This window comes from Sminthopsis crassicaudata, chromosome 3 (genome assembly GCF_048593235.1).
Source record: "Sminthopsis crassicaudata isolate SCR6 chromosome 3, ASM4859323v1, whole genome shotgun sequence".
NCBI lineage: Eukaryota > Metazoa > Chordata > Mammalia > Dasyuromorphia > Dasyuridae > Sminthopsis > Sminthopsis crassicaudata.
In genome coordinates, this window is record NC_133619.1 from 263,166,948 (window position 1) to 263,227,895 (window position 60,948).

General features: G+C 35.1%; 1 protein-coding gene across 2 annotated transcripts; it reads left to right on the plus strand.

Moving 5' to 3' along the window:
- Positions 1-19,158: 19,158 nt before the first annotated feature.
- ETS2 (ETS proto-oncogene 2, transcription factor) lies at positions 19,159-49,871 on the plus strand. 2 transcript variants are annotated; one of them, XM_074300660.1, is made up of 10 exons: positions 19,159-19,449; positions 29,720-29,791; positions 34,654-34,774; positions 36,747-36,866; positions 37,400-37,600; positions 42,516-42,599; positions 43,543-43,767; positions 44,194-44,457; positions 47,557-47,675; positions 48,442-49,871. In XM_074300660.1, the coding sequence occupies exons 2-10, from the start codon at positions 29,720-29,722 to the stop codon at positions 48,655-48,657; spliced, it is 1,422 nt and encodes a 473-aa protein (XP_074156761.1). In that variant the 5' UTR covers positions 19,159-19,449; the 3' UTR covers positions 48,658-49,871. The 2 variants fall into 2 exon arrangements, with proteins under 2 accessions (XP_074156761.1, XP_074156759.1); XM_074300658.1 differs by having other exon boundaries at positions 19,163-19,449; positions 44,194-44,461; positions 47,561-47,675.
- Positions 49,872-60,948: the final 11,077 nt, after the last annotated feature.

The window sequence follows — 60,948 nt, forward strand, 5'->3', positions numbered from 1 at the left end:
CAGAAATATTTATTATATTTATTATATTAAAAAAAAAAAGCAGGGGTGGCAATCATGATCTCAAAGTTAAAGCTAAAATAGATCTAATAAAAAAAAGAGAAATAGGAAAGCTACACAACATGTCAGCAATATTATTTAATATTGTTTTAGACCATCTAAAATAATTAGACAGCATAAAGGACTTGAGAATGTACCTATCAAAACAGATATAAGAATTCTAGGAACATAAACATAAAAGGCTTTTTATACAAATAAAATCTAATCTAAATAATTGAAGTAATACTTATTATTCATGGATAGGTAAAGACAATAGAATTTTTAAAATTAAAATATGACCTAACTAATCTATTTATTCAACGCCATCCCAATTAAATTACTAATATATATATATCTTAATGAGTTAGAAAAAACATTAACAAAGTTCATATGGAAGGACAAAAGGTCAGAGACTTCAAAGAAACCAGGAAAAAAGAAGAGGAAGCAGATTCAGCAGTATCAGACTATAATTACAAAATAAAGTGAGAGCATTGCTAAAATATAAAATGGATAATATTGATTATTTTAAATTAAAAATTTTCTGCACAAATAAAACCCATGAAGTCAAGAATAGAAGGAATACAAAAAGCTGGGATGTGATTAGGTTGGAATATTACTATGTGTAGGAAATGATGAGCTGGTTAATTTAGAAAAACATGGGAAGATATTTTTTAAAAAAGGAAAATCAGTATTAGTTATGTAAAATACTGGCATATATAACATTGCAGCTGGAATCACACAGAATTTTGCCAATTAAAGGAATGTTTCAAAACAGGAAGGATAAGGCCATGAGAGTGCCTCATATAATACTCTAGATTTTAGGAAGATATGCAATGTGCTTACAAGATAGTACAAGGAAAGAAAATAAACCTTGTATGTTTTCTGTCAATTATTTGAACTTATTGACTATTCTAAAATACTTGATAAGTTTTGAGTTGAGGAAAATTTCTTCAAATTGGTCATTCTAAAGTGTTAGTAACAGAAATAGAAAAGAAGAAACATGCAGATGTTGTAGACAAAATAAATAGGAGTTGTCAATTGATTGGATGTGAAAATGAGGGAAAGGAGAGTCAAAGAACCTAATTGCCTAGAAGAATTGCAGTGTTATTAACACAGAGATATTATAGAGGAATAAATTTTCAGGGACAGATAAGGAGATCAGTTTTGAAAATGTTGAATTAAACATGATAGTAAAACATCCAAATTGAAATAGTCAATGAAATAGCCAACTGGACTAGATTGCTTCTAAGGTTCCTCCCAGTTATAATACTATATAAGTCTATAGATCTCAGCTTTTTAAATTGTGGGTCACAACTCCCACGGTTAGGGTCTCACAACTGAATTTAAGAGTCACAAAATTGATTCATTATCAGTAAATGTTTGATTTGTATGCCTACATTTTATAAACCTACACAACTGGGATCACATAAAATTTTTCAGGCAAAAAGAGTAATAAGTAGAAAAAGTTTAAGAAGATCTGCTATAGATCACAGGGTTTATCTAGCGCTAGAAGGGAATTCAGAGTTTATCTAATTTACTCATTTCATTTAACAAATAAGAAAACTGAGCTCAAACATATTAAATGAATTAATCTTGGGTAGTAAATAGCAAAGTTAGCGAGGATTTGATATTAATAGGCATATGACATAATTTTATAGGTCCCAGGAAGGTCACTGAATATCTGAAATTCTATATCTGAAATATCTGAAATTCTATCAGCAAAGAGTTATTCATTTGGAATACAGTTTTATACTTTGCTCAGAAAAAAATATCCCCAACAACTGTGCTCAAAGTGTTATCAAACTGTGCAAACCCTTCGATCCAGCATTGTCTCTACTGGACTTATATCCCAAAGAGATCCTAAAGGAGGGAAAGGGACCTGTATGTGCAAATATATCTGTAGCAGCAATTTTTGTAGTGGAAATAAGCTGGAAACTGAGCAGTTGGAGAATGGTTGAATAAGTTATAGTGTATGAATTTTATGGAATATTATTATTCTGTAAGAAATGATCAGCAGGCTGATTTCAGAGAGGCTTGGAGAGACTTATATGAACTGATGCTAAGTGAAGTGAGTAGAACCAAGATGATATTGTACACCATAACAAGAAGATGAGAAGATGATCAATTCTGATGGACATGGCTCTTTTCAACAATGAGATGAGGCCAATTCCAGTAGACTTGTGATGGAGAGAGACATCTGCATCCAGAAAGAGGATTGTTGGAACTGAGTGTGAATCACAACATAGTATTTTCACTTTTTCTTTATTGTAGTTTGCTTACATTTTGTTTTCTTTCTCTTTTTTTTTCCTTTTTGATCTGATTATGGAAAAATGAATAGAAGAATTACATATGTTCAACATATATTGGGTTACTTGCCATCTAGGGGAGCTGAAGGGAGAAAAAAATTTAGAACATAAGGTTTTGCAAGGGTGATGAAAATTATCTATGCATATGTTTTGAAAATAAAAAAGCTTTAATAATGAAAAAGGCATATTTTAATTTTTATCAGTTATTTATATTTTATTCTTATACATAAGTATAAAATATAAGATTGTTAAGTTCTCCCCATTATCTATCTCCTCCCACTCAAAAAAAAAATCCAGTGGCTCACTATTATCTATAAGACTAAATGTGTCTTTTATTTGACATACAAAGTTCTTTATAATGTGACTTCCCATTTTCTAACATTCTTGCATTTTACTCCCCTCTACTCATTCCACAATAAGAATAACAATAATAATAGCAGCTAATATTTATATAGAATTTATTATGTCTCAGGTTAGGCAGCTAGGTGCTACAGTGGATAAAGTGTCAAGCCTAATGACAAAAAAATTCATTTTTCTAAGTTTAGAAGACCTGAGTTCAAATTTGCCCTCAGACACTTATAAGCTGTCTGACCCTGCACAAGTCACTTACCTAGTTTGCCTCAGTTTCCTCATCTGCAAAAATAACTGTAGAAGGAAAGGGCAAACCACTCCAATTATCTTTGTGAAAAAAACTTCAAACGGGGTCACAAAGTATTAGATAAAATTGAGATTGAAATAACTTAATAACAATAACTACTTCATTACAGATAAATTAATCTACTTACTGTTCTCATCTCTGTGTCTTTATAGTGACTGTCCACCACATCTGAAATGTTCTCTTTCCTCACTTATATACATTTCAGGACAAACAACAACAGTTACTGGAAAACCAGTTTTGACTACCCTGATCTTTGTTGGCAAGGGGATGATTCTGCTTTTTAGTATGCTGTAGAGATTTGACAGAGCTTTCATTCCAACGAGCAAGTATCTTTTTTTTTTTAATTGTAGCTTTTTATTTTCAAAACATATGCATAAACAATTTTTCAACATTGACCCTTGCAAAACTTTGTGTTCCAATTTTTCCTCCTTTTCCCCCATCCCCTTTCCTAGATGGCAATCAGTTCAATATATGTTAAATATGGTAAACATATATGTTAAATGCAATGTAGGCATTCAAATTTATAAAATTATCTTGCTGAACAAAACAAATTAAGTCAAAAAGGGGGAAAAATGAGAAAAAATAAAATTCAAGCAAACAGCAAAAGAAGTGAAAATGCTATGCTGTGATCCATTGTCAGCTCCACAGTCCTCTCTTGGGTGTACATGCATCTCATCATAACAAGATCATTGGAACTGGCCTGAATCATTTCATTGTAAGAAGAGCTACATCCATCAGAAATGATCACCGTATAATCTTGTTGTTGCCATGTGCAACATGGCATATAATCTTAATTTCACATCTTCAGTCACCATGTGCAGTGATCTTTGAGCACAAGGATATAAAATTTTTCCTGTATTTGCCAGGAAGTAATGAAAGGAAGATTTCAATTTTTTTTTGTTGGGTTTTTTTTTAAGTTAAGTTACTTTTGACACCCTCCTCTTTTACCCTCATCAAAAGGCATTTTTAATTCCTCTTTATTCTTTCACCAGAGTAGTATAATCTGCATATTTGAGATTGTTCATATTTCTCCAGAAAGCCTTAATTACAGCTCTTGATTTATCCAGCCTGGCATTTTGTGTGATGTACTCTGCACTGAAGTTAAATAAATAAGGTGACAAAACACAGCTTTAATCCTTTTAGTTTCTCTGGCTCCCTTAAAATCTCAACTGGAATTCTATCTCCTGCAGGAGGCCTCTCCTGTTTCCCCAACTGTTAGAATTTTCACCTCCATTTCATCTATATGTGTTCTTTTGTACCTATTTATTTACATGTCTCCCTCCAATTAGAATAGTTGTCCTTGAGAACAGAGAATGATTTTTACTTTTCCTTGAATCACCACATTTTAGCACTGTGTCTGGTATATAGCAAGGATGTAATTAGATGCTTTTTGTCTCACTGGATATGAAAAATAAATGCATGTATAAAAATCCAAGCCCTATTAAATACAGTTGAGACTAAATATAGTATGATATGTTTTACTTATAAAAAGAAACCCTAATGAACTGTTTGCTAAACATTGATTTTGATTTTTAAGTTTAAAAAATACTATCATTATTCATATATGGCAGATATCTTTCAAAAAGTGTTGACTAGCAATCTAACCTATTACTATTTCCCTTTGATTCATATTATTTCCACTTAATTGATATTATTCTCCTTCAAAAAGTCTATATTCCAGCCAAATTGGCCTTCCAGATATTGTCTCATTTTATCTTATATTGTCTTGCCTTTTTTATTTAATTGGGCTTCTCAAAGCCAAAATGAGCTATTTTTCTTCTAGTGGGGAAAAATATTAATAAATACTCTTAAATGGGAAGAGGAACTAAACAATTCTCATTTTAAATTAATTTTTATTTAAAAATTTAAAATCTAGGGTGCAGCTAGGTGGTGCAGTGGATAGAGCACCAGCCCTAAATTCAGGAGGACCGGAGTTCAAATCTGGTCTCAGACACTTAACACTTCTTAGCTGTGTGACCCTGGGCAAGTCACTTAACCCCAGCCTCAGAGGGGGGAAAAAAAAATTTAAATCTAAAAAAATTTTTAAATAAATAAACAAAAGCTTTCTTGCCAACAAGAAGCCAGTTTAGGCCACTGTTTGTTTGGACCAAGGATGTCAAATACATATATATGTATGGATGATAGTTCTTATTCCCATTTCCATTCCCATGTCCTTCTTTCAAGCTTCTGCTTAAGTAGAAGATTATAGTATTGAGGTTCATACAAAAAGGAAATATCTGGCTCTAATTTTCCAGATCTCAGTGGTGATGGTCTTTTGATAGGCAAACCCAGTGGAGCTAGACATGGTCAATCAAACCAGGAAAGTAAGGCAAAGAATAGGAGAAATTTGGGGAGGTAGTACAATAGCCTTCACCCTCCCTATAGTCATCCTCTCATTCTTTGACTTCTCCCCAATACAGGTTGTTTTCTGATTAGAGGTCACTAAAATCATGTACCTTCTAAATCAGTTATTCTGGAGCAAAATTCCAAAGCCTTGATGTGACTCTGAGACTTAACCCTGAATCTGGATTGATCTATTGACCAAAGTCCAAAACAGGTGCTACCTCCTCCAAGAAATTTTTCATGATTCTCCTCTCTCTTTTAAATTTTTCTTAAAGATTTATTCTGGATCATTTCCTTGCCTATATTACATTCTGTTTTGTGTTGTTTTTATTTGTTTATGTACATGTCAAATTTCCCTTAATAAATTATAAATTTCTTGCAAATTAAGACAACTCTGAGATACCACTACACCTGTCAGTTTGGCTAAGATGACAGGAACAAATAATGATGAATGTTGGAGGGGATGTGGGAAAACTGGGACACTAATACATTGTTGATGGAATTGTGAAAGAATCCAACCATTCTGGAGAGCAATTTGGCACTATGCCCAAAAAGTTATCAAACTGTGCATACCCTTTGATCCAGCATTGTTACTGGGCTTATATCCCAAAGAAATACTAAAGAGGGGAAAGGGACCTGTATGTGCCAAAATGTTTGTGGCAGCTCTTTTTGTAGTGGCTAGAAACTGGAAGATGAATGGATGTCCATCAATTGAAGAATGGTTGGGTAAATTATGGTATATGAAGGTTATGGAATATTATTGCTCTGTAAAAAATGACCAGCAGGACGAATACAGAGAGGCTTGGAAAGACTTACATCAACTGGTGCTGAGTGAAATGAGCAGAACCAGAAGATCACTATACACTTCAACAACAATATATTCTGATGGAAGTGGATATCTTCAACATAAAGAAGATCCAACTCACTTCCAGATGATCAATGATGGGCAGAAACAACTACACCCAGAGAAGGAACACTGGGAAGTGAATGTAAACTGTTAGCACTACTGTCTATCTGCCCAGGTTTCTTATACCTTCGGAATCTAATACTTAACATGCAACAAGAAAATTGGATTTACACACATATATTGTATCTGTACACACATGTAAAATGTGTTACTGTTACACATATAAAATGTATGGGATTGCCTGTCATCTAGGGGAGGGAGTAGAGGGAGGGAGGGGATAATTTGGAAAAATGATTACAAGGGATAATGTTATTTTTTTTAATTGCTCATGCATATATACTGTCAAAAAATTTATAATTATAAAATTTTAAAAATAAAATAAATAAATAATAAATTTCTTGAGGAAAGACTACTGTGTAACATCATGATTTGTACCCCCAGTGAATAACAAAGTACACATAGTAATCACTTAATAATTTTAAGTTGCTAAATCAATTGAATATGGATTTTTACAATATACAAGAAAACTTTTTATCTTTCTTTCATCTTTTTGTATTTGTGTTGTGAATATATGTAAATGGATATGATATTATTATATCCTCCTGGAATTTTACTTTTTCTATATAATTTTTTGAATCTTGAAGAAGAAAATAATGTTTTGAAGCTCCTAAAAAAACTTATCACTAGTATGTCCTTGCCTTATTCACATGACTCCTATTCTTAATTTCATTTTACCATCTCCAATTTTTTTAAATCTGAAAGCACATTTCTATAATATTTAGCATAAGGTACAGTGATACTTTTGACCAGGGCAAAAAGGGTCAATAATCATAGAACTTTTATGTATGAATCACAAAAGGTAATAAAAAAAGAGATAAATGTCACTTATTGATCCTAGTTCTGCTCTCTGGGACCAAACGGAACAAGCCCAGTCCTACTTCATATGACAGCCCTTCAAATACTTGAAGACAACTATAATGTCATCTTTTCTCCACATTAAATGTCACATATATCAGGCAGTCAGTTTTTCACTAACCTTGATTACCTTCCTTTGAATACTCTCTGCCTTATCAATACCACTCTTAAACTGTGTGACTAAGAACTTTAATTACCCAGGTCTGATGAGGGTAGAATACAAATGGACTATCACTATCATTTCATTATTCTTGGAAGTTATGTTTCTCTTTATGAAATCTGAGATCACATTAGCTTTTGTGGATACCACATCACAGTTCAGACTCACATTTAGCTTTCAGTCCACTAAAACAGAGCTTTTTAAACTTTTTTCCACTTTTGACCCTTTTTCACCCAAAAAATTTGTACACGACCCCAGGTATATGAGGTATATAAAATAGGCATATAAATCAAATATTTGCTAATAAGAAACTATAATTTTGTGACCTCCACATTCAGTTAGAAGATTCCAAACGGGGTCATGATCCATAGTTTGTTTGTTTTTTTCTCATGTTTTCCAGAAAACCTATCTACCCATGTTTCTCCTGTATCATATTTGCAAAGTAGATTTTTTTACTCAAGTGCAAGACTTAGTTTATATATATATATATAAAACATATCCTACATATATACACACATATACATTTATTAAAAACTGCAAAATAAGAAAAATCAAAATAGAAAAAGAAAGGAAAGGCAGAAAAGGAAATTTTTTTAAAAATGAAACAAACAAACAAACAAAAAACACAGCACTGTCATCTGCCCAGCAGAACATCAGGGAGGATTCAAAATATGTAACAATAAATTTTCATTTCAAGAAAGCATCTATAATGGAAGAGATTACATATTCATGATTATCTATCTTTTCTGGTTTTTTTATAAGTTAATCTTTTGATCTCTGCTGTGCAGTTTTAACTTAATTCTTTTTTCCATGAGTTGTCATATTGTATGGATGTTAGCAGAAATTAAGCCTATTAGCAGAAAGGAGCCAATAGTGTACCTGCAGTGAGCCTTCCTAAATGACTTTGCTGGTGGTCTCTGGCTAATCTTACTGAGCTGTGCATTTCAAACTGGTTTAAACCAACCTTGTGGTCAACCATTACTGCAAAATATCCTTCTTCTGTATCCCACCTGTTCCTGGAAAACTGTCCACTCTGTCTCCTAACCCTTCTCTGAACCTCCCTTGTGTGGTTTTCAAGCATAACTTGCCCCTGCCTCTCCTAAGCTGTGGGCTCCATTACCTGGTTGCCCCAGCATGCATGTTTAATATCTTTCCTTTTAATAAATAATTTTGTTCCAACTCAACCAGAACTTCTCCATAGTGGGGGGGGGGGGGGGGAGAATAGGTTTTCAGGTTATCCAAGCCATATGCTTAAGTAAAGACTGTTGCCATATGTCACTATAATATGGCCCAGAAATCAGCAGGAATTTAATTAATGGGAAAAAATTAACCAAAGATGACCCCTATCATTGTTGGTCAACCTGGGGTATTTTTGATTGGAATAAAATAAATTACCTTTTAAAATGTCTTGATGAGGTCAGTAAGAAAATCCTGAATGGGATGTTTTTTAACAAGTGTCTACTCAAGACTACCAAGTCAGAAGCTGAAAGCAATTTAGTCTCTGCTGAGTAGTAAAAAGGAAAAAAACAGAAAATCAAATTTGTGCCCTCCAAAGCAATTTTCAAACTCTTTCCCTGAATAATCGGAATTGTATTGCTCAATTAAAACAGGAACTCAAAGACGTAAGTGCTTGTCATGCTAAGATGCCTCTCCCAGAAAAGATTTATCCATCCATCTCTGGGAAAGATTCATTCTCTCATATACCTCTCACAATTATGGAAAAGAGATGTATTCTTAATTAAACAAGAGAGAGGCAATTACAAAAGATAAAATAGATAACTTTATTTAAAACTGAAAAGGTTCTGCGCAAACAAAATTAATGTAGCTAAGATAAAAAAGGGAAGTGGTTGAAAGGGGGGGAAACTGTTAGGATTACTAAGTGAGAACTGAGGTTTTCTGGACAATTACAAGGTGAGAACTCAGGTTGACTTGATAGAGGGGGCAAGCTCATTGGCTGGGGTGGTTCTTCCCAGAAGCCCTTGCATTATCCCACGCCCATTCTCTGGGAGGATAAAAAGAGACAGCACTGGGCGCAGAGGGCAGATCGGCCTGGAGAAGGATAAGAGCTGGAGGAGATTCAGAGCCAGGATTCAAGAAGAAAGACTTTCTGCATTACATCAGGCCTGACGGGGCTCTCTGCAGGAAGGGAAGTCACTTCTAAGGACAAGAGTTAACAGCAACTGCCTGGAGACAACGGTTCATTACAGGAAGAAGAATCTGTCGGAAAGATTTGAGTAGACACAGCAGATCTCTTACCAGAGAGCGATCCGGCAGCTTCTGGAGACGATAGCTCTCTACAATTGGCGTCCACACGTGGGGCAAGGACTTTTGCTTATCCTGACAAGAGGAGCTAGACCAGACCTTCGCAATTTGGCACCCGAACAGGGACAGACACAGTCCTGATTCCAGTAGAAAAGCCTCCCATCCAGATCTCAGTCTCTCTGACCCAGAACCGTGAGTAAAGAGGAAACTTTGTTAAAGATTAAGTGAGTGTGCTACTAGATAAATAAGGAACTTAACTTGTTAAGGGCTAAACCAGGAATCTCTTATAGCTGAAATGGGGCAGATGTTAGCTATATTCAATCCCTGGACCTCAGCCGACTCATCCCCAGCCCCAGAAGCAACCTCAGCTCCACCCCCATTCAGGAGTGGTACTATAGAGAGTATAATCAAGATAATTGAGGAGCAGAGTTTACTTGTAACCTGGGTACAGATTTGCTAAACTCTTGGCTGCATTAAGACGCACATCCCCTTGGTTCTTAGAGGAAGAAAAGATAGATGTAGATAAATGGAAGCTAGTGGGATATGAAATGAAAGAATTTCAAGCAAAAAATGGGCCTCGTTCAATTTCTGCAGAAGTATTTTATATCTACAACATAGTTCAATTAGCCTTAAACTATCAAGCAAGTTGTAGGAGAAGGAAAAGTTCTAAAAATGAACAGAGGAGGAAGTGTGAGGAAAAAAGGAAAGATCAAGATCTTTCCCTAGAGCAAGAGGATTTAAATGAGGAATTATGGTATGATTCTCTTGAAGAAGCTTCAACCCTGCCTAGAGAACAGATTATTGACAGGCCCACATCAACCCCACCTTCAGAGATGGAGGAAGAAAGAGGGGAAGAGGCAGAAACACAAACAGAATTGCCTGTGAAGAAGCCTAAGCCTATGACAAGATTAGAAAAAGCATTGGTTAAAGCTAAGAGAGAAGGACAGGATATAAGTGATTTTATACATGCATATCCTGTGATTGAAAATACTGACTCTGTAGGTAAAAAAAGGAGAAGATATGCACCTTTAGATTTGAATACAATTAAGGATTTGAAAAAAGGTTGTACCCTTTATGGGGCTACATCAGCTTATGTCAAAATGTTACTAGATGGTTTGTCTTATGAAGTCCTAACCCCGAATGATTGGAAATCCATAGCAAGGACATGTCTGGAACCTGGAGAAAATTTATTATGGCTTGCGGAATTTCATGAATTATGTAAAATTCAAGTCAGATGCAATTTGGAAATAGGAGTTAACACACAATTCACTTTTGAGCACTTAGCTGGTGAAGGTCAGTATGGAGAGAATTCGGAACAGATTAATTATACCATGACAACATATGAACAAATTGCTAAGGCTGCAATAAAAGCTTGGGGTGTCCTTCCTGGACAGAAAGATCGTGGAGAGGCTTTCACTAAAATACAGCAAGGTCCCAATGAACCTTTTGCAGATTTTGTGGGACGTTTGCAAACTGCTGTCAAAAGAACTATTGGAGAAAATTCAGCTACAGAAATAATGACCAGACATCTGGCTAAGGAAAATGCCAATGAGATTTGCAAAAGAATTATATGGGGATTAGACAAAGATGCTCCTTTAGAGGAGATCATAAGACGCTGTGCTACAGTGGGAACAAATGCTTTTTACACCCAGACAATGATGAATGTGGAAAGACAGGGTCCCTCCTGGCAAGGGACTTCTAGAGAAACTCGGCGATGTTTTCAATGTGGAAAAATTGGGCATCTAAGAGCTCAGTGTAGGTATGGAGATACAGTGAGAAGACAGGGTGAAAGAAGACCTAAAACCCCATGTCCAAAATGCAACAGAGGGCCTCCACTGGGCCTCCGAATGTAGATTGACCCAGGGAAATGACAGATGGGGCCCAGCTTCAGCCCCCCAAGTGGGGCATGATGGCAGCCGAGGTTACATCCAGAGAATTTTAAGACATGATCAATCAGCCAAAAGGCAATCAGATGGAAGAAAGGGATTGAAATTAGGAAAAATAGAGTTGTGTGCAGTAGAGACTACCGAGATACTCCCTGGAGAAGTGAATTTAGTTCTCTATACCATTAATTTTCTAATTTTTGACAAAGATGCACTGGCTCCAGCAGACAGATTTTATAACCCACCAGAAGGGCAGTGTCCAGTGAGAGCATCTCCACTGTCCTTAGATAATCGCCAGGTGATGTGGAGAGATCCAGAAAGTGGTGAATGGAAGGGACCAGATAGGTTAACTGCCTGGGGGAGAGGGTTTGCTTGTATTTCTTCAGCAGGAGAAGGAATCAGATGGGTGCCAACAAGTCATATTCGCCTTGTCCATCAGAGAAAGACAGAAAAAGAGAAAGGCCTCAAAATAAAGGAGAAGATCTAAGAAACATCTGACACTGAAAGAGCATGGATAATAAGAAGACTGTTAAAGAACTTTAAAAACCAGCAGGAATCATTGGACTTCCTCACACAAGATGAGACTAATGGACAATGGACTTATGGACATTTATAAATTTTCAATTTATGATTATGTTATATACTTCTAGCATGTGTTACGTTACTATGTTACTATGTGCTTATGTAATTTATGTAATTATCTGTAATACTTCCCATATTGATGGATTTATGTTTCAAGGTCATTTATGTAATTATCTGTAATACTTCCCATATTGATGGATTTATGTTTCAAGGTCATGACTGTCCTATGTTCTAAATCAAAAGAAAGGGGGAGATGTTAGGATTACTAAGTGAGAACTGAGGTTTTCTGGACAATTACAAGGTGAGAACTCAGGTTGACTTGATAGAGGGGGCAAGCTCATTGGCTGGGGTGGTTCTTCCCAGAAGCCCTTGCATTATCCCACGCCCATTCTCTGGGAGGATAAAAAGAGACAGCACTGGGCGCAGAGGGCAGATCGGCCTGGAGAAGGATAAGAGCTGGAGGAGATTCAGAGCCAGGATTCAAGAAGAAAGACTTTCTGCATTACATCAGGCCTGACGGGGCTCTCTGCAGGAAGGGAAGTCACTTCTAAGGACAAGAGTTAACAGCAACTGCCTGGAGACAACGGTTCATTACAGGAAGAAGAATCTGTCGGAAAGATTTGAGTAGACACAGCAGATCTCTTACCAGAGAGCGATCCGGCAGCTTCTGGAGACGATAGCTCTCTACAGGAAACTTTATATCAAATATCTCTAATAAGAGTTTTTTATCTCAATATCATATACACACACACACACACACACATATAATACACACATATATTTTATACTAATAGTTGTTCCCCAATAGATAAGCAAAGGAAACGAACAATTTTTATAATAGCTTTTATTTTTCAAAATATATGCAAAGATAGTTTTCAACATTCACTCTTGCAAAATTCTGTTCCAAATTTTTCTCTCTTCCTCCCCACCTCCTCCCTTCCCTAAAAAAACAAGTAATATATTATTTTATATATATATATAAACATATGCAGTTCTTCTGAACATATTTCCACATTTATCATGCTGCACAAGAATAATCAGATCGAAAGGGGGGGGGGGAAAGAGAGAAAAAAAAAAAAAACAAGCAAGCAAACAACTACCACCAAAAAAAAGTGAAAATACTATGTTGTAATCCACATTCAGTCCAGGTAATTCTCTCTCTGGATGCAGATGGTTCTTATCACAAGTGTACTGGAACTGGCCTGAATCATTTCATTGTTAAAAAGAGCCACACCCATCACAAATGATCATCTCATAAATCTTGGCATCATGTACAGTGTTCTCTTGGTTCTACTCACTTCACTTAGCATCCCTTCATGTAAGTTATCTCTAGGCTTTCCTGAAATCATCCTGCAGGTCATTTCTTACAGAACAATAATATTCCATAATATTCATGTACTGTGACTTATTCAGCCATTCTCCAGTTGATAGGCATCTATTCAGTTTCCAGCTCCTTGCCATTACAAAATGGGCTGCCACAAACATTTTTGCATGTGGGTCCTTTTCCCTCCTTAAAGATCTCTTTGGAATACAAACCCAGTAGAGATGTTACTGGTTTAAAGGGTATGCACAGTTTGACAGCCCCTTGGGGACAGTTCTAAATTGCTCTCCAAAATGGTTGGATCCTCCTCCAACAATGTATCAGTGTCCCAGTTTTCCCACATTCCCTCCAATATTTATCATTATCTTTTCCTGTCACTTTAGCCAATATTCAGAGGAATGAAGTAGTACTTCAAAGCTGTCTTAATGTGCATTTCTCTAATCAATGGGTGATTGCAAGGATTTTTTCTAAGACTAGAAAAGGCTTTAGTTTCTTGGTCTGAAAATTGTCTGTTTATATCCTTTGACCATTTATCAGTTGGAGAATGGCTTTTATTCTTATAAACTTGAGTCAGTTCTCTACATATTTTAGAAATGAGGTCAGAAATGAACAATTAAATTGCATAAAACATTCCCAATCAGATAAATAAATGTTCCAAATCTCTAAAATGAGAATTATAAATCAAGCTAACTCTAAGTTTTCACTTCACATCCTTTGAATTGGCAAAAATTACAAAAAATGGCTATAATCAATGTTGGAAGAATAGTGGAGAGAGGTACAGTAATATGTTAGCTAGGAGCTGTAAATTGGTACAATCATTTTGGAAGTATGCTAATGTGACTAAAATGCCATACTTTGAGAGAGAAAAAAATTGGAACACAAAGTTTTTCAAAAATGAGTATTGAAAACTATATTTACATGTATTTGGAAAAATAAAATACTACTGAGAAAAAATAAAATAAAATAAAATGCCTTTTGAACAAGAAACTTTATTGCTGGGTTTATACCCTAAGAAGCTTTCAATAAGAGGAAAGACTTCATATAAAAATATTTATAGCAGTACTTTTTGTGATAGCTAAGTATTGTAAACAAAGTAGATGCCTATCAGTTGGGAAATGGCTAAACAAATTATGGTACAAAAATGTAATAGAATAAGAGATTATGTGTGATAACTACAAAGAAGCATGGAAAGATTTATATGAATTAATATAGAATAAAGTAAGTAGAGCTATGAAAACAATATATGTGGTAACTACAACAATGTAAAGGAAAAGGATACCCTAAAAAAATCAAAAGTGAATGAAACAAAACCATAAAGATCAAGTGAGACTCAAATGAAGAGATAAGAAGAAATATTTCCAATTTATAGGTGGGAGATCCACAGGTGTCACACAATGTATATGCTTTCAGATATTTTCAATGTATTTATCAGTTATGATGACTTTTTTTTCCTCTCTAAAACATGCTGTTTGTCATATGGGTTGACTCTGAGAAGTAAAGGGAGAGGGATATGTGGGATCTATAGTCAAAGATTATTTATAGACAATTGTGAATGACCTATCATTATTTATATGTGTATTTATATGTATATGTATTAAAACCTAAAATTTGTATGAAGATACGTGTCTAGTTTTAGTAATGAAAATAATTAATGCAATAATTCAAACCACACTGTGTCTCTCAGTATTATGCTATGATGAGAAAATATAAAGAAAGCTGTATTCAGATAAATGCATTTAATGTTCAGAGTAGGTTGGTTATAGATAAACAAGCACAATAAAGTTCTATTGATAGAGCTCTAATTAGTCTATAGACTAAAATGTCTATATCCTTTGCCTCAGAAGACCTATCACTGCCAGGTATACACCCCAAGTAAATCACACACATGCACACTTTTTTTAAAAAATACATATGTACTAAAAGATACTTTTTGAAGTAGCAAAGAACTGGAGATAACACAGATATCCATTGATCAGGGAATACCTTTAAAAAAGAAAAAAATTATGCTATATAGCTGATATACTAGGATCATCATTTTCCGGATTCAGCTTCTTCACACAACCCACCTGGCTTTATATTTCCTAACTGAGCTTCCTGATTGAAAGGCATAAAAAAGGCCCAGTCCAGTCTGGTAATCTGGTTAAACCATTTCTTGGATGTGGTGGGTACCTGAGACCATGCAAGTGACCATATCAAAATATTCTGATATCACCATATTCTGATAATTTACAGATTAGAGGCATTTTAGGGTAGGGACAAATGAACTAAATGCCACAGTATATCTTTTCTGTGCTAGGGCAAAGATTTTGTATCATTTCCCCGCTGCAGCTTTCAGGGAGGGAGGGGTTGTTTCAGGTAGTATAGGGAATATTGAGTGGGTAGAGATGCAGAGACTGTGCCAACTTAGATTCCTGCGGCAGTAACATGCAAGCAGGAGAAAAAAATCTGCAAGTATACTAGAAGTGTTACCATCTGTGCTACGGTTTTGGGTTTTTGTGGGGCTGCTCTGGTTCATCACTACTTTGTATTTAGAAGACCCACTGTGAATCTCAAAGACACTGTGACTTTGAGATTTAGTCCTTCTGAAGGAGGAAGAAAAAAAATCTAGAATGTCTGATTTTTGCTCTCCTCCACATATTCATAATTTTTTTTTCCTTTTTCCCTTAGTCCTGCCTATACTAAGAAGACTATCCATTAAGATTTGAGAATTGGTCCTTGAAAAGGGGGGGAAGGGAGGAGGAAAAAAGACATAAGATTATTGGCTTTCGTTATTCACATGTTTTTTGGTTTTGTTTTCCTTTTCCCTTCTTTAGTACCCATGACAGGAAGACTCTCTAATAAGAAACCTTTAAGCATTTAGAACCTTGCCACCAAGGGGTTGTATGCATAGGATCAGTTTTCCTGGTCTCCATTTCCCTTACATAGTTTCCTTCTCCCATAATTTTCTTCAGATCCAGCTTCCTCCCTCCTTGCAATTTAATTGGCCTACTTTCTCCAGTACCACTTCCAGGTTGAGAGGCATAAAAATCTCCCTCAGATTTGATAAGTACTTGAAACCATATGGAATTGCCATACCCTGATAATGTTATTAACCAGATTTGTTTTAAGTTCGAGACAGGGGAGTTAAAAGGGCTAAGTCCACAGAAACGAAGTACTATTGTAGCCTTGTTTATCTCTGCTATTAGAGCAAAGTAAACCTCGTCCTTTGTTCAATTTTCAGTGATCTGAAATAAAAAGGTGCTGGTCTTTAAAGTACCTAGCCTACAACAAATTTAATGGAATATTACTGTGCTATAAGGGGTGAGGGGAAAAAATATATATGCATATATATATGCATATATTTATATATATATATGTATATGTATATATATATATATATATACATATACACATATGTGTGACTTTTAGGGAGGGAGAAAGGAGGAATAAAATGGAAATGTAGCTATTAAAAACTATAAATAATGTGCCAGGTGCCATCCTCTATATATGATGCTTTTTCCTGGTTGTACCAGTTATTAGCTCTCTCTTTTAAAATTACTTTGTATTATTTGTTACTTTATTTATTTACTTGTATACATGCTGCAACCACTCTTCTGGTTTTCCTCTTATCTGACATGCTTTGATTATTGAAATAGACTATTGAAGGGTCAGCCTGTCTCAAGTCTCTCCCTGCTTCAATCCATCTGCCATTCGATCAACAAAATAATTTTTCCTAAAATGCAGATCTAATCATGTCAAGAGCAAAGAGATAATTCTGTTTCCCACTAAAATCTTTATAACCAGGAGCAGCTAGGTGGCTCAGTGGATAGAGCACCAGCCCTGAAGTCAGTTGAACCTGAGTTCAAATTTGATCTCAGACACTTAACATTTCCTAGCTGTGTGACCCTGGGCAAGTCACTTAACCCCAATTGCCTCAGCAAAAAAAAAAAAAAAAAATCTTCATAGCCTAGCCTTCTCCTCCCTTTCCACTCTTCTTACACTTACTCCCCAACTCTCCCATGCACTAACACTGACCTCCTCACTCCTCACCAACAAAAGACCCTCCATTTCTCAACTCCAAACATATCCCTAAAATGCTTTCTTCTCTGCTCAAATTACTGATTTCCCTGGTTTCCTTTAAGTCCTAACTAAAATCTACATCCTACATCCCTTCCCTAACTCCTCTTAATTCCAGTGCTTTCCCTTGTGTTATCACTCCTTACTCATCCTGTACATAGCTTGTCTCCCCTATTAGAAGATAAACTTTTGGGGGGCAAGTACTGTCTTTTGGCCTTTTAATACTCCCAGTAATCAACCCAGCATCTGGCACACAGTAAGTCCTTAATGTTTCTTGAAAAATGAATGAACCTTCCCTACTTTAAGTAAAATGTAAATTTCTTTGAGGGCAGGAACTATTTTCTTTCTACCTTTAAACCTAGTATCTAAAAGGATGATATACATATGAATACGTAATAAAAACTTATTGAATAAAGGGAACTTAGAGGTGTTCGTGGTTCAGCATGTATCTGCAGCCGGTGGTATTTGCCCTTAGATCTTGAAGAGGATCATGATATCACAGAAGTAATGTCTTGACACTCAAGGAAATCGGATTTAAGTGAAGGAGAGGCTGTGCAAGGTCACCAGCCTCACTGTCCAGAACAGCCCTCTGGGAGCAGAGGTGAGATGAGGACAACCGGTGATAGCCCTGAATGTACAGTGAGAGATCTTGGCCTTTTAATTTTTAATAGTATTTTATTTTTCCAAATAAATGCAAAAAAACTTTTCAACATTCACCTTTACAAAACCTTTTGTTCCAAATTTTTCTCCCTCTCCTCCACTCCTAGACAGCAAGCAATCTGATATAGGTTAAACATGTGCAATTCTTCTAAACATTTCCATATTCGTCATGCTGTGCAAAAAAAAAAAAAAAAATCAGCTGAGGTCTTAGAATAGGTTTGATTGAGGCAATGTCCATTTAATGATTTATGGCTAAGAAAGAAATGAAGCAAACAAAGAGCAGCCTCCTTTACCTAGTCAAAGTGGAAGACGCTGCCATGGAGAGCACTATCAGAAACAATAATGGCTTAAACAAAACATGTGTCCAAAGCAAAATGGTGGGTGTTTTTTTTTTTCATATTGTGTCTCATGATTTATAAAAAGGGAAGAAAGATGTAAGGGAGAGAGGGAGGGAGGAAAGAAAGAACGGAGGAGGAGATTGGAGGAAAGGAGGGAGAGAGGGAGGGAAGAAAGAATGAGAGAGGGAGGGAGAGGAAAAGAAAGGGAGAGAGATAGGAAGAAATTAAGGAAGGGAGCGAGGGAAAGAGGACGGATGGGAAGGAAGGGAGAGGGAGGGGGGGAGGGGAATTACAGAAACATTTGTCGTGGTAAAGAGACACGTAGTCCTACCGCCTTATTTGGCCAGGAACTGCTAGTGGAGGTTAAAGCGCAGTCGGCCCTGGGCTGGGAGCTGGGCTGCCTCGGGCCCAGCTTTTTTGCTGCCTGGAGAGTTAGGAGAAGGCAGCCGAGACGCCATTGACATATATTGTGAACAAAACACACGGGATGGGCGACGTGGAAGGCTGGAGTTTCTCAGTCTGGAATGAAGCAGAACAAGTGAAAGAATAAAAGGGAGGGGACAGAGAATGGAGAAGAAAGGATGAGACAGCCATAGGTACTGGGAGAGAGAAAGAGGAGGAAGCAGAAAAAAAAATTAGGGAGAGCAGGCCTAGGCCGGGGACGCGAGCTCCTCCTCCTCCCCCTCCCTCTCGGCTTTCCCCGCCCCTGAAGAGCCGTAGGAGTTGGTGACGATCGAGTTACTTCCTCCCGAGGCGATTGAGCTCGGAGCCAGCGCACCGGGGGCCGGGCTGCCATTTCAGGTCCAGCCGAGAGCTGAACGGATCTCTTCATCTCCTCGCTTCTCGTGCTGACCTAGCCGCCCCCGCCCCCGCCCCCGCCTCCTCCTTGGGGCTGGTTTTTCCCCATTCCCTAACCCTGCTGCGCGGTGGCCCTTGAGCTCGCCGGGAGCTCCCCACTTTTGTGAGGCAGGGGCGCCCTGTGGACTCGGCCTGTGCTGGAACCTCTTGAGCCCGCCTCCCAGGTGAGTAAGCGCGACCCGCCCGCAGTGGAGAGAGGGGATTGCCTCCTGGGAAAAGGGGCGCCGGGGCGGGGGGCGGGAGACCGAAGGTAACCCACGGGGCTCTGAGCCCGGGAAAAGCTTTAGGCGGCTCGGGCCCGACGCTGGCCGCGGCCTGCGGGGGACTGCCTCTCCTGCCCGAGCCGGGCAGCGATTTGTTGGGCGACAGAGGGAGGGGGAAAGCGGAGCCCTGCGCCCACGGAAGTTGGGTGTTGAGGGCCAGGCCAGCAGCGAAGGGACAGGGAAGAGCCCCTGGAAGAAAGCGTCGCTTCCAGCTGTGCTGGGAAGAGAATGGCAAAGGCAGCCCCGCATCCCCTGTCCTTCTCCCTCCTCCCTCTCCCGAAGCTGCGTTTCCTAGAAGGGCGGTGTTAATTAGCTTGCTCTTTGCTCTCCCCTCGAAATGTAACGAAGTGTGGGTGGACCCGATATTTATTACACTTCAAAGGTACAAGTTATGGTGTGTGACCGGATTAAAATAATGACCCTTCATCTCCCAGCTCCCTGCCTGGAATGCTCTCCTCCTCCTCACCTCCGCAGCCTTCACCGCCCCCCTCTCCCTCTGCCTCCTTCCCTCCGCCCCCCGCCAGTGCCTTAATTTAGAAATTACCTTCCACCTACAGTGGATGCATTTTGCTCGTAGGATGCTTCCGCCATTAAAATGTGTACTTCTTGAGGACTCAAACCGCTTTCCCCCCTCCCCACTTCTTTGTATCCTAGCGCCTAGCGCCGTGCGCGCCGGGTCCTAAGTGCTTGTAGTGCTTGACCGGCTGATTGGGAAGGGAAGTGGGGGCACGAACATTCACCCATGTTTTCCTTGGGTTTTATTTTCATTTTTAAATTAGGGCTTCCCTTTTCACACTGTATTTTATGTTATTCCCCAACGATTTTAAAATGTGCTCAGATGAAGGGAGTGAGGAAGATAGGGGAAGAATCTATGATTTATATATAAATCTATACAAATGCGTTGCGTTTAAGTGATTTTAGTGCTGTTGTACTGGACATGTTTGTTTCACGTAGTGCTCTATGTATCCAGTGATTGGTATGGAGGGGGGATGACGGAGAGAGTGAAGAAGGGTGCTGGGTTTTGTTTTATTTTGAAGATATGAAGTGTGTGGCAGACCCCTTTTCTCCAGTAGACATGAAATACAATACTTTGTGTGGTAAAAGAATGAAAGTAGGCTAAAATAGCTTTTAATGATTTAGAGATTAATGAATTCATAACCCATCAACCTTATTTATGCATATTCTTTCAGTTAACTAACAAACATTTAAGTTCCCCACTCTGTACCTGACATTTTTAGGCACTGGGTTACAAATGCAAAGATAAAACGGCCCGTACTCTGACATCTGACCCTGTTATTGTTTAGAATTAGTCGGGATCCGAGCTCTGCTATTGCTATGACGTCACAGGACGAAAAAATGCTTCCCGGATTTGGGAGGGGCACAAGGCCAGGTTTTTTTTTGGTTTTTTTTTTTTTCCTTCTCTGATTTTGATTTTGTTCTTAATAAACTTTTTATAAATATGCTACATACCAGAATTCCTCAGTCTCCGACACCCTCCAGGCTTTAAAATTTACAAAAGTTTACTTTCCTCCCTTACCTGAACCTCAGGTCCTGGTCATTGTCCGAAGAAGTCAAGCAAAATCTGGGCCTGAGTTAATCAGTGTCTGAACCTGTCTTGCCTGCTTAATTCCACCCACACTTTCAGAAAATAGACTGGTTGAGGAAGGGAGCTAGTGAGGAGCAAAGGAGGCTGGTAAATCAAAAGATTCACCAATCATACCTCTATCAGTTTACTAATTTTATTCTATTTCTAAGAGCCACTCAATCCAGTACTCTTAGTACTAGGGGCCTAAGAAGAAGCCATTCCTCAGGCTAAGAATGATAGACTTATGGAGAGTGTTTTCTTTTCAATAGTGAGACTTTTGGGCTAAATTTCATCTTTGGCTTTCCTTCAAAATACTTCAGCATCCTTCCTCACCGTCCCCCAACGGGGGTGGGGGGGTGGGGGGAGGTCATATAACACATTCATCATGGTACTAATTAGAAAATGCAAATAACTTCAGTGTTAGAATAACCTTGGCGAGGTGTGCTGGTATCATCTTACTTTAAGATAGTAATTTTTTACACATCCAGTATAACGAACACTAAAATCACTTTAGATATGGTGGATTTTAAAATTAAAACTGAGTAGTCCACTTTGAAGAAGGGAAGCAATTTATTCTTACTTATCAGTAGATCATAGTTAGTCTACACAAGTGAAATAACACTAGATTTGAATTAAGAGGATTAATCCTTGAACTAGCTATAAACTCTCATGAACAACCTTGTAAGAATCATTCTTTATTGATATCATTTTTCTGACCTGTAAAATGTGGATCATATTCCTTCAGCTTTAACATTCTTATGGACAATTGGCTTTTCTATTTTCTCTCCCCCCTCCTTTTTTGGGGGGAGGTGAGGGAGATGATTCTTAATTCTTTAGTTTAATGCTAGATTTTGTTCAGTGTTGTAGACTGAGATAGAATTAATATGAAAATGTATTTCTGGCTTTTAATACAAATACTAGGAGAAAAGGTTCCCTGTCACTCCTATATATAAAGAGCTATAATTATTTATCTACAAAATAGAATTCTTTTGTTGTCCATTTTTTAATGAGTTTTATGAAAAATCATGCAGAATCAAAGTATTCGAGGAAATACTTTCAGCTAGACATAGCCTAATTACTTAAAAAAAAAAAAACTGAACATAGCTTGTTAAAATAAAACACATCAAGTATTACCACATAAATCAATTTTTTTGTTGTATAAGATTAATATTTATTTTTACTGAGTAAGTTTAAAAGAATAATGTACAGGACTTTAAATTTCTGTGAAATTAATAGCCATGAAAATGAGATATTTAACTATGGAGCATAACATACTTCCATTACTTATGTTACTAATTTGCAATACAGTTTAAGAGATTTATTACGATGATTTGTCTTTAGAATACTGATAACACACATAAATTTCACCTGTATAGATTAATCATGGCCAACTAGTTAATTAGAATAAACTGCTTCCTTTCTTCAAAGTGGACTTCTTATTTTTAACTTAATCTGAAATGTTTTGAATAAAAGCCTAACTGGAAAAACATTCTACCCTGAAATTTAACTCTGACAAACATTTAAAAGTGTCATTATTGTAAAGAAAACACACCACCCAAGGTCTCTCCACCCACTCAAAATAGCCTAGCTCATGCCATTCATCATTCATAGGCTGTCATTCCCAGCCTGAGGAAATGTTTGATGTCCTTTGGTTCAAGTACTAGTAACTGACTACAGAAAATTAGTAAATCAAAAGAATTTTAAATGGAATGGTAGAAATTAAGTTATTGAAGAAATCCAAGCCACAGCATCTCCTTTTGACTGATCTCCTTTCCAAGGGAACTAGGTTATCCTCAGTCTAAGCACCCTTCCAAAGCTAACCTGCATATTCTGGGAGTGTGGGTGTAACTAAGCAGGGCAGACGGGTTCAGACACTGATTAACTAGGGCTCAGGTTTTACCAGGCTTTGTTGGACAGTGACCTGGACCTGAAGTTACAGATAAAGCAAGTGGGCAAGTGTTAAACCAGTTGAAGGAAAATAAACTTTTTTGAGTTATAGGACCTGGGAGACAGTAGAGGGACAGAGAGGAGCCTCTAGTATGTGGCATATTTATGGAAATTTGCAGTCACTCAGTTCATGCAACTAACTAGTGAGAATACAAATAAATACTTGTCATTCAAAATATCTAGCTTTCTCAATTAATGTCATATAAGAACATTTAAACAAAACAAATTGCAAAATCCTTCAATCTGGAGATACTTAAAATGAGGAATAATCAATAGAAATATAGACTAATAATATTCTCCTTGGGCAATCTCATGATGTAAAGATGCCCCATTGTACTAATAAATGGGAATTCTAAATCAAACTTGATGTGGAAAATCTGGGATGCCAAGTACACACATGCACACACATACATACATATGTGATTACATTTTGCTACTTCTCATTTGGGACTGATACATTTTCAGTATGCATTTTTAAAAAACATTTTCTGTTTTCATTTTTCAATCTTGATCATTGTTTTTAATTGAGGCTGGTGGAATATTGTAAAAGACTATAAAAAAAAGCACAAGAACATGTTTATATATTGGATTAGATATACATAGAAAATTGAATGAGGCCTTCTGAAGTCAGTAACACGTGAACTTGGGCAACTCATTTAATTTCTCTGAGTCTTAATTTTCTTATCTGTAAAATGGGAATAATAATACATATGGCATCTGTTTCACAAGCTTGTGGTCAGGCTCCAATGAGATAATGCACAGAGGCATTTTGCAAATCTTGAAGTACTATATAATTGCCATGTAGCCCTCAGGAACATACTAATGATGCCTATTGTATTGTAAGCAGTTAGTTTTCTCTCCAATATGAGAAGCTTTATCTCTACCAAAATATTGAAGCAAAAAAGTTGAGTAATATTTCTTAGGTTGGATTTATATTATTACTAACAATTATTTTAAGTAGTTGAAAATTAACTTAAGTATAAATCTAATTACCATTTAATTCAACTTCATAAATTTGTGACACACTAAGGACAAAACATTGTACTAGATGCTATGGGGTATAGTTTGATACTTCCATGAATCCATTATAGATGCTCCTTCTATTTGTGTGAAATTTTTAGAGGTCTGTTAGGTTGAAAGTAAAGACTCTTGGCTTGTAGCTGACCCTCCACCTTTGAAATGTATTTGGCCCTATCAGCTATTCCCTTTCTCTCAACATTCCTCTAGTCACTACTCTAATCATTTAACTTCTATGGAGTGATTCCTCTGCATTTCTGTAGGAAAACAATGGAGAAGAAAGCATGATACAACATCTGGGGGAAAAAAATCCTTCCCTGAAATCCATACAAAACTTGTGTGTTTGCTGTTTATCTCTCGTGCTTTGCCAGTCACTGCTTTTCCTGATACCTCCCCACTCTGATTTTCCTTCAGAAATAAAGAAATACACAACCAACCAAATTAAGATCAATCCTTTTTTTTTTTTTTTTTTTTTTTTTAAACAACAGTAATAGTTAAAACAAAAGATGTAAATTTAACTTTAAGGGTTACCTTTGGAACATGAACATAGTCTCCCTGGAAGAATAAGAGTCCAGCAGGAATGCATCATAACTATCTGCTTCAGCAGAATCAAATAGTCATTGTTTCTTTTCTTGACCCCTGATTAGACTCTTGATAATGACAGTGCTAGTGGTTCTTGTCCATGGTTTCCTAACTCTTGAGGAATTTAGTCTTTTAAGGAAAGTAATATGTACACAAATTACTACAAAACAAAGTAAAATTTAATTTCTATATAAAAAGATGACCTTTTGTGAAAGAATCCAACCATTCTGGAGAGCAATCTGGAATTATGCCCAAAAAGTTATCAAAATGTGCATACCCTTTGACCCAGCCATACTACTACTGGGCTTATACCCCAAGGAACTACTAGAGAAGGGAAAGGGTCCTGTATGTGCCAAAATGTTTGTGGCAGCCCTTTTCATAGTGGCTAGAAGCTGGAAGATGAATGGATGTCCATCAATTGGAGAATGGTTGGGTAAACTATGGTATATGAATGTTATGGAATATTATTGTTCTATAAGAAATGACCAACAGGAGAAATACAGAGAGGCTTGGAGAGACTTACATCAACTGATGCTGAGTGAAACGAGCAGAACCAGAAGATCATTATACACTTCAACAATGATACTGTACGAGGATGTATGCTGATGGAAGTGGATTTCTTCAACATAGAGAAGAGCTAATCCAATTCCAATTGATTAATGATGGACAGAACCAGCTACATCCAGAAAAGGAACACTGGGAAATGAATGTAAACTGTTATTTTTACCTTCTGAATCCAATTCTTCCTGTGCAACAAAAAATTCGGTTCTACACACATATATTGTATCTAAATTATACTGTAATATATTTAACATATATAAGACTGCTTGCCATCTGGGGGAGGGGATTGGGGGAGGAAGGGAAAAAATCTGAATAGAAGTAAGTGCAAGGGATAATGTTGTAAAAAATTACCCATGCATATGTACTGTCAAAAAATGTTATAATTATAAAATAAAAAAATTAAAAAAAAAAAAAAAAGATGACCTTGAATTCAGAAGAAAATAGAGATTATTTGTAATAGAAAGGATCAGGATATACTTCTTGAATAAATATGTGGAAATACTTTGCTATATAATTTGCTAAAATTTTCAATGAGCTATTATAACCAGGTATAGAATTTTATAATATGCTTTCAGAACTCAAATTTAAAAAAAAAAAAAAAAAAAGATTGGATGAAATATTGAAATGCCAGGCCTAAAACTTCTGTGAATTTGAACAATTAATAGAATTATATTAATTTGGCCTGATTTTATAAATGTGTGTTCTTAAAGCTGAAACTCTGGCATAGGAGTAGATCAGTCCTTGAGATTACAAAAACAAAGACCTACCTTCCAAAAGGGGGAAACAAAATGCACACATAAGTAGCTCATCGTGGTGTTGTGTGTCTTAAAACAAAGATAAGTGATAATGTTTTTTACAAAGTATATCTTAGTCCATATGCTATGCAATAAATATAAAATAGAATTATAGGGACTAAACCTGTGATTTAATTGGTTTAAGAAATCCTACAATGAGAATATTCCATTTACTAATGCAGACTGTCATTTGCAATTTATTGTCTTAGAGAGTGACCAAGAGCAGAGATGTCAAACACTAAGCCAGTTAACATTCCCATGTAGGCAAGAATCAAATTAAAATGTAGCGGGGAGGTTTTCACAAAATAAATCAAAATACAGAAGAAAGTAGACAGCATTAACATGTGGTTTTATAAGTCAACATGCAGCTTTAGGAATCCAAAGTTTAATGGCCAATGTTTCTTTTTTAGTTTGACACTGCTAAGAGATTAAAATTATTTGCCCAGGATCAAGCATCTAGTATATGTCAGAGGCAGGACATAAACCCACCCATTTGGCTTTGAGGCCAGCTTTCTAATTATCATGCCATATAACATATGTTGTATTTACATGTAAATATAAAATATAGACCAAGTAAATATTGAGTAATTTGGAAATAGAGGTGGCAGTAGCAACTGAGGGGATTAGGAAAGACCTTACAGAAATGGATTTTGAACTGGCATTGAAGCAATCTTACATCTTAAGAAATGAAGATGAGGTAAAGATTCAGTCTTCACTTAGGGAAAATCTCATAAAAGCATAGATATATTGTATGAGAAATAATAAGAAGGTCAGTTTGGTTAGAAGGCAAAGTGAGGCAGTTTTATATAATACATATGTACATATGGAAAGGTAGACTGAAGTCACATTGTGAAAGGTTTTTTTAAAATACCCAAAAGAGAAGTTTTAGTTAATCTTAAAACCAGAGGTAGCCACTGAATCTTTTCAAAGCTGAAAAATAACATAGTCATACCTTCCCTTTAATAATATCATGTTGACAACTGTGTGGAGAATGGATTGGAGAGGAGAGACTTGAGACAAGGAAACCAATGAGAAGATCATTGTAATAGTCCAGGCATAAAATGAACTAGATTGGTGGCCTTGTGAGCACAGGGATGGTGATGGGTATGAGAGGTACCGTGGAGATGTGGAGATGGAGTCAAATAGAATTGGCAGCTCGTTGGATTTGTGGGGAGAGGGAGGAGTCTAAATTATGTTGGGGTTTCAAGCCTGGATAAATATGATAGTAGTATTTATTGTTCAGTCATTCATTGACTGAATTTTGTGACTCTAATGTTAACAGGCCCTTCTATGCTCTACTATCTTTCCAAGTCTGCCCAAGTTCGTGTTCTTTGTTTCTTTGATACTATCTATCCATCTCATCCTCTGCTAGTCCCCCTTTCCTTTTTGCCTTCAATCTTTCTCAACCTCAAGACTTTTCCAGTGAATCCCATCTTTTATTTGGCCATTTATATGGCCAAATCTTGAGCTTCAGCTTTCAGTGTTTGATCTTCCAGTGAATAGCCTGGATTAATTTAAATATTAACTGATGTGATCTCCTTGTTGTCCAAGGGACTCAAAAAGTCTTCTCCAGGATTTAGAAAGCATCATTTCTGTGGCACCCACTTTTCTTTACAATCCAGCTGTCACAGTCATACTTAGTTATTGGAAAAACCATAGCTTAGACCTTGTTGGCATGGTGATATCTCTGCTTTTTAGTATACTGTTCAGATTTGCTATCGCTTTCTTTCTTTCTTTCTTTCTTTCTTTCTTTCTTTCTTTTTTCCTGAGGCTGGGGTTAAGTGACTTGCTCAGGGTCACACAGCTAGGAAGTGTTAAGTGTCTGAGACCAGATTTGAACTCGGGTCCTCCTGAATTCAAGGCTGGTGCTCTATCCACTGTGCCACCTAGGTGCCCCTATAGCTTTCCATCCAAGAAACAAGTATCTTTTAATTTCATGGCTGAAATCACTGTCTGAAGTGATTTTTGAGCCCAAAAATATAAAATCTGCCATTGCTTCCATTTCTTCTTCCTCATTTACCAGGAAGTGATGGGACCAGTTGCTAGAATCTTCATGTTGTTGCTATTGGGAGATTTTTTTTAATTTTTTTAAGCTTCAAGGACAGTGGAGCCCTAGTCAAAAATGAGGAAGTTGAAAAGGGGTGGGTTCTGGAAAAACATGGAGAATCCTGTTTTGGACTTTGGAGTACTAATGGATCATTCATTTTGAAATGACCCACTGGAAGTAATGGTGCAGGACTGGAGATCAGAAGAGACTTGTAAAGATACATAGAGCTGAATGTCATCTTAATAGTAATAATTGAATATGAAAATTGATGAAATCATTAAGAAAGAGTAGATCCAAATTAAAGAGAGGACCCAAGAAAGAACTTTGTGTAGATCTAAAAAGGATTAGTTTTGAATTTGGAAGACTTAGATTTAATTCCTAGCTCTCTACTGACCATTTAATCATTCTGACTTTCACTTTTCTTATATGTAAAAAAGTGATAATATACCAAAATACTAGGGTTGTAAGGATAACATGAAATAATGTAGAGATATCTCTAAATATATATTAGGGCTATGTAAACTAAAGAATTATACAAGGGTAAATTATTATCATTGTGCTTCCTTCCCACATTCCTTCCTTAATCTGGGCTCTCCTTGTGCCTCACCTCCCACAGTTGATTCGTCTCCAGGGTCTGTAGCCAACAAAACTTTTATGAATCACTTTATGAGCACTATAAAGCTAGAGTTGAAGCCACAGCTGTCTGTCTAGAAGAAAGTTCAGCGACTGATTTGATCTTCAACTGAAGTCATAATTCCAAGCAGTTTGCAAATTTATCTTTTAATCCATTTCCTCATAACTGAATGGCAATTTTGTACATTGATTTTCAGTATATTTAGCATAGCTAAATTATCATAGTCTGACCCTTTTCTTATTTCTGCCTGTTGAAATCTTTCTCTTCAAAGAGCAACTCAGGAGCCACTCTTATCCATAAATCCTTCCCTGATCCTCCTAGATGAAAATAATCTCCTTAAGTATTCCTTGAAATCTTTTCTGTCATGCTCCATTGCTTCTATCACATTCTACTTTGAGACATTTATTATGTTGCTACAACTCTTTGAGGACATAGTCTATCTCACACATCATTTTTGTATTTCCAACAACTGATACAATGTTCTCATGTATTTAAGATATGTAATCAATGTTGAATATAATTGATTTGAGTTTCTCCATATCTCTGTCTACTTTTTCAATTTGGGTAAAGTAAGCACAACTGAGGTTAGAAGTAACAAACCAGAATGATCTTGAAAGTGATCCTAAGCTTCTTTCCCTTCCTTTTTTCTTACCTCCAGAGAGTTTAGCAAGTAATTAATCCAATGCCCAAATACAAAGTATATTTCCATATTGCCATTAATAGGACTTAAAAAATTAAATAGACTAGTTCTTTGTTATATGTAGTGAGAAACAGATTAATCTTAAGATTCATTAGACAAAATAAGTCTTTTAAATGAGAATTTTCAGTACTTTTGAATTAAATGTTCTGCTAGAGAGCACAGTACTCCTATTACAGAATTAATAAGTGCTTCTTAAATAATATTTGTTAAATAGGTGTTGAATAAAAAGTTGTTACAGTTCTAGAATTGTGTTTGACCAAGTTATGAGCTTTTTTAAATTATTTTTTTGTTTTTGTTTTTTAAGATGAATGACTTTGGAATCAAGAACATGGACCAAGTAGCCCCTGTGTCTAATTATTACAGAGGAACACTTAAGGTGAGTACATATAAGGAGACAGATAAACTGAAATTTAAAAAGAACTTTTTTCATTTTTTAAAAATCCCACCTCTCCCACTGAAAACAAAAATCAAAAACAAAACCCTCGTAACATATTCATAGTCAGGTAAAAACAAATGTCCTTATTGGTCATGTCTAAAAATATATTTGATTCTGCACTTTTAATACATCCTCTAATATTTTTTTAGAATAATGGTTGATAATTGCACTGATAAGAATGGTGGTTGGTTATTTCACTGGTAATAATTTGCTCTATTGGTATTATTCACTCTTCATCAATTAATACAAGTCTTCCCAGTTTCTCTGAAACTATCTCTTTGTTTCTTATATCACCAATGTTGTTCTATATTAGTATGCTATAATTTCTTCAGCCATTCCTTAATTTATTAATTTCTAGTTTTTTGACACTTAAAAAAAACTACTATAAATATTCATCTTTCTTTGATCTCTTTGGAATATAGGCCTAGTAGTAGTGTAGCTGAATAAAAAAGTACACACAGTCCATTGACTTCGGCAGAGTTCCAAATTGCTTTCTAGAATGGCTGGAGCAATTCGTAATTCCACCACCAGTACTTTAATGTGCCTGTTTTTCCCACAGCCCTTCAAATATTTGTTATTTTCATTTTTTTGTCATCTTTGCCACTGATGGGCATGATGTGAAATTAAGTATGATTTGGAACTTTTTTTCATATCACTTTTAATAACAAGGATTTCCTCCTTTGAGAATTGCCTTTTCATATCTCTTGATTATTTATCAATTAAGGAGTAACTAGAAGAATTCTTCCCAGTGTTTGCTGCCCTATCATCTAGTATCTAAAAATGTGCTCTTAACTATTCGAGATACCTAACTTTAAGAAGAAAGTCTTAGGGGTTTAGTATTATAATGGACATAAAGGAATGGTCTTGAACTCCAAAACTGATTTGGAATGGTTGCCTAATTCTCAAGGTGTATTCAGTTAATGCCCTCTGAGACATAATAGAAATGATGCCATAATTAGTATGGAACTAAGGTGTGTGCCAGTATCTCATAGGCTTATTCCTGCTGATGCATTAAATGTCTTGTATTTTATATATGAGGGATAAACATATTACGGAGAAAAGAGTTTTTGATCGTATTTTCCACTTCATTTGAACATGATTCTAGTTCAATTTATCTTATAATTGTCCATCTGTCTTAGTTGAAAAAATTAAGTCAACTAAATTAAACAGGTCCCTGGCAATATTTTTAGACACTAAGGAGATATAGATGAAAACAGTTTTCATTTTAAACTGAGAAACTGATTTTAAAAGATTATAATGTAAATTAATTCCAAATAAGTTTTTTACTTCTAGGATTACAAATTTAGAACTTAAAGGGAAGTTCAAAATCACTTTATCTAAGTTCATCTAGTTATAATTGAGATATAGTTCATCTAGATATAGTTAAGACATAGACTTTAGCAAGTTTAGACTCATAATAAGTAAGAAAGACGGAATTTGAATTTGGGTCTTTTGTCTCTAAATATAACATTTGTTCTATTATATCTAACTTTCTTTCTAAATTCCTTTGAAGATTTCTCCATAATTAAGACCATTGAAAACAAACCTGAGAATTAACATTATTGACTTGCTATGCTATATTATTTCCAAATCTCTGTAGTGGTGGTAGTAATAATAATAATTAGAATTAGAATTTATATAAATTTGCAAAGGACTTTTCATATATTATCTCATTGGATCCTCATAATAATCCTTTGGTGTAGATGCTATTATTGTCCCTATTTTACAGATGAGTAGTTTATAAATAATCTGCCCAGGGTCATACTGCTAGTATCTGAAATGAGGTTCTCCCATCTGTATCTTCAAGAAGCTCTAGCACTTGGAGCAGCCACAACCAGTAAAATTTTCATAGCAGATGGGCTAAACCAGGTTGAGGGTAATTGATGGGTTTGAGCATCTCAGATACATTGGTAAGTTAGAAGATGTTGACTGGAATGAATGGTAGAAAATACATCCGGTTCATGTGCAGGTCAAGACATTAGCCCATGATGTCATTGGTTCTCTTTGAAAGTACACATACAACAAATCTGAAATGAGATTTGAACTATCTTCCTAATTCCAACTCTAGCTTTCTTCTACTACTAAGCATAGGCTGCTGGGAGGAGTGAAGATTTCACATATTGGCCTGGTTGAGAGGTAGACTGAGAATTGCTATTTTTTGATTTGCTAGTCTATATTATTTTTTCTTCAAAGATTTTCGTTAATTATTTCCAGGATTTGGGGGGCTGAGCTTCAATTTTACTCTTGTCTGATCTATGTTTATAGTATTATTTTTCTGAAATAAGGGAAAACAAAAATATATTTTTTATTTGTTTAATAGTCTCAATGTATTTTCTTTTTGTTGACTCAACAGATGGGTCTTCATGTTACATGTGGCATAAGGCTTCCAATTTATAGAGAAAAAATATGGTGTTTTGGGGTTTTTTTTAATACTTTTTTTCTTACACAGGTTAAGTTAAAATAGCACCTCTTACTTTATGGAGAAAGAGGATCTTAACATTCTTGTGTGCCTGTTACAATAGTAGTTTCATTTGTAGTAGAGAGTATTTAAGTATTTAAGACTATTGCTCGTTTCATTTTTAATAAACCAAAAGATTCTTCTTTAACAGAAAGTAGACATTTTAGAGGCAGTAAATGACATTTAAAGATGCACTTAAGATTTTATCAAAAAAATTACATTCATTAAGAAGTAGATACTTTGCACTTAAGATTTTATCAAAGAAAATAACATCAATAGAAATCTACTTTAAAGTTTTATCTTCCCATTTATTGCTCCTCTTTTATATCAATCAGGTTTCATCTTTTCATAAAATTTAGACTATTTTTGCCTGTAACTTTATTGATAGTAACTTTATTGACAGCATAACTAAGTACTCATTTATTTAAAGCACTGAATTTCAATTCAGAAAAGCACAAAGCTTTTTACAACACATTGTATTAGGCATGTTAATAATGCAAAGACAAAGTGTCTTTCCTATTTATATTTTAGTGGACAAATACAAAATGTACAAAATAAGTGTAATGCAAGGGAAATTGAATTAAGAAAAACCAGTTACAACTGCTGGAATTCCAAGAACCTGAAATGAGAGAATACCTTCTAACCATGGGGGCAAATAAATGATGATGTAAGTAACAATTTGGTTGAAATATAAAATTCATAAAGGGAGGCAGTATGTAGTAAGGCTAGAGACATAGTTTTGAGCTAGATTGTTTTATTTGGTGACAATGGGAAACAATGAGAGATTTTTGAGCAGGAGAGTGAAAAGATCACAACTGTGCTTGAGCAGGATTATTTTTGAAGCTATGTATAAGATGAATTGGAGAGAGCAGAGATCTAAATGCAAGAAGTACCTAGAATAGGATGTAATGGTGTGAGAGAGATGTCATGGAACTAGAATATCATGGATTTGACAATTGATTTTTTTTTTTTTTTTTTTTTTTTTTTTTTTTTTTTTTTTAAAGAGAGAAGTGTCAAAGAGGACTCTAGAGTTGTGAACCTATGTGATTAGAGGAATGGTAGTACCCTCAACAGAAATGGGAAAAGTTTGAGGGACTGGGGAAATAGAATGGATTTTCTTATTTATTTGTTGAATTTAAGGTACCAGTAGGATATCCAGAAAGTTGAGTCAGGAAGTTGACGTGTGAATTCATATATTGCTTAATATTTTACTATATTATATAGCACAGGAAACAATTGAGAAAAATCCAACTGTAATCCTTGAAAAGGTATACATACAGATTTATAGATGTGCAAACTTGTTGTCATTAGATGTATTTGTCACTATTTGGTGTCTCTGGATGCAGGAATTTACAGAGGCCAGAAATCTGTATAAAGAAAATATATTTTAAGCATTTTGGTAATTTACAAATGCTAGAATCTTATGAGTATTTATTAACTTTTTAAAATATCTATAGTATCTGAACTCTTTCTTCATTTCATTTTTAATTCTTTATAACCAGTGATGAAGTCTTCTATTTAAGTGTTTTTAAATTTCTCATTATGAACTTAGCAATCATCAAAATGCTATATTATTAAAAATACAAAATGAAATTATTTTATTTTAATGTATTTGTATTTTTCAAAAAAAATTAGTACCTTTTTTTTTTCAACCTCCAAAATATAAGTGTTTTGAATTCCATTATATCAAAAGATACTTTTAGGGTTCTAACATTCAACATATGATTATTTAGTATTTATATTTTTTGCTTATGATTTTTTATTTGTATTCAAGAATAACCCTTGACATTATGATAAAATTATCTGTCAAGGCTGACTCTTCCTGATCCCATTTGGAATTTTCTTGGCAAAGATAGTGGGATAGTTTGCCATTTCCTTCCCCAGCTCATTTTACAGATAAGGAAACAGATAAACAGAATTAAGTGACATACTTAGAGTCACAGAGTTAGTATCTGAGGCTTTATTTGAACTCAGTTCTTCCTGATTTCAGGCCCAGAACTCTATCCACTGTGCTACATAGCTACCCTGCCTTGGGAACCTTATTATACCTTAAGGATATAGAAAAGAAGGCAGAACCAACCCTTGCCCTTATGGAACTTACATTCTACTGAGGCAAGGGGAAAAAATATAAAATACATACAAGATACATAATAAAAGTTTTAGTTATTTTGGTCATCCTAAAATCTGATTTAGGAGTACCACATGGTAATATCAATATTCCTCAGTATTAATTGGTAATTGATTCCCAGAGAATTTCATAGCAGCTATTTTGTTGTCGGTTCAATCAGTTTTAAGTTAAAAGTAAATTAAAATATTTTAATATTTTTATAATTTACTTTTGCAGCGTCAACCAGCTTTTGATACCTTTGAATGCACAGATTCACTGTTTGAAGGATTTTTCCCTGCATTAAATGAGGAACAGACACTTCAAGAAGTACCAACAGGCTTGGATTCGGTGTCTAATGGTAATTTCTTGGTCATAATTTTCACAAATCCAAGTGTAATTCTTTTCTAGTTGTGGTAAAAATATTGATGTGTGTACTTAACTGTGTCTCTTTAGATAGTTTAGCTTAGTGAAAATATTGTCACATACATATAGGAATGTAGATTTCATTGATTTTGATGTTATAATGAAGCTTATGGTATTTTAATTACTTTACATATTGATGTTGATATAGTTAATTAAATGTTATTTCTGTCACTAAACTAGCAAATGCAACTATTTGATGGAAACTTTCTTTCACGTAGGAAATTGATGCTTCCAACTCTTTAAAAACTTTAAAAAACTTTTAGTTTTGTTTGGGGGTTTTTTTGTTTGTTTTTGTGGGTGGGGGAGGTTGGTGTTTTGGGAGGTTTTTTGGTTTTTGTTTTTTTAATAATAGATTCCATTTGATTTATTCACATTCTGAAGACTAGTTTCTTCTCTGTGTGAAGTTATTTTGAAAAGCAGATTCTATTCAGCTCTGGATTCTGATTTTGACTTTGGCAGTGAGTCACTTACCTTGAGTCACTTAACCCTCCTCTAGGCTACATTTTCCTACTCTATAAAATGAGTTGAACTAGATGATCTTCCTAAGGTTTCTTCTAACTCTTACTATTCTGTGATTCTATATTGTTAGGTTTATGGCAAGTAAACACTAATTCAGCCTCGGGAATGCAATTTATATTAAGATAAAAAGATAACTGAACTATAAGAAAGTCATCTGCTACTTCAGCCTCTTTAGCACAACTACTAGTAATTAAGCATGTCTCCTTGGTTTTATACAAGCCTCATCAGCTAGGTAGAGCAATGGATAGAGAGCCAGACAGATAGTCTGAAAGACTCACCTTCTTAAGTCAACTATTTACCTGCTCTGTGTCTCTGAGCTGGTCACTTCACTTAATTGCTTCAGTTCTTCATCTATAAAATGAACTAGAAAAAGAAATGGGAGAATACTCATGTCTCTGTCAAGAAAACCCCAAATGGAGACACGAAGAATCAGACATGACTAAAAAACAAATGAACAAAAAGAAATCATTCTTGCTCATCCTTGTTGTTCAAATTGTTCTTTTTCTTAAAAAAAAAAAAAAAAAAAAAAAAAAGTCTAAAAATAAATTGGAAATTCTCTTGCTGGGTTGTATAGCTTTTGCTATGGGTATGAACAACAGGGTATGGTGAGATCAAGAAAGTAATTTGACATACATTAAGAATGAAACTCATAAAAAAAATTAATAGAAAATTATGTATTCAGCTTAGAAGAGGGAAAATGTTTAAATAAGAAGGCAAGAAAGACTTGGAGGTTTTTGATAACCTGTAAATTTTTAAAGCTCATTTGTGATGGCCCTTTTACTGATTAAGTCTGGAACATATGTTAGGCTTGCTGTAATTTTAGAGCCATTTTACTTCTTGAATTATATTAATTTTTATAAATGACTCATAGATATTTTGTCTATATGGACCTAGCCTTTTGGGTCAGCTTGAAAGAATTATGACAAAATATATTAGAGAGCCCTAAATGATTGTGCTCCCTGTAGAGTAATGGGAAAAGGTAGGGAAGGGAAGGAAATAAACATTTATATAGCATCTGCTATGTGCCAGGCAGTATACTAAACATTTATTACAAATATTATCTCATTTGATCCTCACAGCAATCCTGTGAGGCAGGTCCTATGACTGAGCCTATGTCATAGTTCAAGAAATTAAGGGAAAAAAAGAAACCAATGTATATTTCTTTCCAATCAGTTTTTGTCTCTAGTCCCAGAACATGGTAGACTTTTTCCTAAATGCTTATTTGATTCATTGATGTCAAAATTCTTGGCCAAAACTGGTAGAGGTTTCTCACAAATATGTATACATGCTCTTTTTTATTTTAGAATATCATATGTATTTGCCATCAAACTCTTTATTTTCTATTATGTGCTCATGTTTTAAATGTGATTATATTGTTTGTTTTCTAGAGTCTGCCAGTTGTGAATTACCCCTTCTTACTCCATGTAGTAAGGCTGTTATGAGTCAAGCTTTAAAAGCCACTTTTAGTGGTTTCACAAAGGAACAATGTCGTCTTGGTATTCCTAACAGTAAGTATGTTTTTGTAGTCAATTTTTAGTATGTACAATAAAGTTAAGTAGTCCACCTTAACCAACCACTATTGAATTAAATATCTTTGATCTGAACTTACTTTTAAAAACAGAGGCTTAAGATGCTTTTCAAAGACTAGCAAATAGAGAGTTAGGCTAAAACAATCATTGAGTTGTTAATAATGATGTTTAATCTCGGAATTTTCCATTGTAATATTTTAATGGCAGCACATTTTTTAAAAATCCTTAATAACATGTTTAGATTGTATGAAATGGTTTTAATTTGTCAGAAAATTTTAATATTTATATTCTTTCCACTTCTATAATAATAATAATATTTGTGTAATACTTCATATTTTACAAAGTACTTTTCTTACAACAAGCCCATGAAATTCAAGTAGTATTAACCTTGTTTTACAAATAAGATTAAGTAACTTGTCCTTGTATACACCAGCAGTAAGTCTTGGAACTGGGATTCAAGCTTGACTTCAATTCCAATGATCTTTCTATTGGTCCTTTTCCCTTCAATGTAGATCCTTGGCTCTGGACAGAGGAGCAGGTATGCCAGTGGCTTTTTTGGGCTACCAATGAATTCAGTCTGATGGATGTAAACTTCCAAAAATTTATCATGAATGGTCAAGTCTTATGCAATCTTGGCAAGGAACGATTTCTGGAACTAGCACCTGACTTCGTAGGTGACATTCTTTGGGAGCACCTGGAGCAAATGATTAAAGGTACCTAAAGAATGACAGGTCTTATCTTCTATAAGTTCTTGAGGGGGAGAGTGTGTGTGTGTGTGTGTGTGTGTGTGTGTACTTTTTTTTTAATTGGTTGTTATTCTTTATAAACCACCTACTATGTACCAGGCAGTGTGATACATACTTTACATCTATTACTTCCTCTAATCTTGACAACAGTTGTAAGAAGTAAGTGCTATTATTATTCCAGTTTAGAGTTGAAACCAACCAATTTATTTGCCTAGAGTCACACAGCCAGTAAGTGTCTATGGCCAGGTTTTGTTTTGGTGGGGTTTTTAATTTGAGTTTCAAATTCTCTCTCTCCTCCCTGAGTTGGTAAGCAGTTCTGTATAGGTTACATATGTAACTTATATGTAGTCATGCAGATCATATTTCCATATTAGTTATATTATGAGAGAAAAAACACAGACCAATAAAACCCCACCAAAAAAAAAAAAAGTGAAGAATAGTGTGGTATAATTTGCATTCAGAAACCATAAGTTCTTTCTCTACAGAAAAGCATTTTTCATCATGAACCCTTTGGGATTGTATTAGATCATTGTGTAGTTGAAAATAGCTAAGTCACAGTTGATCATTGTACAATATTGCTGTTATTGTATACAATGTTCTCTTGGTTCTGCTCTGCTCACTTCACTTTGTATCAGTTCATGTAAGTCTTTGCAACATCTTTCCTGCTCATCATTCATTATAGCACAATAGTATTCCATTACAATTATATATCACAGCTTGTTCGGTCATTTGCCAGTTAATAGATGTCTCAATTTCCAATTCTTTGCCACCACGAAAAAAGAGCTTTTATAAATATTTTTTGTACACCTAAATCCTTTGATCTTTAAAAAATCTCTTTAGAGTACAGATCTAGTAGTGGGACTTCTGGGTCAAAGGTATCCACAATCTAATAACCCCTTGAACATAATTTCAAATTGTCCTCCAGAGTGGTTGGATCAGTTTACAACTCCATTAACAGTGCATTAGTGTCCCATTTTTCCCATATCCCTTCCAATATTTATCATTTTTCTTTTTTAGTCATTAACTAATCTGATTAGTATAAGGTAGTACCTCAGAGTTATTTTAATTTGCATTTCTCTAATCAGTAGTAATTTAGAGCATTTCTTCATATCATTAGAGATAGATTTATTTCTTTGAAATTACCTGTTCATATCCTTTGATCACATATCAGTTGGCAAATAATTCATATTCTCATAAATTTGACAAAGTTTTTTTGTACATTTGAGATGAGACCTTTACCTGAGAAACTGTCAGTAAAAAATTTCTGCCAATTAGCATATTCCATGTTTTTCCAATTTTCATGTGCTATCTTTTTTTCCATATAGGTCATGTATCCATTTTTGACTTTATGTTAGTAAATAGTACAAGATAATGACTGTGCTCAATTTAATGACTTTTGTATTGTTTAAATTTGATTCAGTTCTCTATATATATGAGAAACAGGGTCTTTATCAGTGATACGGGCTGGGAATTTTCTCAGCTTTCTATTTTTCTTCTAGTCATGTGTGCATTGGTTTTGTTTCTCCAAAATTTTTTCAGTTTAAAATAATCAAAATTATCTATTTTTGTATTGCATAATGTTTACTATCTTTTGTTTGGTCATATATTCTTCTTTTAAAATATGTTTTAATATGGTTGTAAATGTATAACTTATATCAGGTTGCTGTCCAGGAGATGGAAGAAGAAAATTGTTATTCTAAATTTTATAAAAATGAATATTGAAAACTCTATATGTAATTGAAAAAAATAAAATAAGCTTAAGTACAAAAAATAAATTCTTCTCTTATCCATAGATCTGACAGATAAACTATTCTGTATTTTCCTAATTTGCCCATTGTATCAGCCTCCATATCTAGATCCTATACCCATTTTGACTTTATATCTTGGTATTCAGTGTGAGATATATTTATCTAGTTTCTGCCCAACCATTTTCTAGTTTGCCCAACAGTTTTTGTCACAAAGTAAATTCTTGTCCCAAAAGCTGGAATCTTTGGGTTTATCAAACACTAAATTATTATGATCATTTACTACTTTATATTGTGTACTTAATCCCCCACTCTGTTTCTTTGCCATTACAAGATTGTTTTGATGCTTATCACATTATAAAACAATTTTAAGTTTATAAATCAATTTGCTGATAAAGCAAGGCTATCTGCCTTCACTTTCCCCCCCCCCCCCCCATTAATTCCCTTGATATTTTTGACCTATTCTTCTAGATTAATTTTATTATTTTATTTCTAACTCTATAAAATAATTATCTGGCAATTTGATTGGTATGACCCTAACTTAGGTAGAACCAAATATTTTATACTATCTGCACTTATTTTAAATGGGTTTCTTTCTTAACCTCTTCGTACTAGACTTTGTTGATAATATATAGAAATGCTGATGATTTACATGGGTTTATTTTATATCCTACAGTTTTGCCAAAGTTGCTAATTATTTCAAGTAGTTTTTTAGTAGATTCTCTAAAGTGTACCATCATATAATCTGCAAAGAAATAGTTTTTGTTTCCTCATTACCTCTTCAATTTCTTTTTCTTCTCTTATGTATCTAATATTTCTAATACGATAGTGATTATTGATAACTAATCTTATTGGAAAGCTTCTAGCTTATCCTCAGTATAGTTAATGCTTGCTGATATTCTTAAATAGGTATTATTTATAAGAAAAGCTTCATTCCTATGCTCTCTGATGTTTTTAATAGAAATGGATATTTTATTTTGTCAAACTTTTTCTGCATTTATTGAGATAATCACATGATTTCAGTTGGTTTTACTATTGATATACTGTTATGCTGATAATTTTCAAAATATTGAAACAGCCCTCCATTTCTGTATAAATCTACCTGCTCATAGTGAATAATCCTTATAATATATTGCTTTAATCTCCTTGTAAATATTTATTTAAAATTTTTGCATCAATATTCATTAGAAAATTTGTCTATAGTTTTCTTTTTCTCTTCACTCTTCTCATCAACACCATATTTTTGTCATAAAAAGAATTTGGTGTAGGACTCCTTTTTTGCCTATTTTCCCTAATAGTTTAATAGAATTGTCAATCTATCTTGCTAGGAAGGCAGGAAGGGGGAGTTCTGAGGCAGTTATTGATGGCTTGTTCAATTTCTTTTTCTAAGATGAGGTTATTTATTTTATTTCCTCTTCTGCTAATCTGAGTAGTTCATTATCTCTCCTGGATCTATTTTCCATCTCATTATTTTTCCAATGAAATACTTTACATTTTATTCTATTTATTTTGTTCTTTCTATTTTGTTTTATTATTTCTTTGATATTTCATGTATTCATTAGCTTATACTTGCCCATTTCTCATTTTTAAGGAATTATTATCTTCAGGGAGTTTTTGTACTCCTTTTCTATTTGGCCAGTTCTACTTTTAACAAGTTTTTTTCTACAGTGAATTTTTCTATATTTTTTCCATTTTTTTGTTTATTTCTTTACCAAACTATTGACTCTTTTCCCATGATTCTCTTGTGACCCTCTCAATCCTTTTCCTGATTTCCTTCTGCCTCTCTTTTTTCTCCCCTAAGGCAATTGGGGTTAAGTAACTTGCCCAGGGTCACACAGCTAGGAAGTTTTAAGGTTCTGAGGTCAGATTTGAACTCAAGTGTTCCTGACTTCAGGGCTGGTGCTATTACCACTGCACCACCTTGATGCCTCTCTTGTTTATTTTTAAAATTCTTTTTTTGAGCTCTTCCAGTTGTTATTTTTGGGCCTGACACCAATTCACATTTTTTCTTTTAGGCTTCAGCTTGTCTGTTTTTTACATTGTCCTTTTCTGAGTTTGTGTTTTCATCTTCCCCAACACCATATTAATTTCCTTTGGTCAGATACTTTTTTGTTTGCTTGCTCATTTTCCAGTCTATTTCTTGACTTTAATTTTATGTCAGTTTGTCTCCTGTCCCTGAGGTGGAAAAGTTGCTTAAGGTTTTTCTTGCTGATGTTTTTAGAGTTAATTCTGGAGATCTATAAGTTTTCATTCCAAGATGGAATGATTTAAGGAGAGGTATGTTTATTGACCTTCTGCTTTGTGCTCCAGTTTTTGAAAGACCACAATCAGTCTTTTTCAATCTGAACCTGTGACAGGAGGTAGAGATGAGAAGGGAGAGCATTTCAAGCATAGAAGGCAGTAAAAACACATGAACTCAGGAGGTGAATGCATGAAGCCTTAAGTTAGAAATATCAAGGAAAGCAGTATCTCTGGACTTGGAGTATATGGGAAGAGTAGGGTATAAGAAGACTTAAAAGGAGGAAGGGGCCAGTTATTAAGGGTTTGCTATTTGAGCGTATAGGTATTTGGGAATCACTGTAGTTTATTGAATAGGAAAATGAGCTGCTCAGACCTGTGCATCAGGAAGATCAGTTTGATAATTGAATGGAGGATAGATAGAATGGGGAGAGATTTGAGGCAGGGAGACCAACCCTTATTAATACTGTAATATAATAGTCTAAGAGTGAAATGATTTTGTTAAACTATACTATTGTAGCAGCAGCCTCATGTTTTCTTTCCAACTTTTAAAAAAACAATCATATTAGTTTACATTTTATCTGTCAATCTTTCTTTACTCTAAAGTATTCAGTTGAATGTATAATCTCAATATATATGTATATACATATCAGAAGGTTTTACTTTTTTTTTTTTTTTTTTTTTTTTTAGATATATCATATAGTTGGAAAACTGAATTTTTTGCAGGCAGGGTATTGACAATTATTTTCTCTTTTTTTTGCACATATAAGTAAATGCATGAATAAAAATAAATGTATATATGTAAACCGGGGAGGAGGGGTGTACATGTACACACATTACAATATCTTGTTTTATGTAACCTATATTTGAACTTTGGGATATTCTTTTTGATTTTTCAGAGAATCAAGAAAAAACAGATGATCTATATGCAGAAAACTCCCATCTCACTTCAATGCCTCACTGGATCAATAGTAATTCACTAGGTTAGTCTTAATTGCTTTTACATTTAAGAATATCACTATCATCTGTGCCTTATCTTAGATTGGGATTCTGTATTATGAGATGTTATCTGGACAATTATTTTAGCTGGAAACAAAATTTAACCACCTCATTAACTTTAGAAATTTAAAATCCAGTTGAAAATAAGGAATCACATTTGGCAGGCCCAGTCCAAAAAATCATCTTCAAAGAGCCTTGACAGGTTAAAAACATGAACAAACTTAAAGTCTTTCTTTTCGATTTATATCTTTTTTACTAGATTTTTAAAATCAAATTTTGTAGAAAGAAGAAATACTTCTGGTGAATTTAACATAAGATTTCCCAAAAAGTCAAGACTCTTACTTCTGGTTTGTCAAAAGCCTAAATTTTCTAAGACATACTATTGAGATGACAATCAGCCATCCATTCCTTCCTCTACCTCTTCCTCTCTCCCCCCAGGATCTATATAAATTAATATTTCACAATTTCCTATGGGTTTTCCTCCTGTTTCATAATTCTTAAGTTAGTCTTCATAGTACCAGCAGAGAATAATCATATATTTCAGATCTAAAATGACATGGCACTGAAGTAAATCACTTTATATAATTCTCCAGAAAATTGAATTTCTCCTACAATAACAGAATATCATCCATCCAGAAGAAATAACATAAGTTCTAGATCTGGGAAAAATTAGTTGTTATTTGCTCTCTCAGTAAAGTCTAGATGACTTTAGATGAGAGGAGTAATTGATTTTTTTTCAAAAGTGTGAAAACATGACCAATTTTTTTTCCTCCCCTTTTTGGAATTTCTTCACAAATGTTAAATTATGGCTTTTTAGGATAGTAAATGCCAAGATTATGGGTGATTTTTTTGGTTTGGGTTTTTGAAAAGGTGAGATAAAGATGGTATTATTATTTCCTGTATCAATACTTTTCAATGATATTACAGGAGGTAACATGGATCAGCTGTCATATGGAATGCAGACACAAAGTTGTACCAAAACAACTCTCCTGGATAGTTTGTGTCAGTCATCAACAGGACCTAATATTCTTAGTTCTGAGCAGGACTTTCAATTGTATTCCAAATCCCGACTTGACACAATAAGTGTGAATTACTGCTCAGTGAATCCAGACTTCCCAGGAAACAATTTGAATTTGCTCATCAGTAATACTGGTAAGATTGAAATGCCTTTTTGTGTTAATCTGTTTTGGTTTTGGGATTTTAGAAAAATCACTTAACACAAATGAGTTATAGGGTTGATTTTCTTAATAAGTATGTTTTGTGGTCAGCCACTAGATTAGGAATCAAGCAAGGAATTGTTGATTTTCTACATTACTTTATGCTCTCCCTGTTACTTACTCTGGGTTAGTTCCCTGTTTAAGTATTTTTATGTGAGTAGTTCAACTTGTATGATTCATAGAGCCACATAATATACCACTGAGTCATTCATCCTAAAACTCTTGAACATTTCTAAACTACACATCAGTAAGGTTAGAGTATCAACTCAAATAAAGCTAAATAAAGTGACTGTAGTAATTAATAAGATTGAGCCATTGTTTCATAAGAATCAAAATATGCATTTTGGTTGTCTTTCAAAAGGTAAGCCAGGAAAACATGATTCTGTTGAGAATGGCAAAGACAGTTTTGAAAGTTCCGATTCTCTGCTACAGTCATGGAATAGCCAGTCATCTTTATTGGATGTGCAGCGTGTGCCTTCATTTGAAAGCTTTGAAGATGACTGCAATCAGTCCCTATGCCTGAATAAACCTACTATGTCTTTCAAGGATTACATTCAAGAAAGAAGTGACCCAGTAGAACAAGGCAAACCAGTTATACCAGCTGCCATTCTTGCTGGCTTTACAGGCAAGTGTTGTAACTTTACCTCTTAGAGCTTATAGACTGAGACGATAGTTGTTTGCTCTTCTGATTCTCTGTATGTCTGTATTTCCATGTTTAAAAAGATATTTCTGGTTTAAGTACATTATTATTTACAATCTGCAGTTTATATGTGACCTATCACATTCCTATAAGATTTTCATTTTTAGAATTCAGGCATTTTAGGGTATAGAAAGCTAAATGTAATGTATAGAAATTTAAGAGTATTCTATTTGGGTCAGTTGAAAAGGATTTTAGGAAGTATTTAGGTACATGGAATTTACACTGACTCACCCACTTAAAGAATTTCAAAGGAAACAAGCTGACATAGGCAAAAATGCTAGTGTCAAATAATAGAAGCCTTATTTGAATTTTCTTGAAATTAAAACACTGATCTAAACCTATTTTAAAGTTCTGTTTCAGACCCTTCCTATTCTTGGGGCCATATTTGTTTTATTTTGTTTTGTTTTTTAGTTTTTAAGCTACTTTGTTTTTATATACCAAAATATTTCTAATGCTTCTGCATTTTCTAATTTTTCCCTCTAAAATGTTTGTTTTCTTTATACATTGGTTATGTATAATATAAGGCATCCTAACTACCAAAGGTTATAAAACATTTTTTGAAAGCCCACTCTGAAGATTAAAATAATAATTCTCAATCACCAAACTAATACTTCTTGTAAAACTAGATAATTAGATAAAAAGGAAGGAAAGAAAAGGGGGGGGGGGGGGAGAACCAGTTTCAAGACAGAATTTTCAGAGGCATTAATAGCTGTAATGCAGATAAACTGTTCTTTTATCCTGGCACGGTATATGGTTTTAATAAATTTTAAAGAAATACATTGTTTAGAAGGCTGCCACACTATTATTCTTGGTTAAGATGGAGAATATGTAGTCTTAATCTTAAATCTTCCCTCCTCCTCCCGAAACATTAATCCTATGATTGAGAACAAGACTATTTTGGAATGCAATGGTCTAGAAAAGTATTTATTATACCCTTACTTTATTCTAAGAACTTTGCTAATCAGTGAGGTTATAAATGAAGCAAGGCAATTCTTGCTGTCAAGGATCCCTATTTTAAACAGAAAGATTCTGTACTAAAGAATATGCAGTAAAGCTGGAAAAATTTAGTTGGCCTTAGATCACATTGACAGGGCAAAGGAGTTTTTAGGGAATCCAGAGGGTATAGAGGCAGGGTAGATTGTCAAGAAGTCAAGTAGACTTGACTTGGATTAGTTGGTTCATAGGTCTGAAATTCAATTATTTTCATCTTATAAGCCTAGACTAAGTTAGAATTCATAAGCATCCTATCACATGATAGATTAAAAAGTATTGTCAATCCATCTCCCTCATTTTAGAGCAGTATTTATTATCTTACATCCTTTACATCTTAAAAATATTTTATAGTCGATCTACTTCAAAATAATTTGTTTTCTTTGTATTTTATACATTTAAAATGCATTCTTGAGAACGGATCTATGACAAAAAGGGGACTGGGTGAGCATTCTATTTAAAATCCTGATTTAGAGGATGAGAGACTAAGAGACTAATCACAGAGAAAGAGGAAGTGCTTTTCCCAAAATCAATAATTGGATAGAGAAGAGAAAGGTTTAAAGTAAGATACAAAGGATAAAGTTGTGGAGGGCATGAGGAAGACAAAAGAATTGAGGAAGGGGCAGCTAGTCGGTACAGTGAATAGAACACCAGCCCTGAAGTCCAAAGGACCTGAGTTCAAATCTGTCTCAGACACTTAACACTTCTTAGCTGTGACTGTGACCCTGGGCAAGTGACTTAACCCCAATTGCCTCAGCCAAAAAAAAAAAAAGAATTGAGGAAACAAATGTTCTCTAGCAGGAATGGGGTATAAAATGACAAAAAAGAAAAAAAGTTGAGATACCTAGGCCTAGCCTTTTAGAGCAAAAAATATGATTTCAGTGATATATATGAGATCACACAAAACATTTCCATATTAGCCATGTTGAAAAAATAAATAAATAAATAAATAAATGAAATCGTTATGCTTTAATCTGCATTCAGAGTTCATCAATTCTCTGTGGAAGTGGATATAGCATTTTTCATCATGAGTCCTTTGGAAATTGTCTTGGCTCATTGTCTTAATTAGAGTAGCTAAAGTCTTTTCACAGTTGACCATCAAACAAAAGCATTCATTGCAAGCATATACCACAGTTTGTTTAGCCATTCCCTAGGAGATGGTCTTCCCCTTAATTTCCATTTCTTTGCCACCACAGAAAGAATTTCTATAAATATTTTTCTATATATAGGTCCTTTTCCTTTGATCTCTTTGGGATACAGACTTATTGGTGGTATTGCTGAATTAAAGGATATGCATATCTCCCTAATAATTAGAACATGCACAATTCCACCAATAGGTAATTTAACAGCCACTTAAAAGATAGTGATTTTATATTAATTACACTCCATTGCATCTATTTGGCGTCATAGAAAGTTGAGCCTTATTATATTAAATTTTTTTTTTAATGTATCAAAGTTTTTGGAGTTAATTTTATGTCACTTGGTAACTTACTATTTTACTCTTTCCTTTTCTAGATAAACTTAAACAAAGTTTATCTAGGACAACCCAAGGTTATATCTACATATTTCCTTATTCATTAATAAATTTCAACATAACTTTCAACTATCCATTAAGCTCAGAGCCCCACCTGTTAAAGATTATTTAATAAATTAAAAAATCTCTAATCCTAGGGAAACCTCAAAGGCAGATACTAATAACTCTTTTCACATCAAAATCCCAATATAAAACATAATGTTTACATTTAGCTGTGAAAAAGATAACAGCCAGTTGTACAATCATCACTATTACTGACTGATTTCATTCTTTTAAAAACACAGTTCCGTCATTTAATTCAAGATACAAAATAAAATCTCTTCTCAAGAAGTTTCTTCTTCATAAGTTAAAAAAAACTGTCAGTAAAAAAAAATTTTTTTTTTTTTATTTCTATAGCATTCCAAATAGCCCTTAAAGTTACAGTAACATCTGTTATCTCTTTGGGAAAGCTTAATGAAATGTGTTATTTTAATGTTTCTTTATTGTTATTTTCTTTCTAGGAAGTGGACCTATTCAGCTATGGCAGTTTCTTTTAGAATTGTTAACAGACAAATCTTGTCAGTCATTTATTAGTTGGACCGGAGATGGATGGGAGTTTAAACTTGCTGATCCAGATGAAGTATGTAGGCTGTTACAGTATGTTCATAGTTATAGGGAAATTTTTGTCCTTTAATCTCTTGATTTTGTTATTTTATTGATATGAATGAAACAATACTACCAATTTAAAATAAAGATGGACCTTATGAGTAATCTTTTTAAACATTTTCCTCATGTGGAATTTTTATGGAAACAAAGTTAGCGTGAAAATATTTGTGTAAATGAAGAATATTAATGCTGTAGTTACTTGCCTTGGAGCCAGCAAGCATTTAAGTGCCTGCTGTGAGTCACACATTCATTTCATCCTTTCTTTAAATTTAAGCTATATCTCCTCGGTTGCAATGACCAAGATAGCAAAGATTTTATAAATGTTTTGTTTTCAAACTGTTTGAAAAGTGTTTTTGAAAATCTAGCATTTCTTTAGGCAAAATAGTAACTTATAGGTACTTAATGTCTCAGGCCCAAAGTACAGCTCTTTGGCATCCTGCATAAGTAAACTCTGGAGATATAGGTCAAATAAAAGAAAGTCTTCATAAAAGGATAACTTTAATGCTGAGATAAGTGTCCTAATGATGTTCATTCCATAACAAAAGAAGAAATCAATTTGGAATTGTCCTAGTTCTAAGCTTTTCAATGTATAAGAGGGTGTTTCTTGCCCCCCCCCCTTTAACAATTAGGCATTTGCTAAGATTTTTTAAAATGTGTGTAACAACAAATTGAAAATTTTACTGGAGAATATAGCTCCCTTGAGTCTAAGCATTCCTTTTCATGTCTCTTTTCATAAAAAGGTAGCCCGACGGTGGGGGAGAAGGAAAAACAAGCCCAAAATGAACTATGAAAAGCTGAGCCGGGGCCTCCGCTATTATTATGACAAGAATATCATTCACAAGACATCTGGCAAACGTTACGTGTACCGCTTTGTGTGTGACCTCCAGAATCTCCTTGGATATACGGCAGAAGAGCTTCACACCATGCTAGGAGTGCAGCCGGATACAGAAGACTGAGCACTGTGTGGGTCTGTATCCCAAGTGGCTGTGGCCAAGCTCCACATATACTGTGAATGGGATGCCACTGCGGACAACCCGTACTGACTGCTCCCGGAGGGGCAAGTGCTGCAAAAGAAGGACCTTATAAAGGAGATGTTTTGTAAGCCATGGAAAAATATCAAAGGAAGCAGTGGGCTTGTTTCATCCAAAACAATGGCTCTGAAACAGTCACCTCCCTGAGAAACACAGATGTCAACAAAGCTTCTTAGCATCCAGTGACAAAATGTTATTTATGTTTCTCTTTAACTCCTGAAAGATAGGATGGGAATGTTCTGCTCTCTGGGATGAAAGCAGTGCAAATAAGAATTTTATCTTTAACAAAGATGTGCTGGGAAGCCACAAGTACTTTGGTTTTGCCTTGTAGAACCAAGTGCAGCAAATGCAAAAGCATTTCCTTCAAGGAGGAGGAAAAATAATGCCATTTCAGGTGATAGTATTTGTATGCTGTTTTAATCTTATGGCTCTTCCTGAAAATCTCCATCAGTGCTATTTATCAGAAATTATATATTGTAATTTAAGCTAATTAAGTGTGCTTGAAATAAGGAACCAGGAAGGACACAGAACTACCCAATGTTTAATCGTTAATAGTACCTACAACATTAGAAAAATAATCTGCTAAGGGACAGGCGGAGAAAATTTGTGAAAAGATATAGAAGGTTATTATTATTTGCCATGGCTGCAGATACTTTGTATATTTGGGCATTTTTACAAAATAATATTGTATTGGGGCATAACTGACCTTTTTGTGGTTTCTATTCTAATGTTGAAGTTACTAGCTAAAAAGCAGTACCTTTCCTGATAAATGCTATTTTCCACTTCTGTGCATGTTTTTCAATAAGTTTATATTCAAGACTTATTTTGGTTTAATTGTATTTATCCCATCCTCCTTGCTTCAAACATGTCCTCTTCTATGTGGTTCCCTGTCCCCAATTAATGTTGTTTGATTAAAATAGGAACTCTATTTTTGGAAATATGCAACTCCTTTTCAGAGATCAGGAGGGATTTATGTAGCAGCTATTTTTACTGCAAAAAAAAAAAAAATCACTGGAAAATATAATTTGTAAGAAAGTTTTATTTTTATCTTAGCTTCATGTAAAGTTAAATGTATTATATTATACAGAGCAAGACGTTCCTGAAAATCAAGTCTTTATTAAAACCTCTTAAAATATAAACTGAAGTATGGCATGTCAAGTTTTTGTTCCACCTTAAGATAGCTCAAGATTCTTTCCACCATCAAATGTATTTCTGCTTAGTGTTCACAGTAAACATCCTTTCTTGTGAAGACCTAGAAACTGTCAAAAATCAGCTGTTAAGGAGAGAATATTGGCAGTGGCTGAAATAAAAATTTGTCTTTTGATCTCAGGTGGAGACATTAATATTGGTTTCAGAAAAGCAGTTTACGGTAATATTAAAGTAATGTTTTCATAAAAATTACCCATGCATTTTAATCATCTATGTAAAATTATGGGACAGCAATGTGTAGTATAAGAAGGAAAGAGGAAGGTATAAGAGATATAGAACTTATTACAAAATAAATTCTAATTAGGCAGATTTTTTTTAGAATTTCAGTAATGATAAAACTTATATTAAAGTTTTATATGTAAACTTAAAAAACTTATATTAGAGAAGTAGACAAATTTAAATTCAGGGAATTGAGGAAGCTGTGGAAGAGAATCTAGAGGGTCAGATAAATTACTCCTAGATTTTATCATGACAATTTATAATTAATAAAATAATATTATAAAATAAAATAGATAACATGAGAAACTGTGTCCTTTTACAGCTCGTAATGGTTAACCTCATACTAGGTAATCTGAACTGACTTGCTCATAAATAAAGCACAATTCATTGTTAATGCTCACTGCCAAAAATAATTGGCTATGTGTAACAAGGTCAAGTGAAAGAAAATCTGTTGAAATTCCCAAAGATAGCTTTCCACTTCCCTTCACACTTTTAACATTAGTATTGAAATATACAATGTGACAGCACATATTAGACTTGAGAAATTTTATTCCTTTCTTCTCCAATATATGCATTGGTATAGAAACATTATCATAAAATTTAACAATATGAAGATCCTTTGCCAATTTAAGTATTAAAACAGCACGTTTACTTTGACAATGACCATTCTTTCCCATTACTTTACATTAAATGGGAAAGAAGAAATTCTGCAAACATGGGTCATTGCTGCTACTACTCTTCTGACCTCTATTAATCTTTGAGTAGGTGTCAGATGGTGTCAGTCACTGGACTAGTTGTTATTCGACCTGGATTATAGCCTGATATGCTACTATACTTCCCTAGGCCTCACCTTATCTACCAAATGAGAGTGATTTTAAGGTGATTCTTATCTCTTACATTCTATTAATGCATATCTATTCTAAAAAACCATTGACCCAAAATTCAACTAATCAGCATCAAAATTAATGCAATCAAAAAGTTAATTCATCAAAGAACTGTTTGGCATCCAGAATCCCAATGGAAGCTGTAATGGGAAGGCATCAGTATATTTCACTTTTTGCTTTGTGAAAGAAACTTTCCAAGATGACTTACTTATAGGTAGCACATGTGTTGAGAATTTAAAGTTTGTGAAACAAAGCATCCTTGTACTAATAGAAGAAAGGCAAATACACAAAAGAAACTTTATTGCCAGGATTTCTCCAGAACATTAAAGATTCACTGAACTTCACAGAAGAATTTCAAACCAATAAGGTCTCCACTGCTTTTGTGTATTATGAGTGTCCGCTGCTTGAAAATCTACTGTCTACCGAGACTAATATCCAAGAGAGAAGCAGGTAAGAAGGCAATGGTGTGAGAGAACTGAAAGAATGTTGCCTAATTTTCCTTTCCTACTCTGAACATAATTCAGTATTTGTTGAGAGTTTCCTATGTGCAAGGTGAGTCTGCCCTCAAAGACCTTTGAAACAAGTGAGAGATAAAAGGGAGCATAGGTAAAGACAAAGTGTTGTTTCTTGTCCTTTGTTCTTGAAGAGGACTAAAGACATCCAGAATGAGGTCTGTGAATTACACTTAAGTGAGGGAGAATTGTGTGAACTCATTGGTCTTACTCTTCCAGTCACTGGACACAAAAGTAAACATGGCGGGTGATGGCTTGGGACGCAGTAGATGACTTTGACATCTTTGATTCCTAAGCTCTCAGCACTAAAGAGTGTCTGCTTCAGCCACTTTCATGGCTTATTGGAACAAATTTATCCTCATTCTGCCAGGAGAAGTCTTCCCATGTTTCAGATGGACAACCCCCAACATACCAGTCGATAAGAGGCCTGTTGGTTACCTCAACCCACCTTAGCCCGTCTGCCAAAGTAGCCCGTTGAAACAAAACAGAATAGGATAAGAAAGGTTCAGAGGTAAGTGAGATCACATTGGAGGAAGCTTCTAGAGGATATGGTATTTGGTTAATGTGTAGAGGATTTTGACAGGTGGAGAAACCAGGAGAGGCAGTATAAACAACATAAATGTAAGTACATATCAAAAAAGACAGGATGTATTTCATCTTTTTCAGATAGACAGCTGGCTCTGCAACAGTCATAGAATGTCATACTCATTTGATGCATTGATTTTTTTTTTTCCTGAGACAATGGGGTTAAGTGACTTGCCCAGGGTCACACAGCTAGAAAGTATTAAGTGTCTGAGGTCAGATTGGAACTCGGGTCCTCCTGACTTCAAGGCTGGTGCTCTCTTTATAATCAGAATATTTGGTGGATGAGAGGAATTTCGTTGAGGAAGTAGGAAGAGTGATACTTATAAATGAAGATAATATAAACAAAGATGTAAAATAAATTTGTATAAATATATGTCTGCACACACACATGTATGTATAGGTTATGGCTACGGGAAAATGAGTACAGTTGCCTGAAAATAGAGTATGTATATAGGACTAGCAGTGTAAAGGGAAAGGCTAGGAAGATAAGTTGGAACCTTAGTGTGGTAGGTCTTTAATGTCAGATTAACAAGTTTAGATTTTATAAGTAGTGGGTCATTATAACTAGCTTTATAGTGCTTTAAAGTTTACAACATGCTTTATAAGAATATCATTTGATCTTCACAATGATCCTGGGAGGTAGATGATATCATCCCTACAGATATTAAGCAACTTGCACAGGATCACTAAGTTAATTAGTGTCTGAAGCTAGATTTGAACTGAGGTCTTGACTTCCGGTCCATCCAACATTCCACTGTACCATCTAGCTGGTAGTCTGAAGGTTTTTAAGAAACTTAAAGACGAAAGTGTGCATTAAAAACTGGCACTTGCGTGATACTCAAAGTTTGCAAAATGCTTTTCATTGATTATCTTATTTGAATCTTAACTCCAGCCCTGTGAGGCACATTTGACCCATTTTTTAGATGGGAAAATAGGAAAAGTGGTTAAGTAACTTACTAAGAGCCTAGATTTGAACCCTGTTGTTCTTAATCTCATCTAGCTCTCTACCCATTATACGACATTGCTTGCTTGCAAGTGGAGTCAATTCTCAATGTAAATATGATATGTTATCTTGAAATTTTTCTTTCATAAACTAGGTGTAAACACACTAATATCTTCCTATATAGTCTCCATTAGAATTCTTTGTGTACTAAAATGCTACTTTTCATGAATTGGTTAAGGGAGAAATATTTGAACTTTTGAAATTTTGCATGGAAAGCAATTTAGATAGTCTGGAGACATAAGGAGTGTAGGAACTTTGATGGGGGTGGCAGAGCGAGAAAGGAATGACTGTAAGGTTTCAAGCCTGACTCATTAGGTGGATGATGTTACTGACAAAAATACAGATTCCAGGGGAAAGAGTGGGCTTGTTGAAGAGATGATGAATTCTGTTTTCAATATTTCAATTTAATCTAACTTTTTAATGCCCTTTTAAGTGATTCCTAGTGGATAATCAAAGGAAAATGTATAAGTACATATATGTGTGTGTGTGTGTGTGTGTGTGTGTGTGTGTGTGTGTGTGTGTGCGTGTGTATATATATATATATATATATATATATATATATATATATAAAATTAAAGTCTAATCAAAATTTACTTCTTCCAGTCATGAAATTGTCTCAAATTTCATCCTCTCAATGTTTCTCCTCAAAATAAAATTTTAAAACTGATATTTATATAGCATTTTAAGATTTATAAAGGATTTTACATATAAACTCATTTGATTCTCAACACAACGCTGTGGAGTAGTTCTTGGAAATATTACTATCCCTATTCCACAGATAACAGATTCAGAAGGCTTAAGTAATCCTGCCATCATTATCCAATTAATAATAATGAGAAAGGGTGAATAAATTCAGGTCTATCAAGACTCTAGGACTTTCTCCCTTATTAAAGTCTGTGGAAGTAGTTATGTAAGGAAACCTTTTCTCTTGATTAAGTCTAGAAATGGTGATTGGGAAAGGTATTATGTAAGTAAAAAAATATGAAGTTTATCCTTATTTAACACAACGGGGATCCATAGAATGTCATAACTGGCTAAAACTTAATCTAGATAAATCCTAGAGATAATCTATTCCAGCCTTTTTATTTTGCAGATAAAAAGACCAAGTACCAGAGGAAACATATTTTGTCCTTGATCACACAGCCAGGTCTTGACCAAGAAAAGCCTGGAACATTGATCTTTAGACTTTTGGAACAGTGCTTTTTCCCACTATCCCATGCTACATTCTCTTTTCAGCTACTTTGTAGATATTAACATTTCTCGTCATAAGACAAAAAGAATGAATCAATCCTTAAGGTGGTTTATTCTTGCTACAGAGAGACAAAGAAAGAGGGAGAGAGAAAGCAGAGAGATGATGATGATGATGATGATGATGATGATGATGATGATGATGATGATGATGATGCTGTTCTAGTGGCAGTGCAGAAATTTGAGGTGGGAATCCCCTTCTGGTCAGCACAGGTTCAAAGTGAAAAAATTCTTGAATGTTAATGGCAAAAAGAATGTTCTATTGGCACTGCAGAGGTCAGCTTTGCTAGGAGACTGACTTCTTGGTGGCAGAGAAATAACAAAAAATGTTTTGCTGAGAAGAGGATCTCTATACAACACTCAGGAGTCCTGAGGCACTATTTAGGACTGCTGCAAAAACATGAGTTTTAAAATTGCCTTTATAGAAATTTGAGGCTCAAGTTTCAAGCCAATGCCCCCCCCCAAAAAGTAGACTTATTGATAAGCCTAGATACTTATCAATATCAGGACCAGATCTCCAATTGAATGAAAACCACTTTGAAAGCTTTCCCCCAGAATTTGAATGACTATCCAAAAGATCAAGGTGGGGGGGGGGCGTAATTTGCCTTAGAAAAGCCCAGACTTCTAGATTTCTGGAGTCTGGGAGGCTGGAAACTCCCTTCTTTTACAGATCAAAAAAAGGGGACACAATTTCAGAATCATAATTTTATAGATTAAAAGGCACAATTTCACTACACTCACACCCCCATTCACCCCACCCCCATCATTACCATCTGCACAAGGGAAATAATTGGCATAATAGAAAAACTTGAATCCGTGATATCACTCCAAAGAAACAAAAAATGAAGGTAATTGATTGGAAATTAAAATACACAGAATTGAGAAACAATCTGAAAGAAAAGAAAAAGAAGACAATAACATAAAAACAAATGCGCTGTATTTGAGCTCCAAGCTATGCTGAGAAAAGAATTATGTATAAATATTAGGATTTAGCTTGAGTAAGTATGTGGGAAATGAATAGTTTCCCTCTTGTTCCATCTGCTATCTTGTTTGTTAGTCCAATTCTTTTTTCAGGTCTGAGTGTGTGTATATATATATATATATACACACACACAAATTATAACTTCTGGGAGTGATAGGGTCTAGTAAGGACTTTAGAAGAATAAAATAGCCTTGGATATGTTTGTACATAGCAGAGAAGGTGATGAGAGTTAGGTAAGGGGTACCTAGATGAAATTAGGGTTAATTGAGGACTAGTGGCAGGTTTGGGGTACAAGGAGTCAAACAGAGCTCTCCTGCAACCCCTTTGGATTCAGTGCAAGGATACAGAGTTAAATAAGGTCTAGTAGCGGCACAGGAGTCCCCTGTAAATGAATTTACAGACCTGAAAACCTAGATTAATAAAGGAGGTTTATTTGGGGTTTGGAATTAAGGGTAAAAAAGTAGAAAGACGCCAGGGCCAGGGCTGGCACCGGACAGACAGGAACTCTTGGCATAGCCGGTGTATGCTATGGTTGGGGCTCCTGCAAAGAGTCGGCTCCTCTTTTATAATGGGGGGCTTTTGGTGAAGGGGCCTGTGGGTGGAGTCCCATATTGGCTCCTGGCTGGTTTCAGCCAGGGTTAGAATTGAATAGAATTCAATAGGTTTTTAGATAAGGAACTGTCTGTGCTGGGGGTGGGGGTTGGGGAAACCTGAGCAGATCATTAGAGTGGGGGCTGGGACAGCCCAAGTTAGCTCAGATCCAGTGGGGGCTGGGAAAGCCTGGATATCTCCCTTTGGGATTCATGGGGGCTGGGAATTAGAAAAGAATCTTAGCCCATATCAAAGGTACCAGGAGAGAGAAAAAGAGAGCAACAGAGAGAATTAAAGCTCATTGATAGAGAAAGCCGTATAACAGGGAGGACAATATGTTGTAGAAGATGGAAGGAATGTGATCAAGGGAGAAATCATTGAGAGGTTGATCTTATGGAGAAAAAGTCTCACCTCCTGACCCTTCATCAGAGATTTGAAAAAAGGAAAAAATGTTGAGGAATGGTCTGAAGAAACTGACAAATGAGAAAGGAAGAAGAGGCAACTCAAAGCAAACAACTTCCATTTTTTCAGTAAAGTATGAGGTGAGGTAATCATATGTAAAAGGGTAGAATAGAAAGCCTGAAGAGAGAAGAAAAAGTTTGAAAATATATTATGATGAATAGAATAATGAATAAATCAGGGAGGATTGATATTTTACCTTTCATTGATTTTGGAATTTTATCCCTTGATTCTTCTAAATTCTCCAAATCTTCCTTAATAGATGACAGAAACTGGACTTCCAGCTCACTTCATTCTCCTTCTACAAGGCGATCACTCCTCCTTTCCCAATTTCCTTTTGTGTATGTCTTCCCCTATTAGAAGTTCTTTGAGAGCAGGGATTGTCATTTTCTTATTATATCCTCAGCACTTAGCTGAGTAAATAGCAGGCACTTAGTCAATATTTATTGAATTGAATTGAATCTTCAGTTCTCTATTGCAATGGATAGCAGAAGGGAAGGGAAGTGGAGATCCTTTCAGCTTTGACAGGGTATGAGTAATCTCATAAATTTTAGAGAGAAAAAGACAGGAAAAATAATATCTTCTTTTTGTGGATTAAGGAGAATCTAGAAAATGAGACTGAGAAGGAAATGCCTGCTAGGACCACTTAGGTGAGGTGGGATACAGAGGTACAGATTGAGAGACTGTATTTCTCTGTTCTCTTATGAGGGAAGTACAGTGGAAAAAACACACTGATGATGGTGTCAGAGGATGTAGGTTGAAATCATATTCCTATACCCTAAAAAACATTATCCAAAATTTTCAAGGATATTCATAGAAGGATTTTTAAAAATTATTTTTTAAAAATGGAAGCAACCTAAAGTTCAACAATAGGGAAATAGTAAAATACATTAAATTACATTATGTGATGAAATATCATGATGTTATTAAGCTTAACAAGTATGAGCAAAATAGAAATCCAAAAAAGCCTCTATGAAATAATTGAAACTATGAAAAGCAGAACCAGAAAATGGAGTATACTTAATGTCAAAAGAATGAACAATAAAAGTCCTGATGGAGACTTAAAAAACGACTGAAAAGTAATGTCATTATCTACATTGAAATTCATTATTTAAAAGCAAAATAGTCACATATGCTATGTTCACTTCTTTTTTTCTGTTTTTTTTCTCTCTCCCATAGTTTTTCCTTTTTGCTCTGATTTTTCACTTCCAACATGATTCATAAAGCAATGTATATTAAAAATAAATACATTTTAAAAGAATTATTTTTTAAAAAAATACAAATAGTTGCAAAACAAGTTTTATTTGTTGTGTTAATGTCTGATATTGATTGTAATTTTTTAAAAATAAATTAAGATTGGGCCCATCTTTAAGTTTGGCATAGGTGGCACAATGTAGTGGAACTTGGAATCAGAAAGCTTGGATTTGAATCCCTGGGACATAAATTAGTACCCATGTAACTCTGAACAGATATTTACATCTCAAGAGCCCAAGTAATTGTACTTGCTCTACTCTCTATTAATAAATGGGTTCCATTATTTAAAAAAAAATAAAAATAAGAAATCATATTCCTGGTACTTCAGATTTAAACCTCTTTGTCCTTGTTTCTTCATTGATAAAATGAGAGGATTGAGTTAGATGGCCTCAAGTTGTGGGACTGGTGATTCTGCTGGGGTCAAGTGTCAGGATTTCCATGCCAATGTGAGGAATTAACTGAATGAAGATGTTCTCATGGGAAAAATAGCCTTAAAGTATACTTTAATTGTGACTTGAGACTTTATGATAATAAATGGAGTTATAGCTAAAAGGCTGCAGGTGTTTGATAATCTTAGATGAACATTCCCCTCCCACTTTCTCCCCACCTCTAATTAGCATTTAAGTACATCTTTTTTAGGTGAAGATAGCTTCTGATTCTCATAAGAGTTTATTATTTATATTCTTTTGTTTCTGAGTTAGATTTCCCAATCTGATTAGATTGTAAACCCAGACTCCCTGAAACAATGGGAGAAAAGGCTAGGCTGGGGGTTTGGGCTTCTGAGTTCAGGCTATTTAATTTGTGTTTTACAATTTATGCCTTGCACTTCCTTGCTGACAAACATCTTGTCAGATGGAAAATGCCTTTTCTCCGTTTATCACGAGATATTAATAAACCTCTTTTTGCTTTTTCTTATTCTGACAGTCTGATTGTTTTTGTGGATGCTATTGTTCAACATACCAAGATCACCCTCTCTCTTTTCACTATTCCCTTTTTATGATTAGGAGACATCCTGTTTTCCAGAGCTAAGGCCTACCAAGAAAGCTATGCCCTGAGCTTGCTGTAACAATAATCTTTCGTGGATGATCTTTGTTGCAGAAAAATCCCAAAATTGTTTTACATCAACATCAGGTGATCTCTGAACTTGGACAAGCACCTGCAGAACCCATGTACTGATCATGAAACCCTGGTATGAATCAAATTTATCTCCTTGTTGCTGTTACCCCACAATGCCAGGGTTACAGCTCACTGGGAGTCATTGCTATATGCAGTAAGATTTGGTCTAAGACATATCTCCTGGAGGAGTCCTCATCATATGTGTCTAGTTTCCCACCTATGGGATAAACCAAGTGAAGACACTCTCCAGGGAATGTAGCCTTAAACTATACCTTAATTATGACTTGAGATTTTATAACAAGTAGAACTATAGCTTAAAAAAAAAAAAAAAAAAGTTGCAGGTGTTCCTCCTCTCCTGTTTTCCAGGACTTCTTAATTAACATTTAAGTACCTTTTTAAAAGACAATTTATTTTTTTATTTCTGGGATAGATTTCCAGAACTAGAATATAAGCTCCCCAAACAATGGGAGAAAAAGCCAGGCTGGGGTATGGAGGCTTCTGCATTCAGACTGAATGAGACCAGGTGAAGATTTCTCAAAAAAGTCTATGAGATGGAGTGGATCAGACCTTAGGCCTAAGTTTCAGAAAGTTATGTGATCCTGATGAAGTTTATAATTGGGGTACCTAAATGAAATTAGGTTTAATTGAGGTCTAGTGGCAGGTTCAGGGTACAGGGAGTCAAATAGAGCTCCCCTGCAACCCCTTTGGATTTGGTGCAAGGATACGGAGTTAAATGAGGTCTAGTAGAGGCATTTGCAGACCTGAAAACCTAGATTGATAAAAGAGGTTTATTATGGAGTTTGGAAGTAAGATTAAAAGGTGTTAGGTAAAGAGAGGAGGGTACTGGAATCAGGGTTCCAGTGGGCAGAAATGCCTTGATATGCCAGGTGTAAGGCTGCCATGTTTGGACCTCTGCAAAGAAAGGACTCCAGCTTGGTGCTTTTATAATAGGGGGCTTTGGTTACAAGCTGATGGGGCTCGTGGGTGAGTCCCAGGTTGGCTCCAGGCTGGGTTTCAGCCAGGGTTAGAATTTGAATTGAATTCAATGGGTTTCAGGACTGAGCCAGATAACAAAGATGAAACTGTTTGTGCTTAGGGTGAAGTCCCCTCCCTGAGGCAGAGTCCAAGGAGGTTTTCTCCTTTAAGGATTTTTCAGACTTTTGGGGTTTCCTTGTCATTTCCTATTTTCAGAGATCTGTAGGGCAGGAAAGATCAGTTCACTAGGCCAGACACAATGTTAGGAAATGTGAGCTGAGAGGCTCTATGTCTGCTTGATGAGGTCTAGAATTAGGGTACTTAAATGAAATTAGGGTTTAATTAAGGTCTAGTGGCAGGTTTGGGGTACAGGGAGTCAAACAGAGCTCCCCTACAACCCCCTTTGGATTTGGCGCAAGGATACAGAGTTAAATGAGGTCTAGTAGTCCTCTGTAAAGGAATTTACAGACCCAAAAATCTAGAATGCTAAAATGGGTTTATTATAGGGTTTGGAAGTAAAGTCTAGTTAGTGAAAGGTGAAGGCAGAGATAAGAAGGCACCAGAAACAGTGTTCCAGTGGGCAGAGATCCTTGGCATTCCAGTCATAAGGCTGCCATGTTTAGACCCTCTGCAAAGAGAGGGCTCTTTTATAATGAGAGATTTAGTTAAAGGGGCCTGTGGGTGCAGTCCCAGTTGACTCAGATCTGGTGGAGGCTAAGAGGATCCGTATCTTCTATTGGAATTCAAAGGGGTGCTTTTGACCAGGATTTGTGAATCAAAGGTCCTAGCTTCTTGAATTGGTAATACATCAGCTAGAAGGTAAATCAATCTGAAAGGACTAGTTTCTTAAAGGGAGCAAGTCTTCATGCTCAGCTAGAATACTTGGGCCCCTCCTTGCAAAGACCCAATAAATGCTTCCTGTTTGTATTTGAAGATGGCTCCGAGCCTTTGGATAAGGGAGTCTAGCACTTGTCCTACACAAGACTATTTAATCTTATATTTTGCAGTTTTTACTTTGCACTTCTTTTACTGACAAACACCTTATCCGATGGGAGATGCCCTTTCTCATGAGATCATAATTAAACTTTTTTTTTGCTTTTTCTTATTCTGAGAATCTCTGTTTTTGTGGATACACACAACTGGAGGATTTGTCAGGAATATTTCCTTTATGAGGGGCTC

What these genes read in the sequence shown, in the direction of transcription:
- ETS2 (XM_074300660.1), top strand. Translation starts at nt 29,720, where the DNA reads ATGAATGACTTTGGAATCAAGAACATGGACCAAGTAGCCCCTGTGTCT. An exon ending in TCGTCTTGGTATTCCTAACA is followed by an intron (nt 36,867 to 37,399) that starts GTAAGTATGTTT and finishes CCTTCAATGTAG; the next exon opens with ATCCTTGGCTCTGGACAGAG. An exon ending in TTTGCTCATCAGTAATACTG is followed by an intron (nt 43,768 to 44,193) that starts GTAAGATTGAAA and finishes GTCTTTCAAAAG; the next exon opens with GTAAGCCAGGAAAACATGAT.